At 44.2% G+C, this 72,089-nt stretch overlaps 2 protein-coding genes and 1 long non-coding RNA gene across 11 annotated transcripts; 1 reads left to right on the top strand and 2 right to left on the bottom strand.

The window, feature by feature from the left end:
* Positions 1 to 3,191: 3,191 nt before the first annotated feature.
* On the bottom strand, positions 3,192 to 4,325 carry LOC127319720 (F-box/kelch-repeat protein At4g19930-like). The gene has a single exon (XM_051349691.1). It carries the CDS (start codon positions 4,323 to 4,325, stop codon positions 3,192 to 3,194), a length of 1,134 nt encoding a protein of 377 aa, XP_051205651.1.
* A 30,430-nt stretch (positions 4,326 to 34,755) lies between these two features.
* On the bottom strand, positions 34,756 to 38,361 carry LOC127319724 (uncharacterized). Of its 3 annotated transcripts, none has more exons than XR_007862657.2 (5): positions 38,204 to 38,361; positions 37,251 to 38,081; positions 36,942 to 37,163; positions 36,780 to 36,813; positions 34,756 to 36,657 (listed from the first exon to the last, which is right to left on the bottom strand). It is a non-coding gene; the product is annotated as an uncharacterized lncRNA (long non-coding RNA). The 3 variants fall into 3 exon arrangements; XR_011744977.1 differs by having other exon boundaries at positions 37,251 to 37,557; XR_007862656.2 differs by having other exon boundaries at positions 37,251 to 38,361.
* Positions 38,362 to 61,221: 22,860 nt separating this feature from the next.
* Positions 61,222 to 64,302, top strand: LOC127319710 (uncharacterized). 7 transcript variants are annotated; one of them, XR_007862640.2, is made up of 10 exons: positions 61,237 to 61,434; positions 61,545 to 61,599; positions 61,841 to 61,879; positions 61,983 to 62,027; positions 62,384 to 62,467; positions 62,827 to 62,892; positions 62,978 to 63,016; positions 63,245 to 63,344; positions 63,536 to 63,953; positions 64,106 to 64,302. XR_007862640.2 is itself a non-coding variant. In XM_051349676.2 (9 exons), exons 1-9 carry the CDS (start codon positions 61,307 to 61,309, stop codon positions 64,282 to 64,284), a joined length of 735 nt encoding a protein of 244 aa, XP_051205636.1. In that variant the 5' UTR covers positions 61,222 to 61,306; the 3' UTR covers positions 64,285 to 64,302. The 7 variants fall into 7 exon arrangements, 6 of the variants coding, with proteins under 6 accessions (XP_051205636.1, XP_051205640.1, XP_051205637.1 ...); XM_051349676.2 differs by lacking the exon at positions 63,536 to 63,953 and having other exon boundaries at positions 61,222 to 61,434; XM_051349677.2 differs by lacking the exon at positions 63,536 to 63,953 and having other exon boundaries at positions 61,224 to 61,434; positions 61,841 to 61,876.
* The last annotated feature ends 7,787 nt before the right edge of the window (positions 64,303 to 72,089 follow it).

Here is a 72,089-nt window from a genome sequence, read left to right as displayed (position 1 = left end):
AAATAGGGCCTTCTGTCAAAATCCCGAGGTTTTTCCTGAAAGTTGGATTTCTGCACAAAAACGAGACACCAGAACAGTTCTGCTAAAAACAGCGTTAGTCCGTGTTAGTTGCATCCAAAATACACAAATTAGAGGCAAAACAACAGCAAAAGTGTTCGGGAAAGTAGATACGTTTTGGACGTATCAGCTTTCTTCCAGTTACTTGGGAGGACGCAACCCAGAGACCATTCCATTGACCTGGAAGTTCTGGACATACCGGCGGCCGACCTCCAGGATTTAGAGGAGATGTTTTCTGAGGAGGAGATTTGGGGAGTGGTCAAGGACTTGCATCCTGACAGGGCGCCGGGACCAGATGGGTTCAATGGAGCTTTTTACCAGAGAGCGTGGCCAGTAATCAAGGGAGACATTATAGCTGGGCTGCTTAAACTCAGCGTTGGAGATGGTCGTGGCTTTGCCCGCCTAAACAGAGCCCTGATCACGCTGATCCCTAAAAAGCCGGATGCCACGGAGGTTAAGGACTACCGCCCCATCAGTCTGGTGCATAGCTTTGCCAAACTGTTCTCCAAGTTAATGGCAAACAGGCTGCGGAGAAGATTGGGAGATGTGGTGAGCACCAATCAATCAGCGTTTATTCGAGGACGGTCCCTACATGATAATTTTATTCTTGTGAGGCAAGTGGCAAGGAAGATCAACCAACAGAGACAATCACGTGTGCCGCTGAAACTAGACCTCACGAGAGCTTTCGACTCGATCTCTTGGAGTTTTCTTTTTGAGGTGCTACGGCGCATGGGGTTTGGAGAGCGCTTCCTAAAGTGGGTCTCCGTACTGTTGAATACGGCAAACACCAGAGTCTTAGTGAATGGAGTGCCTGGACGCCGGTTTGTGCATGTCAGGGGCCTGAGACAAGGTGACCCCACATCACCTATGCTGTTTGTAGCGGCGATGGAAGTGCTAACTACGGCGGTCAAGAAAGCCACGGAGAGTCAGCTCTTCTCCAGGCTAGCGGGGATCACGGAGCTCCAGAGAATCTCGGTCTATGCGGACGATGTGATTATCTTCTATAAGCCACTGAGTTTTGAGTTGGAAGCGGTTAAGGCCATTCTCAGAGTGTTCGGCGAGGCCTCCGGGCTTCGAGTAAACTATAGGAAGACCTCGGCCACGCTGATTAGAGGACATGATGGAGATGCCGACAGAGTTGCGGAGACGCTGGGCTGTGAGGTTGTGGGTTTCCCCATCAAGTACCTGGGCATGCAGTTGGCCTTGAGACCGCTAACTAAAGCGGAGTGGCAACCGCTAATCGACCAAGTCATACACTGCGTCCCAGCTTGGCAGAGAGGGCTGATACAGAAATCTGGGAGGCTTATTCTCATTAAATCGGTGATAAGTGCTCGACCGATCCATTAGCTGATGGTCGCTGAGGCGCCAGCTTGGGTGCTTGAGGAGTTGGTCAGATGGATGAGAGCCTTCTTTTGGGCAGGGAAGAGGGAGGTCAATGGAGGACAATGCCTAGTAGCGTGGGACACAATTTGTAGACCGACTCGGTTTGGAGGCCTTGGAGTGAAAGACCTGAGGCTGCAAGGTCTGGCACTCAGGGTGAGATGGTGTTGGTTACGTCGCACAGATCCTTCTAAGCCATGGCAAGGGCTGCCGGCTCTCAACGATCCGGAAGCTAATGAGGTGTTTCAGAGTTTGGCGGTTTTCAATGTGGGGGATGGAGAGAGCACGCTCTTCTGGTCTGACAGGTGGATTAATGGGAGGAACGTAGGGGAGATCGCCCCAGAGGCTGCGGCTCTAGTTCCCACAAGGAGAAGAAACTCTAGGACGGTTAGTGAGGCTTTACATGATGACACCTGGCTCTCAGATGTTGTAGGGGAGCTGTCTATAGAGGGATGGATGCAGTGCGCCCTGCTCTGGGAGGAGATGGAGAGAGTACCCCGGGAGGGCGGCAGGCCGGACATGATTACCTGGAAGGGCTCGGCGTCGAGTAGGTACTCTACGAGCGCGACTTATGATATGCTTTGCCAAGGGAGAATCACGTGGGCGATGGCAAAACCGATCTGGAGGTATTTTGCACCGCTCAAGTGTAAAATCTTTGGTTGGCTGGCTTTGAGATATAGGCTCTGGACCTCGGATAGGAGGGCTCGTCACGGGCTGCAGGAACATTCGGATCCATGCGCTACTTGTCTTCAGGAGGAGGATAATGTCGACCACATCCTCTCGCACTGCCCTTATGCCAAGATGGTGTGGTTTGGATGTTTGAGAAGGCTGGGATCACATCTCCAGGAACCACAGGAGAACACCAATCTAGAGAGATGGTGGACGGAGGCTAGGAAGAGGTTTCGGAGGGAGGACAGGAGAGGCTTTGACACGCTAGTCTTGCTGATTGCCTGGACATTTTGGAAACAAAGGAACGCCAGGGTGTTTGGGAACCTAGAGAGGCAGCTACCCACGGAGCAGATTATAGACACAGTGCTGGAGGAGTTCAGCCTTTGGGAAGCTGCGAGAGGTGGAGAGCGGAGAATCATGCCGCGAGAGTAAGTTCCTAGGCTTAGGTGGTGTGAGTGGGTTGGCCGCGGACAGATGTTTACATCCGCCGCTGGTCTCTTGTAATTTGTTTTGCTACCTTCTATAAAGATTTGGCACGCCTTTCGCGTGCCCGCGAAAAAAAAAAATGGACATCGTCTTCCTCCAGCACTTGCTACATTGCTGGTGGTGGTCATGACCGAAGCTCTTGCTTCTAGACCTCCAAACCACACACGTCGAATGTTCATGCGGTAGCCGGGAAGTCGTCAATCGGTGAAACAGATCCCCGTCCTGGATAAGAAAAAGGGATGAATATGGCTAACCGACTACCCCAAATTTGGCCACACTCCAAAGAGACCTGACCAAACCTCGTTAGTCGAAGAAGCAGCACCAAGACAGGATGACCATCTATACAAAACCATCGAGAGGACTTCCTTTCCACGCGCGCGGGAGAGATCGACCAAGCAACAGAGCGGCAGCTGCGCCGCTTTTGTTCTATAGCTCGTTCGACTTCCATAAGAAAGATTGAAAATCAAGAGAGAAAGATGACGAGTAAATAGTAATAAGCGACGGGGCGAATATAAATTGCTTTCCAGCATTGGTTTGCAGCCAAATACATGAATCGTCAGAAGCGACGCTGACTAACTAAGTGCTCGATCAATTGTGTTCTACGGTAGTGCACTTACGGTACGCAGCAGGGAGCCTGTGTAAACGCCGGCTACAGCACGGCGACCTGCTGACGCTGCCCCTTCCGTGAAAGTTTCCGTTTCTGGATCGTACACCCGCGGTACCCCCCGGTATTTGGGGTTCTGTTTCCAAATCCAGACGAGGATCCTCCCGTCTTTCAGCACCTGCAATGGCATCCCGAAGGACTCGAAGACATCTGTAGTGGTTGGTAGGAGGGTGATGTTGTACCGCTTGGACCAAAGAGGCTCGTGAGGGTCCGTGAGAAACCACAGCTCTACAACGCAAATATCTGAGCTGCGCTTATGGACAGATGCCACCAGATGGCCATGCACCTCGGCCAAGTTGACACAGGATTGGTAGATCGGGTTGTCTTGCTTTTCCATCGGGCCGCGGATGGAAGCTGGCCGCCATGCCTCCAGCTCGAGGTCGAAAGCCACGATCCAATCGTCCCATCCGCATTTTATGCCGGATACCAAGAAGTAGGCAATCCCCCTGACGACGGCGACTTCTCCGCGCGGGCCGACCCAGGCTGGAGGGCTCCCTCTCTCCCTCCACCCATGGTTTTTATCGCCGAGGCTGAGTACCATGCAGACCTCCTCGTGCAGATCCATCTTGCGGATGATCAACACCTTGTACTCTCCCGCGGCGGTGGCCCAGCCGACTGTGTACATATACGCTTGACTAGGTCGATCGGGCAAGACGGAGGTGTCGCCGGTGGCTGGGTCGAGCACGTGGTGGCGTCCGTCCTTGCCTTTGAGGAACACCAGGCCGTGGTGCGTCCACATATCGTCTGTTAAGCACTGCTGCCCGCTTTTTAACCGCTTGACGACGTTCCCGGACATGTCGAGGATCTGGACGTCCGTGTCGGTGTTTTCCATGGCCACGGCGATGAGCAAGCTAGGGTGGCGGGCCGCGTGGGTGGCGATGAAGGTCGGATCGCAGAGAAGGGACCGCCACGAGGGGCAGACCGCGCGGAAGCGGCAGAGCGGCTTGGCCGGGACGCAAAGCAGGATGTCGTACACCAGGTCCACGGGCAGGACCGGCGCATCGTCGGCAATGTCAGCGGCGGCGGGGATCGCCATCTTCTTCTTTTTTGAGGGAACGGTGGTAGCCATCTTAGACTGATCCCAGGATTGGTTTTTAGGTCTATCTATCCGGATATATATACAAAAAAATATCAAAGCTAGGGACCAGGAGAGAGGGACTAGGTTGCGCTGGTTGGCAACATAACGCACGAATCATAAATATGGTATAGGATCTGTAAGTCCACGAGAATAAGATCATGCAGAATTGCAGGTGAAATCGCGGGTCGAGTGCTCAATTTTAGAGAGAACTCCATTACTTCTCAGTTTATAAATGTATTTCCTCCGTCCCAGTTCCTAGGGCTTGCACGTGTTCCTAGGTCGGAATTTTAACAATGATAAGCTCACATGTTCTACTTTCTAATGATATAATTTTTGTGTTGTACAATTATTATTATGTTGGCCAAATTAAAAACCTTGGGATACGCGTAAGCCCTATGGGAGGTAGTAAAAAATCTGACTCATAATTATTAATGAGGAGGCTGAAGAAGATTAGATTGGGCTTTCCATGTTTACGGGATTGGTTCCTTGTCCGGACACCTAGGATTGAGGAAACACCCGACATCATGGCAGAGCCAGTGAGGACGTCGTGGACATTTTATCGATGAGGAGGTCGTGGAAGATAGGTAGCAGAGAAACGGGGAGGTCGTTGACCAAGCACTCGACATCATGTACGAGCGGCGTAGAGAAGAAGAGCACTCGACACGAGCGATGCAGAGAACAGAGAAGAAGAGCATAGGCAGTAGAGCCACCACGATGAGAAGGTGGAGCCGGGTCAATTTGACGAATTGATCAACTCTCTGAAAGCTTACCCATGTGGAGACTGCCCTCGGTGGTGATAACCCCCCATCCCCTCCCTTAACGCCGGAGCCCCTCCGATCTCTCTCCTTCCTGCCATCGACGGCCACCGTGGTCGGCGGCAAGCGGGGGGGGGGGGGGGGGGGGGGAGGCCTGGGTCTTTCTGGTTTTCATTCTCTATAGTTTTAGGAACCTGCTTGATACGCGTTCAACACGCGTCCGTTGGGAACCCCAAGAGGAAGGTGTGATGCGTACAGCGGCAAGTTTCCCTCGGTATGAAACCAAGGTTATCGAACCAGTAGGAGCCAAGAAGCACGTTGAAGGTTGATGGCGGCGGGATGTAGTGCGGCGCAACACCAGGGATTCCGGCACCAACGTGGAACCTGCACAACACAACCAAAGTACTTTACCCCAACGAAACAGTGAGGTTGTCAATCTCACCGGCTTGCTGTAACAAAGGATTAACCGTATTGTGTGGAAGATGATTGTTTGCAGAAAACAGTAGAACAAGTATTGCAGTAGATTGTATTTCAGTAAAGAGAATTGGACCGGGGTCCACAGTTCACTAGAGGTGTCTCTCCCATAAGATAAACAGCATGTTGGGTGAACAAATTACAGTTGGGCAATTGACAAATAAAGAGGGCATGACCATGCACATACATATCATGATGAGTATAGTGAGATTTAATTGGGCATTACGACAAAGTACATAGACCGCCATCCAACTGCATCTATGCCTAAAAAGTCCACCTTCAGGTTATCATCCGAACCCCCTCCAGTATTAAGTTGCAAAGCAACAGACAATTGCATTAAGTATGGTGCGTAATGTAATCAACAACTACATCCTTAGACATAGCATCAATGTTTTATCCCTAGTGGCAACATCACAACACAACCTTAGAACTTTCTCACACTGTCCCTGTGTCAATGCAGGCATGAACCCACTATCGAGCATAAATACTCCCTCTTGGAGTTACAAGCATCTACTTGGCCAGAGCATCTACTAGTAACGGAGAGCATGCAAGATAATAAACAACACATAGATATAACTTTGATAATCAACATAACAAGTATTCTCTATTCATCGGATCCCAACAAACGCAACATATAGAATTACAGATAGATGATCTTGATCATGTTAGGCAGCTCACAAGATCCGACAATGATAGCACAATGGGGAGAAGACAACCATCTAGCTACTGCTATGGACCCATAGTCCAGGGGTAGACTACTCACACATCACTCCGGAGGCGACCATGGCGGCGTAGACTCCTCCAGGAGATGATTCCCCTCTCCGGCAGGGTGCCGGAGGCGATCTCCTGGATCCCCCGAGATGGGATCGGCGGCGGTGGCGTCTCTGGAAGGTTTTCCGTATCGTGGCTCTCGGTACTGGGGGTTTCGCGACGGAGGCTATTTGTAGGCGGAAGGGCAGGTCAAGAGGCGGCACGGGGGCCCCACACCACAGGGCCGCGCGGCCAAGGGGGGGCCGCGCCGCCCTAGGGTGTGGCCCCCTCGTGGCCCCTCTTCGTCTCCTCTTCGGACTTCTGGAAGCTTCGTGGCAAAATAGGACCCTGGGCGTTGATTTCGTCCAATTCTGAGAATATTTCGTTACTAGGATTTCTGAAACCAAAAACAGCAAAAACAAAGAATCGGCACTTTGGCATCTTGTTAATAGGTTAGTTCCAGAAAATGCACGAATATGACATAAAGTGTGCATAAAACATGTAGATAACATCAATAATGTGGCATGGAACATAAGAAATTATCGATACGTCGGAGACGTATCAGCATCCCCAAGCTTAGTTCTGCTCGTCCCGAGCAGGTAAAACGATAACACAGATAATTTCTGGAGTGACATGCCATCATAATCTTGATCATACTATTTGTAAAGCATATGTAGTGAATGCAGCGATCAAAACAATGTATATGACATGAGTAAACAAGTGAATCATATAGCAAAGACTTTTCATGAATAGCACTTCAAGACAAGCATCAATAAGTCTTGCATAAGAGTTAACTCATAAAGCAATAATTCAAAGTAAAAGCATTGAAGCAACACAAAAGAAGATTAAGTTTCAGCGGTTGCTTTCAACTCATAACATGTATATCTCATGGATATTGTCAACATAGAGTAATATAATAAGTGCAATAAGCAAATATGTAGGAATCAATGCACAGTTCACACAAGTGTTTGCTTCTTGAGGTGGAGAGAAATAGGTGAACTGACTCAACATTGAAAGTAAAAGAATGGTCCTCCATAGAGGAAAATCATCGATTGCTATATTTGTGCTAGAGCTTTGATTTTGAAAACATATAGAGAGCAATAAAAGTAAAATTTTGAGAGGTGTTTGTTGTTGTCAACGAATGGTAGTGGGCACTCTAACCCCCTTGCCAGACAAACCTTCAAAGAGCGGCTCCCATTTTATTTTATTTTTGTGTGGCACTCCTTCCAACCTTTCTTTCACAAACCATGGCTAACCGAATCCTTCGGGTGCCTGCCAACAATCTCATACCATGAAGGAGTGCCTTTTTATTTTAGTTTTATTATGATGACACTCCTCCCCACCTTTGCTTTCTCAAGCCATGGCTAACCGAATCCTTCGGGTGCCGTCCAATCAATCACATACCATGGAGGAGTGTCTATTTTTTTGTTAATTAATTTGGGACTGGGAATCCCATTGCCAGCTCTTTTTGCAAAATTATTGGATAAGCGGATGAAGCCACTAGTCCATTGGTGAAAGTTGCCCAACAAGATTGAAAGATAAACACCACATACTTCCTCATGAGCTATAAAACATTAACACAAATCAGAGGTAATAAATTTTGAATTGTTTAAAGGTAGCACTCAAGCAATTTACTTTGGAATGGCAGGAATTACCATGTAGTAGGTAGGTATGGTGGACACAAATGGCATAGTGGTTGGCTCAAGTATTTTGGATGCATGAGAAGTATTCCCTCTCGATACAAGGTTTAGGCTAGCAAGGCTTATTTGAAACAAACACAAGGATGAACCGGTGCAGCAAAACTCACATAAAAGACATATTGAAAACATTATAAGACTCTACACCGTCTTCCTTGTTGTTCAAACTCAATATTAGAAATTATCTAGACCTTAGAGAAACCAAATATGCAAACCAAATTTTAACATGCTCTATGTATTTCTTCATTAATGGGTGCAAAGTATATGATGCAAGAGCTTAATCATGAGCACAACAATTGCCAAGTATCACATTACCCAAGACATTAATAGCAATTACTACATGTATCATTTTCCAATTCCAACCATATAACAATTTAACGAAGGAGAAACTTCGCCATGAATACTATGAGTAGAAACCAAGGACATACTTGTCCATATGCTACAGCGGAGCGTGTCTCTCTCCCATAAAGTGAATGCTAGGATCCATTTTATTCAAACAAAACAAAAAACAAAAACAAACCGACGCTCCAAGCAAAGCACATAAGATGTGATGGAATAAAAATATAGTTTCAGGGGAGGAACCTGATAATGTTGTCGATGAAGAAGGGGATGCCTTGGGCATCCCCAAGCTTAGACGCTTGAGTCTTCTTAGAATATGCAGGGGTGAACCACCGGGGCATCCCCAAGCTTAGAGCTTTCACTCTCCTTGATCATGTTGCATCATACTCCTCTCTTGATCCTTGAAAACTTCCTCCACACCAAACTCGAAACAACTCATTAGAGGGTTAGTGCACAATAAAAATTAACATATTCAGAGGTGACACAATCATTCTTAACACTTCTGGACATTGCATAAAGCTACTGGACATTAATGGATCAAAGAAATTCATCCAACATAGCAAAAGAGGCAATGCGAAATAAAAGGCAGAATCTGTCAAAACAGAACAGTTCGTATTTACGAATTTTAAAATGGCACCAGACTTGCTCAAATGAAAATGCCCAAATTGAATGAAAGTTGCGTACATATCTGAGGATCATGCATGTAAATTGGCTTAATTTTCTGAGCTACCTACAGGGAGGTGGACCCAGATTCGTGACAGCAAAGAAATCTGGAACTGCGCAGTAATCCAAATCTAGTACTTACTTTTCTATCAACGGCTTTACTTGGCACAACAAAACACTAAACTAAAATAAGGAGAGGTTGCTACAGTAGTAAACAACTTCCAAGACACAAAATAAAAACAAAGTGATGTAAGTAAAAACATGGGTTGTCTCCCATAAGCGCTTTTCTTTAACGCCTTTCAGCTAGGCGCAGAAAGTGTGTATCAAGTATTATCAAGAGACGAAGTGTCAACCTTACCTTGGGCTTTACCCTTACCTTTCTTATTGTTTTTCTTTCCCTTTGGTTTAGGAAATATATGATTTCCCCCCGGTATAGAGGTGAATTTCAGAGTGCCTTCTCCCACATCAATGACTGCTCCCAATAGTTTCAGCAGGGATCTTCCGAGTGTGATTTTTCCTGTCCCTACACATTCAATAACAAGATAATCAATGGATATTGTTCTTCCAAGAATGGTTGTATGCACACCTGCAGCTATTCCCTTAGGAATTATAACAGAGTTATCAATGAGAGTTATTTCTTCTCCTCCTTCCTCGACTCCCCAAAGTTTCAAAGATTTATAAATGCTCTCAGGCATAAGGCAAAATTCGGACATAATATCACAGTAGGCATGAAGAGTTCGATCACCGATAACAATTTTAACAGTAGGATCCCACAATGAAAGTTTAGAGTTCACTAAAACTTGTTCAAGACGATTACGAACATGGCAATAGTTATCATCCAAGCGAGATGTACTTATCTCGAGATTGTTTAATCTACTATATATGCTAGTGAGGGCTGAATCAAAGTTATTAGCTGAATCATGTGATGCAACCAACTTCTTTATGGCATTAAAAGCTTGATCCCCATTGCAATGAAGGAAATCTCCTCCCACTAAAGTATCCAAAGCATATCTATAGCGAACCATAAGACCAAAATAAAAATTACTAAGGAGCAAACTTAGAGTCATTTGAGGTTCGGTTTTACGATAAGAAGTAAAAATTCTAGACCAAGCATCCTTAAAACTCTCCTCACCCCCTTGTTTGAAAGTGAAGACTAATTCTTCAGGCGAAGAAGTAACAGGTTCAGAGCTAGACATGGTAACAAAAGTAACTATTTTTTTTTTGTATTTTTAATATAGAGTGCAAGACAGTAAATAAAGCAAACTAGATAAAGTAAATGCAAGTAACTAATTTTTTTGTGTTTTTGATATAGCGAACAAGATAGCAAATAAAGTAAAACTAGCAACTAATTTTTTTTTTGTATTTTGATTTAATGCAGCAAACAAAGTAGTAAATAAAACTAAGCAAGACAAAAACAAAGTAAAGAGATTGAGAAGTGGAGACTCCCCTTGCAGCGTATCTTGATCTCCCCGGCAACGGCGCCAGAAAAAGCTGCTTGATACGCGTTCAACACGCGTCCGTTGGGAACCCCAAGAGGAAGGTGTGATGCGTACAGCGGCAAGTTTCCCTCAGTATGAAACCAAGGTTATCGAACCAGTAGGAGCCAAGAAGCACGTTGAAGGTTGATGGCGGCGGGATGTAGTGCGGCGCAACACCAGGGATTCCAGCGCCAACGTGGAACCTGCACAACACAACCAAAGTACTTTGCCCCAACGAAACAGTGAGGTTGTCAATCTCACCGGCTTGCTGTAACAAAGGATTAACCGTATTGTGTGGAAGATGATTGTTTGCAGAAAACAGTAGAACAAGTATTGCAGTAGATTGTATTTCAGTAAAGAGAATTGGACCGGGGTCCACAGTTCACTAGAGGTGTCTCTCCCATAAGATAAACAGCATGTTGGGTGAACAAATTACAGTTGGGCAATTGACAAATAAAGAGGGCATGACCATGCACATACATATCATGATGAGTATAGTGAGATTTAATTGGGCATTACGACAAAGTACATAGACCGCCATCCAACTGCATCTATGCCTAAAAAGTCCACCTTCAGGTTATCATCCGAACCCTCCAAAGTATTAAGTTGCAAAGCAACAGACAATTGCATTAAGTATGGTGCGTAATGTAATCAACAACTACATCCTTAGACATAGCATCAATGTTTTATCCCTAGTGGCAACAGCACAACACAACCTTAGAACTTTCTGTCCTTGTCCCTGTGTCAATGCAGGCATGAACCCACTATCGAGCATAAATACTCCCTCTTGGAGTTACAAGCATCTACTTGGCCAGAGCATCTACTAGTAACGGAGAGCATGCAAGATCATAAACAACACATAGATATAACCTTGATAATCAACATAACAAGTATTCTCTATTCATCGGATCCCAACAAACGCAACATATAGAATTACAGATAGATGATCTTGATCATGTTAGGCAGCTCACAAGATCCGACAATGATAGCACAATGGGGAGAAGACAACCATCTAGCTACTGCTATGGACCCATAGTCCAGGGGTAGACTACTCACACATCACTCCGGAGGCGACCATGGCGGCGTAGAGTCCTCCGGGAGATGATTCCCCTCTCCGGCAGGGTGCCGGAGGCGATCTCCTGGATCCCCCGAGATGGGATCGGCGGCGGTGGCGTCTCTGGAAGGTTTTCCGTATCGTGGCTCTCGGTACTCGGGGTTTCGCGACGGAGGCTATTTGTAGGCGGAAGGGCAGGTCAAGAGGCGGCACGGGGGCCCCACACCACAGGGCCACGCGACCAAGGGGGGGCCGCGCCGCCCTAGGGTGTGGCCCCCTCGTGGCCCCTCTTCGTCTCCTCTTCGGACTTCTGGAAGCTTCGTGGCAAAATAGGACCCTGGGCGTTGATTTCGTCCAATTCCGAGAATATTTCGTTACTAGGATTTCTGAAACCAAAAACAGCAGAAAACAGCAACTGGCACTTCGGCATCTTGTTAATAGGTTAGTTCCAGAAAATGCACGAATATGACATAAAGTGTGCATAAAACATGTAGATAACATCAATAATGTGGCATGGAACATAAGAAATTATCGATACGTCGGAGACGTATCAGAACCCAAATAAGAGCATCTCTAACAGATGCCCTACGATAGGGAGCAACCATTTTTTAGGGCACTAGAGGGCAAAAAACAGTCTCCAACAGGTGCCCTGGCCGGCGGCAAGGGGGAGGTCTGGGTCTTTCTGGTTTTCCTTCTCTATGAATTTAGACTTTTAGAAACCCAAATAAGAGCATCTATAGTTTTAGGAACCCAAATAAGAGCATCTATAGTTTTAGAACCCAAATAAAAGCATCTCTAACAGATACCCCATAATAGGGACCAGCCGTTTTTAGGGCACAGAGGGGAAAAACAATCTCCAACAGGTGCCCTAAAATAAGATTGCCCTAAATTTTGCTCCTCTCCGCCGAAAGGTCCACGCGCGGACCAATGCCCTATCCAAAAAACATCGTGCAGGAGGGTGAACCGCCGCTACCATCCCCGCGCCGTGCCACCTCCTCACTCGATTCGCCTCCCGCCGGCGACCTCCGCGCCATGGACGGCGACGAGGCCATTCCGCCGACCTTCTCCACCCCTTCGGCCACCGATCCCCGCCCATCCCCAGCTCTGCCCGCCGCCGCAGCCACCTCCGTCGTGTCCACAGTCGTAGTAAACCCTAAGGCGCCGCCAAGCTGGCGCCCCGGTTTCGCGCCTTCCCGTCGAAACAGTAGTGCCGATGCTTCGACCACAGCCGGAGAGCGCATGAAAAGAACTCGCAACAAGAAAGGGCCGGCAGCGGCCACCGCAGTGAAGAAGCCAAAGAAGTAGAAGAAAGGAAGGCCACGTGGTCCCCATCCGAAGCCGGTGGCAGATGGTGCCGCCTCCGCCGTTGCCGCTTCTCTGTGGCGCAGGAGGAGGAAGTTGTTCCTCCGCCAGCATCGACCCCAAAACCGGCCGCCTCCAACATGTTCGGCGAAATGACACAAGGGTAATTTTTTCATTATTTCTCTGCAAGGTTGTTTAGGTATTGTGATCCTATGCATTGTAGACTTGATGATGGGGACTTTTTGAACAATATGAATGTTTCATCCAATTCATATGTGGCCCCCCATGAGACTCCATCCCAAGAATATGAGCAACCCGAGTTTTGTGCTGAGGGGAAGAGCAACAAACTACAGCATGTTGGAGGACAAGTTAATTTGTGCGGCATGGAGGAAAGTTGGGATGGACGCGGTCGTGGGACAGAGCAACCGAAGTACAATTCCGAGGGCCATGGGAGGTGCCATGGGCCGCATGGGTGGGTACATGGCACCACATATGGGCAACATGGAACCTCCAATGGGCAACATGGGTGATGCCACGGTGAGGCATGTAAAATGCATATATAAACTTTGTACTTTATTGAGACATATTCACATATATTTGAAACATATAAGATGTTATATCCATGTTTTATATTGATTTATTGGGATTTACCAATGATCCCCTTTATTTGAATTATAACTCTGCAGAACAGGAAAACTCTGTTTTGTGTATTTTTCACTTTCATGGTTCCTATACGGATTCAAATTGAGCTAGGATTTCAGGGACATCAATATTTCACCACGAGAAGCATCTGAAGTGCTTGGACCTCATAAATAAGGCTTGGAGGCCCAAAAGAGCACAGGTGGCGCGCCTAGTAAGGGTGGGCGTGCCACCCTGCCTCTTTTGATCTAAAAACCCTTATATATAAATGACCCCCAGAGACTAAAGCAAGAAAGAGAAACGAGAGAGAATAGAGGAGAGAAAATAGCTGCTGCCTCCATTAGACAGAAATCAATTAGAGCGATAGCTTTCTAGTCATCTTCACCAGAGGATGACCCATCCTGGCGATCTAAAAGGTTTGTTTTTTCCGTTTGAATCGTCCCATAAACATAATTGGTTGGCTAGTCTAGTCTATCCGGAAAATCATCACAGTGGTACTACCCAATTTGTCCAGACACTCTTTTTTTCTTCTACTGACTCGTGGGACAAGACAGGAGGGGAGGAAAGTCTGGCTGTCCACGAGCTGTCCGGAATGACCCATCCGTGACCCAAATTTGGTGAAGGGATGAGTCATCCGGCCGAAAAATCCTTTAGTTTGATAAGGGGCGGATGTAGCCTCTTGTTCCTCAATCTTCAGAGAATGCGGCATTGGATTAAAGAAAGTTCTCTGTTCCGAACATTTCCTATGCGAGAGCGTATTCTCTTATCTAAGCTTCCTCCCTTCGCTCTCCCCATCGTAGATGGTTCAGCCACACCCAGTGCCACGAAATGATTGAGAACTAGGACGGGGTTGAAATGCATTTTATTCTTAGTATTAAAAAAGTTTTGCATGACCGAATAATTCAGGGAGGGGCGCACAGCGGGGAGGGTCCTTTTTAGTAGATGACTCGTCGGGCCATCAGACTGGGATTTTTATATTTGTTTCCACGACGTGCATATCGTGTTATTGCTCTTCGTCCTGCTTCTATCTGTCTCGCTGTGATGCAAGCAGGCTCAAGTGCGTCTGTCCGGATTGGTCGTCCCGCTGGATGCTATTTTTTGGCCTGCCTATCCACGCAGACCAAAACAGACTAGGATGGACTATTTGGGTACACCCGCTAGAGATGCCTGGCCCAAAACGACGACCCAAATGGTTCGATTTTGTCCATTTGGTCCGCGTCGCGGATAGAAATTGGGCCGTTGTCTGACTTGATAGGCCAGTGGCCACAGCGGCGTGATCCATTCGGTCTGTTTTGGCCATTTTGGGAGGGCTCGGGGTGGCTGATATAGGTTGAAGGGCTTGATTACTCCCCGGTAACGGCACCAGAAAATACTCTTGATGATGGCTACTAGCAACGCCAAAAAGATCTTGATACTTTGGGACTCCAAGTGCAGAGTGTTGTATCAAGGGAGTATCTTCCCCACAAGGGTGACTGATACGTCCCAAACGTATCTATAATTTCTTATGTTCCATGCTAGTTTTATGACAATACCTACATGTTTTGTTCACACTTTATGTCATTATTATGCATTTTCCGGAACTAACCTATTGACGAGATGCCGAAGTGCCAGTTCCTGTTTTCTGCTGTTTTTGGTTTCAGAAATCCTAGTAATGAAATATTCTCGGAATCGGACGAAATCAATGCCCAGCATCCTATTTTTCCACGAAGCTTCCAGAACACCCGAGAGCCACCAGAGGAGAGCCCTGGGGGGGCCCACACGCTAGGCCGGCGCGGCCCAGGCCCTGGCCGTGCCGCCCTATTGTGTGGTGGCTCCGTACCCCCTCTGACTCCGCCTCTTCGCCTATTTAAAGGTCCCTGACCTAAATCTTCGATACGGAAAAGCCACGGTACGAGAAACCTTCCAGAGCCGCCGCCATCGCGAAGCCAAGATCTGGGGGACAGGAGTCTCTGTTCCGGCACGCCGCCGGGACGGGGAAGTGCCCCCGGAAGGCTTCTCCATCGACACCACCGCCATCTTCATCACCGCTGCTGTCTCCCATGAGGAGGGAGTAGTTCTCCATCGAGGCCAAGGGCTGTACCGGTAGCTATGTGGTTAATCTCTCTCTCTCTGTACTCCAATACAATGATCTCATGAATTGCTTTGCATGATTGAGATCCATATGATGAGCTTTGTATCACTATTCATCTATGTGCTACTCTTGTGATGTTATTAAAGTAGTCTATTCCTCCTTCACGGTGTAATGGTGACAGTGTGTGCATCGTGTAGTACTTGGCGTAGGTTATGATCATAATCTCTTGTAGGTTATGGAGTTAATTATTACTATGATAGTATTGATGTGATTTATTCCCCCTTCATAGTGTAAAGGTGACAGTGTGTATGCTATGTTAGTACTCGGTTTAAGTTGCAAAGATCTATTATGCTCTAAAGGTTACTTAAATATGAATGCCGACTGTTGTGGAGCTTGTTAACTCCGGCATTGAGGTGCTCTTGTAGCCCTACACAACGAATGGTGTTCATTATCAAACAAGAGTATATGTAGCACAAAGGAATAGAACTTATTTATTTATGTGATCAATGTTGAGAGTGTCCACTAGTGAAAGTATGATCCCTAGGCCTTGTTTCCAAATACTGCAATCATCGCTTGTTTACTGTTTTACTGCATCTTTACTTCCTGCAATATTACTACCATCAACTGCACGCCAGCAAGCACTTTTCTGGCGCCGTTACTACTGCTCATATTCATTCATACTACTTGTATTTCACTATCTCTTCGCCGAACTAGTGCACCTATACATCTGACAAGTGTATTAGGTGTGTTGGGGACACAAGAGACTTCTTGTATCGTGATTGCAGGGTTGCTTGAGAGGGATATCTTTGACCTCTTCCTCCCTGAGTTCGATAAACCTTGGGTGATCCACTTAAGGGAAACTTGCTGCTGTTCTACAAACCTCTGCTCTTGGAGGCCCAACACTGTCTACAAGAATAGAAGCACACGTAGACATCAAGCACTTTTCTGGCGCCGTTGCCGGGGAGGAAAGGTAAAAGGCACTCATACTCCGGTCCCAGGTAACTAAGTACTTTTCTGTTGCCGTTGTGTGTGCGCTCGAAGCTATTTCCTTTAGATCCTGCAATTGCATCTTTTGGTTTCTTGTTTTACACTAGTAAGGCTTAATGGAAGACAACAACAAAATGAGAGATCTTTATGAACTTTATCTTGAATTAGGACATGATGTGTTTGAAGAGAAAATTAAAAAACCCATGGAACTTATGCATGCTAATGGGAATGTTATTAGTATGAATGCTTTGAACACCATTGTTGCTAATGCTATGGAAGAATTTAAGCTTGGGGAGGTCGGTTTTGATGAAAATGATCTCTTTAGCCCTCCGGGTATTGAGGAGAAAGTTTATGTTGATTATGATATGCCTCCCATATATGATGATTATAATGATATTGGTCTTTTGGTGCCGCCTACTATGGAGGATAAGTTTAATTATGATTACAATATGCCTCCTATATTTGATGATGAGAATAATAATGATAGCTACTTTGTTGAATTTGCTCCCACTACAACTAATAAAATTGATTATGCTTATGTGGAGAGTAATGATACTTTTATGCATGTGAATAAGAATGCTTTATGTGATACTTATATTGTTGAGTTTATTCATGATGCCTCTGAAAATTATTATTATAGAGGAAAATATGGTTGTAGAAATTTTCATGTTACTAAAACACCTCTCTATATGCTGAAATTTTTGAAGTTACTCTTGTTTTATCTTCCTATGATTGTTACTTTGCTCTTCATGAACTTGTTTATTTACAAGATTCCTATGCATAGGAAGCATGTTAGACTTAAATTTGTTTTGAATTTGCTTTTTGATGTTCTCTTTTGTTTCAACTCTTATTTCTTGCGAGTGCATCATTAAAATTGCTGAGCCCATCTTAATGGCTATAAAGAAAGCACTTCTTGGGAGATAACCCATGTGTTTATTTTACTACAGTACTTTTGTTTTATATTTGAGTTTTGGAAGTTGTTACTACTGTAGCAACCTCTCCTTATATTATTTTATTGCATTGTTGTGCCAAGTAAATTCTTTGATAGTAGGGTTGATACTAGATTTGGATTACTGCGCAGAAACAGATTTTTGTCTGTCACGAATCTGGGCAGAATTCTCTGTAGGTAACTCAGAAAAATCTTCCAATTTACGTGCGTGATCCTCAGATATGTACGCAACTTTCATTCAATTTGAGCATTTTCATCTGAGCAAGTTAAGTGCCCCTGTAAAATTCGTCTTTGCGAACTGTTCTGTTTTAACAGATTCTGCCTTTTATTTCGCATTGCCTCTTTTGCTGTGTTGGATGGATTTCTTTGTTCCATTGACTTCCAGTAGCTTTGGGCAATGTCCAGAAGTGTTAAGAATGATTGTGTCACCTCTGAACATGTGAATTTTTAATTATGCACTAACCCTCTAATGAGTTGTTTTGAGTTTGGTGTGGAGGAAGTTTTCAAGGGTCAAGAGAGGAGGATGATATACTACGATCAAGAAGAGTGAAAAGTCTAAGCTTGGGGATGCCCCGGTGATTCATCCCTGCATATTTCAAGAAGACTCAAGCATCTAAGCTTGGGGATGCCCAAGGCATCCCCTTCTTCATCGACAAAATTATCAGGTTCCTTCTCTTGAAACTATATTTTTATTCGGTCACATCTTATGTACTTTACTTGGAGCGTCTGTTTGTTTTTGTTTCTGTTTTTGTTTGAATAAATGCTTGTGTGGGAGAGAGACACGCTCCGCTGGTTCATATGAACACATGTGTTCTTAGCTTTTAATGTTCATGGCGAAGGTTGAAAACTGCTTCGTTAATTGTTATATGGTTGGAAACAGAAAATGCTGCATGTGGTAATTGGTATAATGTCTTGAATAACTTGATACTTGGCAATTGTTGTGCTCATGATTAAGCTCTTGCATCATATACTTTGCACCTATTAGTGAATAAATACATAGAGCTTGTTAAAATTTGGTTTGCATGAGTGGTCTCTCTAGAGTCTAGATATTTTCTGGTAAAGGTGTTTGAACAACAAGGAAGACAATGTATAGTCTTATAATGCTTGCAATATGTTCTTATGTGAGTTTTGCTGTACCAGTTCATGCTTGTGTTTGTTTCAAATAACCTTGCTAGCCTAAGCCTTGTATTGAGAGGGAATACTTCTCATGCATCCAAATCTTTGAGCCAAACACTATGCCATTTGTGTCCATCATACCTACCTACTACATGGTATTTCTCCGCCATTCCAAAGTAAATTGCTTGAGTGCTACCTTTAAATTTCCATTCTTTGCCTTTACAATATATAGCTCATGGGACAAATAGCCTTAAAAACTATTGTGGTGAAGAATATGTACTTATGTATCTTATTTCTTAATAAGTTGCTTGCTGAGCGGTAACCATGTTTCTGGGGACGCCATCAACTTTTACCTTTGTTGAATATCATGTGAGTTGCTAAGCATGTTCGTCTTGTCTGAAGTAAGGGCGATTTTCATGATCAAATGGTTTGAGTATGCATATTGTTAGAGAAGAACATTGGGCCGCTAACTAAAGCCATGAATCATGGTGGAAGTTTCAGTTTGGACACAAAACCTCAATCTCTTATGAGAATATTATCTGTTGTTGAATGCTTAAGCATTAAAAGAGGAGTCCATTATCTGTTGTCTATGTTGTCCCGGTATGGGTGTCTAAGTTGAGAATGATCAAAAGCGAGAAATCCAATGCGAACCTTCTCCTTAGACCCTTGTACAGGCGGCATAGGGTACCCCTTTGTAACACTTGGTTGAAACATATGTTATGCAATGATAATCCGTGTTAATCCAAGCTAATTAGGACAAGGTGCGAGCACTATTAGTATACTATGCATGAGGCTTGCAACTTATAGGATGTCTTATACATAACACATATGTTTTATTACTACCGTTGACAAAATTGTTTCTATGTTTTCAAAATGAAAAGCTCTAGCACAAAAATAGTAATCCATGCTTCCCTCTGCGAAGGGCCTTTCTTCTACTTTATTGTTGAGTCAGTTTACCTACTTCTTTCTATCTTAGAAGCAAACACTTGTGTCAACTGTGTGCATTAATTCTTACATGTTTACCTATTGCACTTGTTATATTGCTTTATGTTGACAATTATCCATGAGATATTCATGTTACAAGTTGAAAGCAATCGCTGAAACTTAATCATCCTTTGTGTTGCTTCAATGCCTTCTACTTTGAATCTATTGCTTTATGAGTAACTCTTATGCAAGTCCTATTGATGCTTGTCTTGAAAGTACTATTCATGAAAAGTCTTTGCTATATGGTTCAGTTGTTTACTCATTGTCTTTACCATTGCTTTGAATCGCTGCATTCATCTCATATGCTTTACAATAGTATTGATCAAGATCATGTTGGTAGCATGTCACTTAAGAAATTATCATTGTTATCGTTTACCTACTCGAGGGCGAGTAGGAACTAAGCTTGGGGATGCTTGATACGTCCCAAACGTATCTATAATTTCTTATGTTCCATGGTAGTTTTATGACAATACCTACATGTTTTGTTCACACTTTATGTCATTATTATGCATTTTCCGGAACTAACCTATTGACGAGATGCCGAAGTGTCAGTTCCTGTTTTCTGCTGTTTTTGGTTTCAGAAATCCTAGTAAGGAAATATTCTCCGAATCGGACGAAATCAATGCCCAGCATCCTATTTTTCCACGAAGCTTCCAGAACACCCGAGAGCCACCAAAGGAGAGCCCTGGGGGGGCCCACACGCTAGGCCGGCGCGGCCCTGGCCCTGGCCGCGCTGCCCTATTGTGTGGTGGCTCCGTACCCCCTCCGACTCCGCCTCTTCGCCTATTTAAAGGTCCCTGACCTAAATCTTTGATACGGAAAAGCCACGGTACGAGAAACCTTCCAGAGCCGCCGCCATCGCGAAGCCAAGATCTGGGGGACAGGAGTCTCTGTTCCGGCGCGCCGCCGGGACGGGGAAGTGCCCCCGGAAGGCTTCTCCATCGACACCACCGCCATCTTCATCACCGCTGCTGTCTCCCATGAGGAGGGAGTAGTTCTCCATCGAGGCTAAGGGCTGTACCGGTAGCTATGTGGTTAATCTCTCTCTCTGTACTCCAATACAATGATCTCATGAATTGCTTTGCATGATTGAGATCTATATGATGAGCTTTGTATCACTATTCATCTATGTGCTACTCTTGTGATGTTATTAAAGTAGTCTATTCCTCCTTCACGGTGTAATGGTGACAGTGTGTGCATCGTGTAGTACTTGGTGTAGGTTATGATCATAATCTCTTGTAGGTTATGGAGTTAATTATTACTATGATAGTATTGATGTGATTTATTCCCCCTTCATAGTGTAAAGGTGACAGTGTGTATGCTATGTTAGTACTCGGTTTAAGTTGCAAAGATCTATTATGCTCTAAAGGTTACTTAAATATGAATGCCGAATGTTGTGGAGCTTGTTAACTCCGGCATTGAGGTGCTCTTGTAGCCCTACACAACGAATGGTGTTCATTATCAAACAAGAGTATATGTAGCACAAAGGAATAGAACTTATTTATTTATGTGATCAATGTTGAGAGTGTCCACTAGTGAAAGTATGATCCCTAGGCCTTGTTTCCAAATACTGCAATCATCGCTTGTTTATTGTTTTACTGCATCTTTACTTCCTGCAATATTACTACCATCAACTGCACGCCAGCAAGCACTTTTCTGGCGCCGTTACTACTGCTCATATTCATTCATACTACTTGTATTTCACTATCTCTTCGCCGAACTAGTGCACCTATACATCTGACAAGTGTATTAGGTGTGTTGGGGACACAAGAGACTTCTTGTATCGTGATTGCAGGGTTGCTTGAGAGGGATATCTTTGACCTCTTCCTCCCTGAGTTCGATAAACCTTGGGTGATCCACTTAAGGGAAACTTGCTGCTGTTCTACAAACCTCTGCTCTTGGAGGCCCAACACTGTCTACAAGAATAGAAGCACACGTAGACATCAGTGACTCGGGAGTTTATATCGAACTCTCGGGGAACTAGATGGAAAAGTGTTCTCTGCTCTCTTCTTCAAGATATCCTGCAAGTAAAATAAATGCCTTGTGTCCCCAACTCCACCGTGTGGTTGTCAAGCACAAGGTTTCGTGTAAGTAAATAACTCAAGTAGTAATAAAACAAGTAGAAACTAAACTAGATAAAATAACTAAGTCAAAAACTATAAAGAGTTGATTGTTTTTGGTGTTTTGTATGTGATGGTGCCCCGGTGATGGCGTCAGACAATCTTGCTGAGCGTTGTTATGGAAGCGGTTCGGAAACCTCAAGAGGAAGGTGTGATGATCACAGCAGCAAGTTTTCCCTCAGTATGAAACCAAGGTTTAATCGACCGATAGGAGAAAGGAGTGACTTCTGAAGGTGTTGCTAGCTGACTAGTGGTACGGCGCACTACCAGCGTCAGCAACAACGTGAAACCTGCACACAATACAACCAAAGTACTTTGCCCCAACTTTTAGTGAGGTTGTCAATCTCACCGGTGTAACATCCAAAAAATTTCAAAAGAAAGAAAATGAATTTCCATATTTCCAAATTTTGGAACCAACAAAAACTTTTCTTGAATTAAGTTTGATACATAGTGATCTTGCTTAATTATTGTTTTATTGCCATGATTGCTTGTTATTAGTATTTGAAATGATCTAAAACCCTAAACCTCACCCCTCTTTTCACCACCAAAGTTAAAATAAAATAAAAGGAAATTAAATAAGAAAAAGGGGCATATGTGCCTATGGCTATTTTTGCAAATCTTTACCCTAGGCCTTTCTACTTTTATTAGAGGTTTGGAAAATCTTCACAAACCTTACCTAGTGCCTACCAAACCAAATCCAAGTTGAAACCAAAGATTATACAAAGAAACTAAAAATGCCATAGAGGCATATGTGAGTAAAAGGCAAAATTTGGGAATTTAAGGATCTTGACCCTAAGGCTTGTGGGGAATGGTTGGATCACTTCTATATACCATTTCAACACTCAACAACCTCAATGGGGTCAAGCAAAATCAAATTAACAATTAAATGCCACAGATGCATAGAGACATATGTGACACATAGCCATCATACCCAATTCTTGCCCTACGCCCTTAAACCTTGACCAAATGGTGTGAAACTCTTTCTAAACTTAATCTCACATTAATTGGACCCTAACCCATGCCCAAGTAATACAAGATAAATAAAAGAGGAAAATAATAAAAAATAGGAATATCATCTCTTATGGGTTATAGCCATTTTTGCAAATCTTTGAGCTAGACCTTTTGGAATGGTTTCAATAGTTTGAAAATGTTTCCAAACCAATAAGAATCACTTTGGAATAAAGAAAAGTCAAATCAAATATAGGGAAATCAAATGGTGAGAAAATCCTATTTATTCACTCACATATACATAGGCCAATTTTGCAAATCTTCAATCAAGGCCACCATTGCTGGTGCCATTGTTTGTAAAATACTTATATACCAATAACACACCCTTGTGAATCAAAGAAACCCCATTCAAAGCAAAGAAGAATCCAAATTCAACTTACATATGATAATGGTCATATGGCCCCTTTATAAAATCTTCCCCACTTTACCCCACTGGTTTTGACTTTTCTTAAACTAACCTTGACCAACTATTGCCATGTCATCCAAGATCCTGTCAGAGTGAACAACTTTGTTGTTGACCACCTATGCTGACTTTGACTAGGTTGACCAGAATGAAGGAGACAAGAAGGGACTTTGAAATAGGGAGAAGATCACCCCACGTTTTGAATTCTTGCAAACCACCATCAAAATGAATACCACCACCACCATTCTATCACATAAATTATATGTTTGAGATCCACCAAAAAGAATTCCAAAATTTGACCAAAATTCTCTTGCGGCCATTTCTTCAAACACCTGGCAGGCATGAATCTAAAATTTGGCATACACTCTTTTAACCTCTGGTCCATGACCAAAACCCACTTGATCATTGCTCATGAGTGCTCCTGTACCCCCCTTGCATCATCTCCTGTACTGAAACTTTGAAGAAAATGGAGGAAAAACACCATTGCATCCATGCCGTGCCCATGCCGGCCACTCTCACCCATTCCTCTCTCTGGCTCGACTCTCTCCCTCTAATCATGTCTAGTACCTTCTCCTGGCAACGATGATCATCACCCTGCACGGCTCGAGTTCGCCAAAGCCCGGCATTGGCCAGAACACAGCACGCCCAGACGCGCCCATGCCGGTCATGGCGCGCCAGAGCGCGCATGGATACCACCCTGGACGCGCCAGTACATCGCGTCGTCTAGTCGCTGTCGAGCTCCTCCCCATCTCTCCTTGCACATGCCTCCTCCACACCTCACCAGTACACCGCCGGACACCACCATTGGCCATCACCGGCGCCGTAGACGACGCCATCATCAAACCCCTGCCGCGCCGGTACCGCGAGGACGGCGATGACGCCGCACGCTCCTGTCCTCCCCTAGAAAAGCCATCAAGCGCTCTAGCACCTCCTAGCCGTCGCCTACACGATGCGCCCCATACCTTGCCCCTTCGCGTCCTGAATCGCCGGCGCCATTGACGACCAGCCGCTCCGCCACGTCCACCCCCTCGCACTATAAAAAGAGGCCCCCTCAGCCTTCTCCTTCCACACCAAACTTGCTCCACACCCTCTCCTTGATCTCCTCAACACCAGCCCCCCTTCGATTAAGCCACAGATAGCCCCAATCGCTCCGTCGATCGCCGGAGTCCGCCGCAGATCAACACGACGAATTCGACCACCATTGGAGCTGCAACTGGTACCAGGCGACTCCCCATCCTCGACAACCTCGTCTAGCACCTGCGCCGCCCCTCGCCGGAGCTCCAGCACGCCGCCGACCCCCTACCTCCGCCGCTGCAGCGAGGTCTTCTCCCCGTCGACGACGACGACTCACAGCCATCGGATCTGCCTCTAATCCAACGGTACAGGTTAGAGCATACCGATTCGGCGAGTTACTCTCGCTGACTAGTGGGACACCATGTCAGTTGGCCCGCGACGTGTGAAGCGTTACTGGGCTGGCCCTTTCTTCGTTTAAATCTTTCGGCCCATCTGTTTTCCCGCCTAAGCCCATTTAGCCTTATTTCAAATTAATTTGATTCAGCAAATTTCAATACTGGTCTGTGCTAAAAATTGAATAGTTTCAAATCTACAAGTCCGAATCTAGCAAATCAAAATGTTCCAGAAAGCTTATGAATTGATCTAGCTAACCCTACTGGATTAAACCCCATAACTTGTGTAGATTTTGAATAGCAAAAATAACAAAACAGAGACTTTTCAGTATTCAAATAAATCTTAAAAATCAACCAATTTGAATTTTGAAGTGAATCCAATTGCTATAATTCACATTTCAACAACTCTAATTTACTATGTAAAAATATGATATAGGTTCTGTACATGATCATGGGCTAGAAGCAAAATATTGGCTATGTAGTCAATACTAGTCCATTTAAACTATATTAAATTTTTAGGAATTTAAATCTATGAGGTGTAGCACCTCATTTAAATCATGTTCTCAAGTGATATGAAGTAATGTGATGACCTATACTGCTTAGGCTCATACTTGCTCACTTGTGGAATTTAAATCAATATAGTTTTTAAATTGCAATGGTTATTTAAATCACATGAGATGATGAATCTCATTTAAATCACTTTTCTCAAATAATAAGTGTGAAGTGTTGACCTTGGTCAACATGTGATCATCCCTGGTTATTTGAGAAGATTAAATCGTAAGAGGATTCAATGAGAGGAAATTATTTCTCCAAAGAACTAAATAGAAACCCTAATTCCAATTTCAATGAGAGGAAATTATTTTCCTAATATTAAATAAGGAAACCCTAGCATAATTTGTGAATAAATGTTAAGTAGTGATGTTAGATTATTTGTGTGAGCCAATAAGGCTAATTAAGACTACTTAAGTGTTGTTTGGTGATTGTATCCTCGTATTCGTCTATAGACGCTAGTACCGGAGACTATCAAGAGGAAGAGGTCTTCTACCAAGAGGAAGAGCAAGAAAACTTTGATCACCTCACCAATCTAGGCAAGCTATTACCAATGCAACTAGAATAATGCAAAGCTCTACAAGAGCAAGGCACCATTACTTTTACTTTATGCTTAATGCTCCTATCCCAAGTTTTTACTTTACAAGCTTTACTAATTTTTGCTTATCAAAGTTTACTTTTTGATTCATGATTCACTTGGTTTAGATATAGAGTAGAACAAGAGCATCAAAGTTAGCCTAGAGAAAGACAAGCTAGTTAGCACCCCTCATGACTAGTGGCTATTGCTAAATAAATAAAATTGACTACTCTAGATGGGAACATGTGAAATGAAATGACTTTGAAAACCTTGGAATGATGATTCATTCTATTGAAAGATTTTGAAGGTGAATATGACTTGTGAATGACTTGGTAAATTTTACGAAAAATGATGGTTGGGTTCGGATGCGATACCATTCCAATTTGAAAGTACCCCCACAATACCCAACATGGGTAAGGGCTTAACTAGAAATTTATGTGCTTTAGTATGGGTTCCCTCTGAACAAGCGTCATCGGGGTTATGCCGAAAGCTGCCTCTACAACAAACGAAATGATGCGATATGACGTGAAATGAGGTGAATGTCCGGCCCAAGCCCTGTGCAGTTCCCAGGCTGACAGTCAGTCTTCACTGGGAGGCCAAGCTCATGGGGAGAGGTGCCTATACTAGAGCATGTAAGTGAAAGGTTATGGTTGCTAGTCCGCATACGGAGTATGATAAATCAGGGTCAGTTAGCCCTGACGGATTATTGCAAATGTTGTGGCACAAGTGTACGACCTCTGCAGAGTGTAGAACTATTCGAATAGCCGTGTCCACGGTTATGGACGATTGGAAAGGCCATACTGTTCCGTCATCAGACCATTTTCAAAAATGTGACATATGACTTGTGACTTGATTTTGAAAGGTGAATGGTGAATTTTGAATTGAATCACAACAGAGTTGTGGGAATGACACTAATTTTCCCACCTGAGTTAGTTAGCAAATGAAGAGGCTTTTACTAAAGTTTTGTGAACTAAAATTGGCTTTATGCAAATAAACTTAGAGCTTAGTACCCCCTTACTAAAATTGATAAGTACTTACCTTAGTATTAGTTTGCGAGTACTTTAAAAGTACTCATGGCTTTGTCCCTGGCTATTCAAATGGCCAGACTATGAAGGTGAACAACAGTACGAGGAAGATGGACAGCAGGACGTCTACGACAATTAGGACTACTCCTGACGTCAAGCGTTGGCCTGTGGATTAGATAGCCACTACTACTTCGCTTCCGCTATTTGTGATGTTCGTTGATCAATAGATCAACTACTATTGTAATATTGGATCATGTGATCTACCTTTGTAAGACGATTATGTGTTGTAATAAATGATGACTCTATGATATTCAACTATTATGTCTCGCAACAACAATATTCCTGGGATTGCGATGTATGACATAATAGGCATCTGGACTTAAAAACCCGGGTGTTGACAAGTTGGTATCAGAGCCATTGTTTGACCTTAGGAGACCCTAGTTAGAATGGACGGCTGAAAAACTTAGTTTCAAAACCAATGAAGTGAAAATTTATGAAACTTATTCTCACTCTTACCCTTGAGATCTTTTTCCAAAATAAGAAACCCATGCTCCACCTTTCTTGGTAATTCTACATAAAATTTTGCACACTTGATCACTTCATTAACTTACTTATCCTAATTGCTCACAGATGGAGTACCAATGGGAGTTCTATCAACTTGGTCACGGAGGAGACCTGATGTTCGAGAAAGACTTGAAGCAACTAGTGGAATATCTAGGACACCCGTATCCCGAGTTCTTCGGAACACCCCTCAATAATCAGTTGGGAGGACCACCTCGGTGGGAAGTTTCTGCTGATCTAGGAAGAAAGCTTGGAGCCCCGATATGGGAAACCATATGGTTTTCTGTAACGGGAAACACCTGGAAGGAAGGACTAGTCAGAGCTATGCAAGAAGCAATTGCCCGTCTGTGTGGACAAAATGATAACAAGATCCGGAACACTCGCTTCATCTACTACCCAAGACATGACTCCATGGGAAGATCGATGACCATGCCACCGCCCTCGGAGATGAACCACTATGTAGCACCCCGGGACTTCAGGCTGTACAAAACCCGCAGGGATTTGGACAACGCCCTCGCCTCTCGCCAAGCACATTACCCGTGAAGAAGAAGAAACCACCATGACAGATGAAGAGTAGTACTACTAAGTCACTTGAGTAGGTGTGAGTTTGTATCAGGATCCCCGTGTATCGTAGAGCGATGAATGGTTCTTAAAACCAACGGTGTGTTAGCTTTGTAATATGTGATGTTTGGTATGAATGAAAAAGTGTTGTTGGTTTTTACCCCCTCAACACTACTCAAGTTTTCAAGTTTTGAACTATTGAACTTTAAAACTCAAACAAAACATAGAAATTTCCCTCTTATCTTATCATCTACCTCAATGTTCAGATGGCCCCACCAACCCGCAGCGCCACCCAGGATGCCATGATGCAGATGCTGCAGACGATGATGGCAGACCGAGAAGTCGATAGAGCTGAACGACAAGCCAACATAGCTGCACTGCAACAGATAGCTCAGAACAATCAAGGCCAGGGAAACCACGATCACCCTGGATCGAAGCTGAAGAATTTTCAGAACACCAACCCACCCATGTTTAGCAAGACCGAAGAGCCACTTGACGCTGATGACTGGCTCCAGACAATGGAGAACAACCTCGAAGTTGCGGGAGTTGAAGCCGCAGAGAAAGTATTGTTCGCCACCCACTACCTGTCAGGATCTGCCAGAGCCTGGTGGACAAGTGCCCGTGCAATGAATGCGGGACAGATGATGACATGGGAAGACTTCAAGCTGAAGTTCAGCAAGTACCATGTGCCCCAAGGACTGATCAAGAAGATGAGAGACGAGTTCCGTGAACTCAAGCAAGGAAGGATGTCCGTGGTGGAATACCGCGACAGGTTTCTTACTCTGTCAAGGTACGCCCCGGATGAAACCGACACCAATGAGAAGAGGAAGGAGAGATTTCTGAATGGACTGCATGACGAGATGCAAACTGTGTTAGTGAACATCCCGTTCGCTGACTTGGAAGCCCTCGTGGACTCAGCCATACAGATGGAAGGAAAGCTGCACCAAGCCAACGAGAACCGCAAGCGCCGGATGATGAATCAGAATGGGCCCAACAACGCCCAGAAGCACCGCAACAACTCCTCTGGAGGATTCACCCCAAGAAACAACAGGCCACCTGCTCAGACTTATCGCCCCAACTACGCCAACAACAACGGAGGACCCCCGAAGCCCGGAGGCAACAACAACAACAGCCACCACAACAACAACAACCACAACAGCAACAGCAACAATGGGAACAACAACAACACCAACACTGGCCCGAGGACTGGAAGCAATGCCATCCCCGTCACCCCGAAGGACAAGTCCACCATCAACTGCTATGAATGTGGAGTTGTGGGTCACTACTCCAATGAGTGCCCCAAGAAGCTTGCCAAGATTGCCGCCAACACCGCTGCACCTGCTCAGCAACAGCGCCGCTTCGCAGGTAGAAGGAACCAGAACAACAACAACGGCCGTCTCTACCACATGACTGCCACTGAAGCTCAGGAAGCACCACAGACCATGCCAAGTATGTTTTCCTGTTAATCAAAATGCTCAATCTCTCTTAGGAACCTAACTTTTCTTAAAATCTTGGGACGAGATTTGTTTAAGGGGGAAGGGTTTGTAACATCCGAAAAATTTCAAAAGAAAGAAAATGAATTTCCATATTTCCAAATTTTGGAACCAACAAAAACTTTTCTTGAATTAAGTTTGATACATAGTGATCTTGCTTAATTATTGTTTTATTGCCATGATTGCTTGTTATTAGTATTTGAAATGATCTAAAACCCTAAACCTCACCCCTCTTTTCACCACCAAAGTTAAAATAAAATAAAAGGAAATTAAATAAGAAAAAGGGGCATATGTGCCTATGGCTATTTTTGCAAATCTTTACCCTAGGCCTTTCTACTTTTATTAGAGGTTTGGAAAATCTTCACAAACCTTACCTAGTGCCTACCAAACCAAATCCAAGTTGAAACCAAAGATTATACAAAGAAACTAAAAATGCCATAGAGGCATATGTGAGTAAAAGGCAAAATTTGGGAATTTAAGGATCTTGACCCTAAGGCTTGTGGGGAATGGTTGGATCACTCCTATATACCATTTCAACACTCAACAACCTCAATGGGGTCAAGCAAAATCAAATTAACAATTAAATGCCACAGATGCATAGAGACATATGTGACACATAGCCATCATACCCAATTCTTGCCCTACGCCCTTAAACCTTGACCAAATGGTGTGAAACTCTTTCTAAACTTAATCTCACATTAATTGGACCCTAACCCATGCCCAAGTAATACAAGATAAATAAAAGAGGAAAATAATAAAAAATAGGAATATCATCTCTTATGGGTTATAGCCATTTTTGCAAATCTTTGAGCTAGACCTTTTGGAATGGTTTCAATAGTTTGAAAATGTTTCCAAACCAATAAGAATCACTTTGGAATAAAGAAAAGTCAAATCAAATATAGGGAAATCAAATGGTGAGAAAATCCTATTTATTCACTCACATATACATAGGCCAATTTTGCAAATCTTCAATCAAGGCCACCATTGCTGGTGCCATTGTTTGTAAAATACTTATATACCAATAACACACCCTTGTGAATCAAAGAAACCCCATTCAAAGCAAAGAAGAATCCAAATTCAACTTACATATGATAATGGTCATATGGCCCCTTTATAAAATCTTCCCCACTTTACCCCACTGGTTTTGACTTTTCTTAAACTAACCTTGACCAACTATTGCCATGTCATCCAAGATCCTGTCAGAGTGAACAACTTTGCTGTTGACCACCTATGCTGACTTTGACTAGGTTGACCAGAATGAAGGAGACAAGAAGGGACTTTGAAATAGGGAGAAGATCACCCCACGTTTTGAATTCTTGCAAACCACCATCAAAATGAATACCACCACCACCATTCTATCACATAAATTATATGTTTGAGATCCACCAAAAAGAATTCCAAAATTTGACCAAAATTCTCTTGCGGCCATTTCTTCAAACACCTGGCAGGCATGAATCTAAAATTTGGCATACACTCTTTTAACCTCTGGTCCATGACCAAAACCCACTTGATCATTGCTCATGAGTGCTCCTGTACCCCCCTTGCATCATCTCCTGTACTGAAACTTTGAAGAAAATGGAGGAAAAACACCATTGCATCCATGCCGTGCCCATGCCGGCCACTCTCACCCATTCCTCTCTCTGGCTCGACTCTCTCCCTCTAATCATGTCTAGTACCTTCTCCTGGCAACGATGATCATCACCCTGCACGGCTCGAGTTCGCCAAAGCCCGGCATTGGCCAGAACACAGCACGCCCAGACGCGCCCATGCCGGTCATGGCGCGCCAGAGCGCGCATGGATACCACCCTGGACGCGCCAGTACATCGCGTCGTCTAGTCGCTGTCGAGCTCCTCCCCATCTCTCCTTGCACATGCCTCCTCCACACCTCACCAGTACACCGCCGGACACCACCATTGGCCATCACCGGCGCCGTAGACGACGCCATCATCAAACCCCTGCCGCGCCGGTACCGCGAGGACGGCGATGACGCCGCACGCTCCTGTCCTCCCCTAGCAAAGCCATCAAGCGCTCTAGCACCTCCTAGCCGTCGCCTACACGATGCGCCCCATACCTTGCCCCTTCGCGTCCTGAATCGCCGGCGCCATTGACGACCAGCCGCTCCGCCACGGCCACCCCCTCGCACTATAAAAAGAGGCCCCCTCAGCCTTCTCCTTCCACACCAAACTTGCTCCACTCCCTCTCCTTGATCTCCTCAACACCAGCCCCCCTTCGATTAAGCCACAGACAGCCCCAATCGCTCCGTCGATCGCCGGAGTCCGCCGCAGATCAACACGACGAATTCGACCACCATTGGAGCTGCAACTGGTACCAGGCGACTCCCCATCCTCGACAACCTCGTCTAGCACCTGCGCCGCCCCTCGCCGGAGCTCCAGCATGCCACCGATCCCCTACCTCCGCCGCTGCAGCGAGGTCTTCTCCCCGTCGACGACGACGACTCACAGCCATCGGATCTGCCTCTAATCCAACGGTACAGGTTAGAGCATACCGATTCGGCGAGTTACTCTCGCTGACTAGTGGGACCCCATGTCAGTTGGCCCGCGACGTGTGAAGCGTTACTGGGCTGGCCCTTTCTGCATTTAAATCTTTCGGCCCATCTGTTTTCCCGCCTAAGCCCATTTAGCCTTATTTCAAATTAATTTGATTCAGCAAATTTTAATACTGGTCTGTGCTAAAAATTGAATAGTTTCAAATCTACAAGTCTGAATCTAGAAAATCAAAATGTTCCAGAAAGCCTATGAATTGATCTAGCTAACCCCACTGGATTAAACCCCATAACTTGTGTAGATTTTGAATAGCAAAAATAACAAAACAGAGACTTTTCAGTATTCAAATAAATCTTAAAAATCAACCAATTTGAATTTTGAAGTGAATCTAATTGCTATAATTCACATTTCACCAACTCTAATTTACTATGTAAAAATATGATATAGGTTCTGTACATGATCATGGGCTAGAAGAAAAATATTGGCTATGTAGTCAGTACTAGTCCATTTAAACTATATTAAATTTTTAGGAATTTAAATCTATGAGGTGTAGCACCTCATTTAAATCATGTTCTCAAGTGATATGAAGTAATGTGATGACCTCTACTGCTTAGGCTCATACTTGCTCACTTGTGGAATTTAAATCAATATAGTTTTTAAATTGCAATGGTTATTTAAATCACATGAGATGATGAATCTCATTTAAATCACTTTTCTCAAATAATAAGTGTGAAGTGTTGACCTTGGTAAACATGTGATCATCCCTGGTTATTTGAGAAGATTAAATCGTAAGAAGATTCAATGAGAGGAAATTATTTCTCCAAAGAACTAAATAGAAACCCTAATTCCAATTTCAATGAGAGGAAATTATTTTCCTAATATTAAATAAGGAAACCCTGGCATAATTTGTGAATAAATGTTAAGTAGTGATGTTAGATTATTTTTGTGAGCCAATAAGGCTAATTAAGACTACTTAAGTGTTGTTTGGTGATTGTATCCTCGTATTCGTCTATAGACGCTAGTACCGGAGACTATCAAGAGGAAGAGGTCTTCTACCAAGAGGAAGAGCAAGAAAACTTTGATCACCTCACCAATCAAGGCAAGCTATTACCAATGCAACTAGAATAATGCAAAGCTCTACAAGAGCAAGGCACCATTACTTTTACTTTATGCTTAATGCTCCTATCCCAAGTTTTTACTTTACAAGCTTTACTAAATTTTGCTTATCAAAGTTTACTTTTTGATTCATGATTCACTTGGTTTAGATATAGAGTAGAACAAGAGCATCAAAGTTAGCCTAGAGAAAGACAAGCTAGTTAGCACCCCTCATGACTAGTGGCTATTGCTAAATAAATAAAATTGACTACTCTAGATGGGAACATGTGAAATGAAATGACTTTGAAAACCTTGGAATGATGATTCATTCTATTGAAAGATTTTGAAGGTGAATATGACTTGTGAATGACTTGGTAAATTTTACGAAAACTGATGGTTGGGTTCGGATGCGATACCATTCCAATTTGAAAGTACCCCCACAATACCCAACATGGGTAAGGGCTTAACTAGAAATTTATGTGCTTTAGTATGGGTTCCCTCTGAATAAGCGTCATCGGGGTTATGCCGAAAGCTGCCTCTACAACAAACGAAATGATGCGATATGACGTGAAATGAGGTGAATGTCCGGCCCAAGCCCTGTGCAGTTCCCAGGCTGACAGTCAGTCTTCACTGGGAGGCCAAGCTCATGGGGAGAGGTGCCTATACTAGAGCATGTAAGTGAAAGGTTATGGTTGGTAGTCCGCACACGGAGTATGATAAATCAGGGTCAGTTAGCCCTGACGGATTATTGCAAATGTTGTGGCACAAGTGTACGACCTCTGCAGAGTGTAGAACTATTCGAATAGCCGTGTCCACGGTTATGGACGGTTGGAAAGGCCATACTGTTCCGTCATCAGACCATTTTCAAAAATGTGACATATGACTTGTGACTTGATTTTGAAAGGTGAATGGTGAATTTTGAATTGAATCACAACAGAGTTGTGGAAATGACACTAATGTTCCCACCTGAGTTAGTTAGCAAATGAAGAGGCTTTTACTAAAGTTTTGTGAACTAAAATTGGCTTTATGCAAATAAACTTAGAGCTTAGTACCCCCTTACTAAAATTGATAAGTACTTACCTTAGTATTAGTTTGCGAGTACTTTAAAAGTACTCATGGCTTTGTCCTGGCTATTAAAATGGCCAGACTATGAAGGTGAACAACAGTACGAGGAAGATGGACAGCAGGACGTCTACGACAACTAGGACTACTCCTGACGTCAAGCGTTGGCCTGTGGATTAGATAGCCACTACTACTTCGCTTCCGCTATTTGTGATGTTCGTTGATCAATAGATCAACTACTATTGTAATATTGGATCATGTGATCTACCTTTGTAAGACGATTATGTGTTGTAATAAATGATGACTCTATGATATTCAACTATTATGTCTCACAACAACAATATTCCTGGGATTGCGATGTATGACATAATAGGCATCTGGACTTAAAAACCCGGGTGTTGACAACCGGTTTGATGAACACAAAGGATTAGACGTATCGAGTGGAAAGGATTAGACAATTAAAGAGAACAGAAATTGCGGTAAGTAAACAGAACATGATGATTGTTTCAGTGTAAAGGAAACGGACCGGGGTCCATAGCTCACTAGAGGTGTCTATCCATAAAGATAAATAGCATGTTGGGTGAACAAATTACTGCTGGGCAATTGATAGAATATCGACCATAGATGACAAGATGATTACTATGAGATTTAATTGGGCATTACAATATAACTAGACCATAAAAAGCGCGCGTTGCCGCGCCCGTCCATTGTGAGGAATGGTTAATAGAGATGTGTAGGAAATTTAGACAATACAAAATTTTCTTTAAAAAAAAGAATATTTATAGTTACAATGCCTTGATGTAGGTGATAGTACATACTTCAAGAAAAAATAATACACTCACATAACCGGGTTCTCTTTTCCTTATTCTAAGATCACATTCATGAGAAAGTTGATAAAAATGGATATAGCTATGAGTTACACCGTTCTATCCTTTAAAAGCTAGCGTTTTCTACTCTTCTATATAATTCAACTCTAATAAGAACGTCACATTTTCAAGAAATTCAACTCTTGCATTACAAGAATTGACTATCTAGTATCTACAGACCAAAGTACTTAATCAACGGATTTTAAAACCAACTCATCTAAGTACCCTATCCTGCTGAAGCATATGATATTCCGTACTGAAGGAAAGAGTTATCTCCTCAATTTCTGGAGGCATCAATAAACTTGCATAGGCCATTTAAGTCCTCTGGGCTTATCCCATGTCCCTGAGTAGTTTTAATGCAACAGTCAGGAACAATATACGTAAATTTAGGGAAAAAAATAGAATATAATTGTGAAGATATGTTGATGGCATCATGATTCATGATAGGAACAATGCACAAAGTAGTAATAGTTGTACCATGAGATATATGAACAAGTTGATCAGATCTAACTAAATATTTGAAGAGCACTAAAATGGGAATTATTTTAATTGCTAAAACTGAATGTCAAAATGAAGTAGTAACACTGGAACTATTGAGTCTAGAGCCAAGCACATATCTGAGAGATAAGTAAGAATCGTAACAATCATCGGAAAAATTTGAGCACATACATGTAAGCAATAAGTAAATTACACTATACTTGTTTTTTTCCAAATTTAATCCAGCATTGATATACAGCAGACCTCATTGCTACTTGGCATTGATACCAAGTAGCAATGATCATAGAAACAGATTTTTAATCTTTGATTTGCATGGAAAATTAGAGAAAGAGTGACATAAAAGGGGTTGCATTATGCAGAACACTGATGCGCGGCGCTACACATAATTGTATCACAAGCTCCAGAATACCCTTTATTCCCGGTCAGCTCCTGGCCACCTTTCATGGATTTCATATGAACGACACATGAAATTGACTTCATTTGACATACATGAGGAGACCCAGATAACATATCAAAGCAATATATATTCAGATATGCAGGAAAACCCTGGCAATAAATGCCACGTGCCTCTGATAGAGATTCATCGCTCCACATTTGTACTCCCTACATCTCATGAAACTTGTCTGAACTTTGCTAAAATTTGAACGTATCAGATGCTAAATAGTGTCTAAATACATCCAGATTTTGATAAGTTCAGACAAGTTTCATAGAACGGAGGAGTACATATGTTAAGAAACCTTGTGGAGTTTAGAGCCTTGCATCTTGTAGAAGGCAGGCCCAATTTTCCAAGATCAACGGCATGCTGTTAATCTCAACTTACTTGATTCCAAGAAAATTTTCCTACAGCTTCTCTTTGGTTATTCCATGTTACAGCACAAAGAGAAAAACTGCAACCACCCATCAATGTTTTCACTGGTCATGATGGGTGGCGGGTGGAGAAGAGCCCTGGGGATGGCAAGATATCATGAGCATTTAATAGATAGATCGGACGTTCTAGTGTCTCCTAGGCAGTTAAATTTTACTGTTTTTTAATTAAGAGAAAAGGTTCCCAAAGCAGTTAGAGACAAGGTTGCTTGAACTATTTAATCTCACTAAATCAAAGCTGGCTTAGCATCTGCATATATAATTTACACCAACATCAGCAGAAAAAATAAGAATTGAGCTCCAGCATAACAAAAGTGCAATAAGCACGAACCTGGATGTAGAAAAGAGTAGGCAATGGACTGGAATAAATACCTTTTGACTGTCAACAACCTGGAAAGCGCATACACGCCAGAAAAGGAAACTCGCACAATACCACACACTTCTGAAAAATTATTTGATTCATTCCCATGAACCTAGTATGAAAGAAACGCAACGACAATCATAAATCATATTTGGGGCAATAATTATTTTATCTACCTAGTATTCTTACAAAATAAAAGACTTAAAAAGGCTAAGTATCCATAATAACACAAACCTGTCGTTTGTTGACTCTGGTCCAGTATTGAAACCTGCAAATTTAAATCAGCTTCTATGCATCATGTTACCAAATTAACCAGGTAAAGTGCATCAAATATATGTGTTAAGTACAATTTTTTTACATTAATCGACAAACTTTATTAAGCTGCAATCAGCATACATTCTGATTGAACAACTCCTCTCAGAAAACCAGGAATAGCATCAAGGCTAGAAGAGACGTCTAAGCTAAGTGCCTCTCTTGCACAAATATGTGTGGCATATTTAGTTTGCTTCTCTACAGTTGGAGACTCGCTTGAACTCCCAGAACATGATATTCATTTTCTTCAGCTCCTTCAGTACATAAGATCCTTCAGCTCGAACCGCTTAGTCATCAGTCCATAACCTGTTGAAAAATAAACTTGATTTTGCAAGAGCATGAAATGTCACATATAAATTTTATTCAAAATAGGAGGAAGAATGTGAGTACTACCTTCTTTCATGACTTAGAGGTAATGGCTTGTCGAAGCCTTGAAGCTAATTGTGCTTGAGGAAATCATGAACAAGTATGAATGGTATGCTCCATGTATTTCTTCCAGGAACGACTTGCTACTTAAGGGTTCAGTCCTTGCAAACAATACCAAGATCAAACCTTCTTTACCATTTACTTCCGAGAATCTGTTATCATTTCCCTTGCACAGTAGCAGGGAGAAGTAAATCACGGTAAATACTAAAGGAGAAATGAAGCACCACAAACTTACCCAACTTCAGAGTTCAAGCTGTCAACATTTGATAGAGATCTGCGTAAATTGATGGAGTCAATGAGAAAATAACTATGGGAGCAATTTGGTGGCTAGAAAATCATGATTAAGGCTATCACTCTCTTGACTAATCTAATTCGCAGCTCACACCAGAGAAACAACGTTCTAGTTGCAACAGAGCTTTGCTAATCGACAACCACCAAAATCTTCCTGAAACCTCAAGGTATGGTGACTGATAGGCGTGTCAGTGAGGCATTGCCTAGGAAATTGGTCAAAACAAAGCTAGTTGTTTGAAGTGCACCATGGCTCCCAGAGACTTTGAGATGCCAATGGTTGCAGCATATCAAAAACAACATTCATGGTTCTACAGTACTACGAGATGAGCCAAGAGCATTGAGAAACGGTCGGTAATTGCTTGAGGCCGGGAAAGAGAGAAGAGGAAGAGAGGGATTGGGACCGATTGGACTTGCACTTGAAGGTGGATCTTGTGGAGCTCCTCGATCCCAAGAGACCGCTCTCCGTGGCTCCGATCCTCCTTCTCGATATTTTCTGGCTGCTCGAATCTTGGAGATCGACGAGAAGGCCGTACAATACCATGAAAAATGACGGATGCGCATCATATATGAGGAATCAAGGAGAGGAGGTGGGCAGGCATGAAACGGACTTGCAGGAGTTCGTACCCTACCATCGCCGCGTCTTCGGGAGTGGGAGTCGCATCGTAGTTTTTTTTGGTTCGTCCGTGCCTTACTCGTCGGCGGCTCAGGCGGATGACGAACGGCGGCGCAAACGGACGAGAAGCACGGAGGAGCCTCGGCGGCGCACGACCTGGAAGGAGTACGAAGATGGAAAGTGATCGGTAATTGCTCAAAGCCCAAAAGAAGTTGGCCTGTTAACTAATTTCGGGGCCCAATCAACGTGCTAAGGCCCAAGCCAATTTTGGGAGCAGCAGCCCTAGAAGTAAAATGGGCCTTTAGAAAGGTAAAGCCTCTATTACGGGAACTGAACACGTAACGATTCGGTAACGCCAAACTTCTATGGACCCTTAGATTGTCCGATCCGACGGTCCAGAATGTCCGAACGCTGTGAAGAGCTCCTGGTGGTTCCATTATACTGTTAACTAATACATAGACCGTAATCCAACTGCGTCTATGACTAATAATCCACATTCCGGTTATCGTCCGAACCCCTTTTAGTATTAAGTTGCAAGCAACATATTATCGTATTAAGCAATGTGTGTAAAGTAAACAGTAGAATTACCCTTGGACAAAACATTGTTGTTTTCTCCCTAGTAGCAACAACACATCTACAATCGTAGAAGTTATTGTCACTCTCCAATAAAACTAGAGGCATGAACCTACTATCGAGCATAAATACCCCCTCTTGGAGTCACAAGCATCTACTTGGCCAGAATATCCACTAGCAACGGAGAGCATGAAAGATCACATATAACATATATCATGAATATATAATCGACCTCAACATAGTATACAATATTCATCGGATCCCCGCAAACACAATATGTAGGATTACATAAGGATGATCTTGATCATGTAGGGCAGCTCACAAGATCTATACATGAAGCACAAATTGGAGAAGACAACCATCTAGCTACTGATATGGACCCATAGTCCGGGGATGAACTACTCACGCATCACTTCGGGGGCTGGCATGGCGATGTAGATGCCTCCGGCGATGATTTCTCCTTCCGGCAGGGTGCCGGGAAGAGCTTCAGAACCCCCCGAGATGGGTTCTGCGATGGCGGTCGCGATAGAACTTTTCATGGATGAAGGCTCGGGTATCGAGGGTTTTCCCGAGAAGATGTATAAATAGGCAGAGGATTTAGGTTGGTGGGGTGACTGGGGGTGACATGGGTATACCCTTCGGGTACCCATTATTAGTATACCTAGCTCGGCTCGGCCCAATATGGAGAAGGCCCAACAAGGCAACCCGAAGAAGTAGTCGACTAGGACTCTTGTAAAACCCTAGGCTGGTTGCATATATAAAGCCAGCCAGGGCACCCGATAGAGAGGACAAGAGATAGACAACACAGCTCCGCTTATGGCGGCACCCTGTAAACATATATATGATCATATAGTGGATTGCTAGCAGCACGTAGGGATCCTCCACCGAGGGGACCCGAAGCTGGGTACGTCGTGTGCCTAATCTCGCTCCCGGAATCTCCATCGTCGCTCTCTCCTGAAACCCAAGTCTACAATACGTAGGCATTGGCGAGGTGATCCCTCGTGAATTGGCGCCGTCTGTGGGAATCGCGACGACTGGATTTTGTCATCCGGGCGGGATCCGTCGAGTTCATCGTCAACATCATCAACGAGAATCGAAGATCAGGAGATCCAAGGTCCAATCTTGCGAGTCGGATCACATCTACGAATGCAAGCAGTGCAACAATCGGCGGATAAACTTCAAGCCAGAACCGCGGACAGTCGTATTCGCGGATGTCCAGGAAGCCTCTGTTCAAGAAAAGGCACGCACGATGGCAGGCGCACTATTCGCAGGCGATCATCAAGCTTGCATGCATGTATCAGGAGGACCAACCGGCAATTAAGGATCAAATTCCGTTGGTAGAGGCATTGGTGTTCCGCGCCAGGAAATCAATCACGTGAATCGTACTAAGAAAGGAAAGCAAAGCAAAGCGAATTAGCCGAGAGTTGCTGGTTCCGTGCATGTTGGGTAAAAAAAAAGCAATTTCTGAGGAAAAGAGACAGGCTTCAAGTACTATGTCAATGGATTCTTGTTCGCTCCACGTGACCATGTCTCCCATCAGAGGTTTAAGATATTACGTGGAGGGAACACTTCAGATCAACTAACATCATGGAGCATACGCGAAGGACTTAAAAAAAGGGAGAGGCCATCATTGTTACCTCACGTCAAGATCAAGTTACAAATAAAAGGAGAGGAAGCATGTCCAAACCGTGAGGAGAATCGGCTTGGCCATAAAATTCGCCGACCAAAGAGGATTCGGAAAAGTATTGGAAAGCAAAACTTTCACGGATTAAAAAAAAAAACAGATTCAATGGCCGCGCATCCACTACGTTGAAGGACCCGCGTATCTGCGTCGCTCATCCGATATATGGACCAGGTGCTATATTTCCAATCACGTAAAATTTATTTCGGCAAATATTTTTTAGCTCGTATTATTTGTGCACAGTTTTTTCCGCCGTAATATAACTGCAGATCGGAATAAGCTTCGACTACTTCGCCGTGCACAGTCGCCACACTCGGGGTCTCGCTTGTCGCATCGCGGACTCGATATATTCGGGAGTTCACCCGTCACCAACCCATGACTTCATCGACTACTACTACATGGATCCGACCATCCAATACAAAAATATCAGGTGCTATATTTCTAATTAACTACTACTTGCAAAATATATTTGGCCAAATATTTTTCGGCTTGAGCCGCTATTTGCGTGTAGTTTTTGCGCCGTAATATAACTGCAGATTGGAACAAACTTTGACTGCTTCGCCAAGCATATTCGCTACACTCGGGGGCTCGCCCGCCGTGAACTCGACGATTCTCTCCTCCATGCCGACTACTTCCACCGTGTCGAATGTTTTCGGATAAACGCCGCACGGCTCCACTGCATCGGTTGTGTCCACTTCGTTGATTCCGTCTGCCGGACGACCTACTTCCATGACGACTCCACCACATCCAATAAAAAGCTAAGTGTTTCCTCTTCCAAGAGTCAATTATTATTTACTTTCGCCACACCGGAATACTCGGGGGCTGCGCCATTGCATTATTACAACAAATTCATCCAAACACTGGGGGCTGCGCCATTACTTCGTTACCACAAATATACTTGGTTACTTGGTGAATTTCTTTTCTTCGGCTCTGGATATTTCTTCTCCGGCTCAGTGAAATTATTTTCTTCGGCTCAGTGGAATTATTTTCTTCGAGTTAGTGGATTTATTCTCTCTGGATTACTGGATTGATTTTCTTTGGGTTATTATTGGTTCACTTATACAATATTACCCGATGTGTTTCCGGGTCAATGGATTCATCTTCTATGGCAGCTCAATGGATTCATCCTCTATGATATCGGCGGATTCATCTTCAATATATGATGGTGTAATCTTTAATATGGACTCATCTCAAGTACTTCATCTCGAACTTCATCTTCAGTATTTCATCCTTAATGGCCTTCTTTCGGCGACACGGATAATACTCGGGGGCTCGACAACGACTTCGCCCCGAGTAACAACGGTGACACGGCGTCTAAGCAACAATCATGACATCACCCCAGCAGTGCTCGGGGGCTCGGCTATCTCTTCATCAATAATTTAGTGGCATCCACTTTCGCTATTTGGTGGTTTCTACTTCGGCTCGACTTCTTCTCCGCACTCGAAGACTTCATCGCGCATCGACTCTGTCGTATCTAATAAGCTAAGTGTTTCCTTTTAATTTAGATAAAGTTGATTATCATTTACTTTTGCCGCACACGACACTCGGGGGCTGTGCGGCATAAATTTACTTTACATATCATCGAATCCGAGCATCTGACACCGCATGCGAAAAAGAGAGTCAAGCAAAAGATAGAAAAAGTTTGTTTATTTGTGCAGGAGAAAGCAAATTTCAAAATATATAAGAGAGAACCCGACGAAATTGTCTACAGGGAGAACTCGACGAAATTGTCTTCAAGAAAGAACAGGACCCGACGAAATTTTCCTGAAGGAGGAACCCGAAAAATTATCCTCAAGGAGGACCCGAAAAATTATCCTCAGGAAGGACCCGAAGAATTATCCTCAAGGAGGACGCGAAGAATTGTCCTCAGGGATGACCCGAAGAATTATCCTCAAGGAGGACCCGAAGAATTGTCCTCAAGGAGGACCCAAAGAAATTTTCTTCAAGGAGGAACTCGACGAAATTTTCATCATGGAGGAACCCAAAAAAAAAGGTGGACAAATCTTAGGGTCCATTGACTCGTCATATTGTTCCGAGCAAGAGCATCGGTGATATACCCGACAATATAGAATAACCAATATATTCGGCTGTCTCATCAAGCCCGAGAGAAAAATAGAAGAACCCGCAAAATGGGTCATTGCATCAGCCGAACAAGGCACTTGACAAAATATTCTCAGAGCGCCAAAGTTGCGAATAATCTCTGAATGCCGCAAAACTCTGCGAAGGTAAGACCCCGGGTCCGTCCTGAGCGGCGTGGCACCGTCTCTGATGTCAGTTTGCTACTTTTTTCCGTATCAACAAATACGAAGAAAAATCCTAACAGACGCGTTAGGTACCCGATAAAACATGACTGGGACTCGACAGATGGTAAGACCTTAAGCGGCACATGTCGAGTTAACACCAGTATCCCGAGATCATGTCCAGGGACGTGATCTTGAAGTAGTTTCTTGCGGGATTGCCACAAGAGCAGTTAACTGGTACCTGATCCGTCAGATGAACCAGCCCCATTTACCATTATCCCTGAACAACATAGATACCAACGGCCTGGAGTCAATAAAACGAGGGGCTGCGTCCAGAAATATAGTCAAGTTCTTTATCGAATAGTACAACTTGAGTCTATGTCCAGGTGCAAGCACCTGCCCATAGGCTCGGGGGCTACTCTTATCGAGAGTATTGTTCACCCTCCCGATAAGATACAAGAAAGAGAAAAAATTGTGGTGTCGATTAAAAGCAAGTTGAGCCTACACCCAAGTGCAAATACTTGGTTGTAGCCTCGGGGCTACTCCCATCGGGAGCGCTGGCCGCGCACCCGATAAAAAAATAACTTCGACAGCATCTATGACAATCAAGGTTTGTAGACTCAACTTGATTCTACGACTCGAGCGGAGCCTACTCCCATCGGGAGCACATGGATTTCATCAAGTCCTCCAGAAATATAGTTAAGTTCTTCATCGAGTAGCACAACTTGAGTCTATGCCTAAGTGGAAGCACTTACCCATAGACTTGGGGGCTACTTCCATCGGGAGCGCTGCCACGCACCCGATAGAAAAATAATTTCAAGAATCGTCGACATCATCTATGCTACACATGATCTACGACAGGGAGCTCGCCTTTGGAGATGATTATGCTTGGAGTCTCTACGCAAGTCTTCGACTTCCCTAGACACTCGGGGGCTACTGACATGGGTATACCCTTCGAGTACCCATTATTAGTATACCTGGCTCGGCTCGGCCCAATATGGAGAAGGCCCAACAAGGCAACCCGAAGAAGTAGTCGACTAGGACTCTTGTAAAACCCTAAGCTGGTTGCATATATAAAGCCAGCCAGGGCACCCGATAGAGAGGACAAGAGATAGACAACACAGCTCCGCTTATGGCGGCACCCTGTAAACATATATATGATCATATAGTGGATTGCTAGCAGCACGTAGGGATCCTCCACCGAGGGGACCCGAAGCTGGGTACGTCGTGTGCCTAATCTCGCTCCCGGAATCTCCATCGTCGCTCTCTCCCGAAACCCAAGTCTACAATACGTAGGCATTGGCGAGGTGATCCCTCGTCAGGGGGCACACCATGCCTTGGCGCGGACCCAGGCCTGGCTGCGCCAAGGGAAGGTGTGGCCGCCCTGTGGCGCCTCTTTGACCCCCCTCTGGACTTTGTCTTCGTTTCGGTAAAATATTGACACTCCGGCTTTTGTTTCGTCCAATTCCGAGAATATTTCCTGTACAACTTTTCTGAAATACAAAAACAGGAGAAAACAAGGAACTGGCATTGTGGCATCTTGTTAATAGGTTAGTGCCAGAAATCATGTAAAAGTGCAACGATGTGTAAGCAAAACATATATGAATTAATGTAAAACAAGCATGAAGCATCAAAAATTATAGATACGTTTGAGACATATCAGTATGCAAAAAATAAGAGTAATTTTTTTTTGTATTTTAGGATTAAAATAGTGCAGCAAACAGAAAACAATGTAAAATCAATATAAAGGTGTTTCTTATGAGTTATGATAAAAAAGTGCACCGGGGTTCATGGGTTCACTTGACTATTCTCTCGTAAAGTTGTGGTGGACAAAAGGCAATTCATCAATAAGATATGAATGTACAAATAATATTATATGTAAGATCAGAATTAATATGGGCATCACGTTCTAACATAGTGATGATGCAACACACCTCTTTTATACTTCACAAGAAAGAAAATTCATCAATCTTGTATTAAGAATTAACAGAGCATTGCAATAAGTACTTTGACATGAAGTTTGAATATCAAATATGCTACCTTGAACAAACAAGATCAACATTGTTGTCACATGATGAACATAGCACATGCATTCACTTTATCCCTAGTGAGGTAGCAAAAGAAAGGCAAAGCCATAATAGATCATGAACATATCGTCAATATCCAATCACTAAATCCATGCTACTCCATCTAACACACACATCACCCCACACACGCTCTTGCATAGATGTTGGATCAGAACATAAACTTAAGAACATGATACATAATATGCATCTATCAATGCATCTCACAATATAATAAGATCAGATCTCATAAAACAATATCACATAGAACAAGGATCCACCAAATAGGTACAAATATGTCCATAATCATGATAGGCAGCTCATATGGCACTAAGTACTATGAAGAACATGAGAGAAATAGATCAAGCTACTACCACAAACCCGTAGTCCATAGGTGGACTACTCCCTCTTGGTCATGGTGATGATGATGAAGATGTTGGGGAAGGTGGAGATCCCTCCGGCGGTGATACCGGCAGAGTTTCCCCCTCCAATCTTCTCTGCAGCAGCCTCCATTTTGGTGTTTTTGTCTTTCTGCGGCGCTCTTCTCCCGAGAACTCTTTGGGGCCATATATATAGTGGTTTTAGAGCAAAATATGTCGGTCCACGAAAGAATTAGGGCAAACGGGCGATCGACGGCTGAACGAGTATGGGTGGTGTGGCCAGACTTCTTGGCAGCGCCACTTGTGCTCTTTTAGCCCTCGAGCCACTCCAGGTGTGCTTCCAGGGCCCATGCTGTTCCTCCCGTTGAAAAAATGATGCTCCAAAAATCCAAGGTCAATTTGACTCCATATAGGTCTCTGAAAGTGAAAATACGGGAAACTGGGTTTTCCTGTTCTGCGGGGTTATAAACCAAATAAAGGAGATCGTTGGCAAATCCTCATAAATAAATGTAAAACATGGTATTACCATCATATATGTTACAAATATATGGAAATTCAATATGATAAAGGGCAAAGTTCATGTATGCATTTTACATGCATCAGTGGCCAAGCGGTGAACGCGCTAGCCACTGGTGGGAGTGTCCGGGAGGATGCAGGAGAACGTATGCGTTGTCCGGCCCAACACATCAATGACCCAAATTTGGTGAACAGATGGGTTGGTCCTCTCAAGTCGGTCCGTTTGGATCACGCCGCTGGAGCGTGCGCAACCATTCCACTAGTCCGCGGGGACCATTTTGAACTGCCCAGGACAGGATGTGTCTCCCCGCTGGAGATGCCCTTAGACATCTCTACTCGTCCCCCATACGGTGGCCGGTGCAGCCAAGTTTTAGGATGTATAGAGGCCACCAGATAAAGTGGCTAAATGAGGGCCAGTTAACTTCCGCCGCGTCCCCATAAAGAAAATTCAAAATTCAAAATTGATGAAAAATAAATGACTTTATTGAAAGTTCAGTCGATTTCATACAAACGGCAGTAAAAAGAAACTAAAAATGGCCACGGACAAGGACGAGACGCCCATACATCATGGCCGCGTAGTCCTGCTCGTTGTCGTCATTGTGCTCCTGCTTCGGCGGCGCGTAGTAGCTGCCTCCCTGGCTGCCATCCCCGCGTCCTCCACGCCACATGTTCGACGGATCGGCGTTGTCGGTGTCGTCCAGGTCGATGAAGAGGCCGAGGTGGCACGTGCGCTCGGCCTCCTCGCGATGGTGCTCAATAACCGAGCATTGCTCGATGTACTCGTCGGTCACCTGGAACGAGGCTCGCTCGGCGATCCATTGGCCGGGGTACTCCTCTGGGTCCTCTACCACCTTCAGCTGGAGCGCCGACAACTTTTACTCCGGCGGCGACGTCCACTGGTGAGTCTCGCACCTCGATTGCTGCTGGAGGCGGCGAGGAGAAGACTCGTGGTTGCCGCGGATGACGATGCCGCCACCCGCACACCTGCGGGGACGCTCGTCCGGCTCCTGCTTAATCGACACGACGATGCGGGGACAAGGGGAGGAGTACCGGGCGGAGGGAGGAGGACAACGCGGTCCCACCTTCATCCCTGATGGCGCGGGGACGGGCACGGTGGCGGAGGTGGCATCGTCTACGCTGGGTTGTTCCCGTTCGCGATGTGGTAGAGGACCGATGCGAGGGTCCTCCCAGGCGCGCTCCACCACCTTCAGTGCCCCACCAAGTTATTGTTCTCTGGCAGCGGGCCATCACCGTCGTAGGCGGAAATCCGATCGTTGCGCTGGGCGTGGAAGAAGGTTGTCCACGTGAGTTTGTTGTTGGATCCCATTGCGGCTCGTTGTGCTCCTCCGGTGTGAGCGCCAACCATTAGTGGTCGTAAATGGCCTACCGTCGGGCGTTCCTGACCGGAATGGGCAGCATCGGCAGCCCACTGACGCTTAGCACCCACCCCAACGGACAGCGGATGTTTGGTGGGACAGTGTATTGTGCCTCCCAGAGCACGCGCTACTCCTCCACGAGTAGCTAACGGCGCCCGAAGCAGTTGGCACGCCGGCGTCAAAATCAAATTGGGGGGAGGGACAGCGAGCTAGGAGCATCTTTTTGCCGGCTCCCCCCGTAGCCCTTTAGGGGGCCTTTAGAGCATCTCCAGTCGAGTCCGTGGACAAAAAAAAGCTCCCCAGTCGCGTCCTCCAAAGCTAAACAGCGTTCCATTTTGTGTCGGCGACCCCGGTAGAGACTCTGTGTATAGAATCTCTACCAGGGACGCCAGACACCAAAAAAAGCGCCGGATGCATGCATGTAACCCCTTAGTCACCACATGCCATTCTCTTTTCCCACACTTTCTCTCACCTACTTTTCCCACATGGGGTGGTCCCCTCTATTAAAATGCATGCATCCGGACGCTGTTTGAGGGACACAGCTGGGAATGGTTTCTTTTTTGTACATATTTTGGTTTCTTTTTGTCCGGTGATGTCTCCAAAACAGTCCCTGTCACGCCCCAAAACCGGGCGTAGTCATGACAACACCACATGTTTATAACCTTCCGATTATAAACATGTAAGGCTCAAAATAAAACATATTTACAAAGCTAAAACAACACCTTTATTCATTTTCTTTTCTGTTACACAAGTCACGATACAATATTTATTTTCCCTTTCCGTAGTACTATTCATACGCTTCGCCATCATCTTCAAACAAGACCTAATTCTGCAAAATAAATGGAAGTGGCAAGGGTGAGTATGAGGACATACTCAGCAAGTAGATACCACGGAAGGATAGATAACAAATGAATTAGGAGGAATCAAATGAAGAATAACAAAATGTCAGTCGAAATCGGATATCATGGATACAACAAAGGAATAGAACTTAACAGAAATAGACAAGGAAAATATTGGCATCACACATGACAGCAAGCTTCCCAACCTGGGAGTCACAGGGGTGAATATTCACACTTTTACGCTCTGCAGAGGGGTACTCCGACATCGACAGTCTTGACTAGCTCCACCGATGCTAGCCAAGCAGTGCCCTTTTACCCGCTAAGACCCGGACACTCTGACCTACTTATGTCGGTGGCTCCTACGGATCCATCACCGACACGTTCCCGAACAGAGGCCGTCCCTAGCGGGAGAACACAGACAGTCCCATACCTGAACTGTGACCGGTACAATACGTTTACCGTCGTGATACCAATAAACAAGATTAGGATATTCGCACGTAAGTGATACAAATCACTATCTTGAGATCAATAACCTCTAGGCTCCACATGAGCTCCTGCAAATAATGCAACTCGAAAAGCTGGAGATGACTACCCGTCTCTCCCCAACTACATTATGATCAAACAGGACCAACGATCGATGTTCAACAATATTAGGATCAAGCAAGATTAGCAGAATATGGTGTAAGAAGCAGTACTAGCACCTCAACGGAGTATCAACAAGATATAATCTAGAAGTAGCAAAGGGACTACTTCCATAACATGCAAAGATCAGAAGGAACATCTACTTGCCTCAAACCGAGATCATACTCATGGTCAGCAGCATATCAATCGATCAACTACGCCCGCTTAAATGTTCTAATACTGAACTCTCCTCTAAAATACTAAGAGCATCTCCAGTCGCGTCCCCCAAAGCATCCCCCAAAGGGATTTGGGGCGCGCCGGACAGAAAAAGCGTTCCAGCCGCGTCCCCCAAAGTCCATTTTTGTCCGGCGCGGCCCGATACGGTGTTTGCGGCGCCCCGAGCCCGTCCCCGTCCCACAGGGGACGCACCGGGGACGCCGGACACAACGAAAAGCGAGGCGGGCTCCCACATGTCGGCGACTATTTGCATAAACAGTTGGTTCGCGCCTCTTTTCTCGTCGCTCCTTCCTTCCCGCGCCTCCCACCCCACCGCCGCCGCTGGATTTCCCGGCCGTTTGGGCGTCTGATCTCTGCTGAGAGTCGGCACCGTTGTCGCGGCTGGGGCTCCCGCCGGTCGTGGCGTCGCCGCGTCGCCAGCGCGTCCCAGAACGCGCCGTCAAATCCGCCCCACCTTGATGGCGTGTAACTCACACGTTCGTTGGGAACCCCAAGAGGAAGGTATGATGCGCACAGCAGCAAGTTTTCCCTCAGAAAGAAACCAAGGTTTATCGAACCAGGAGGAGCCAAGAAGCACGTTGAAGGTTGATGGCGGCGGGATGTAGTGCGGCGCAACACCAGGGATTCCGGCGCCAACGTGGAACCTGCACAACACAACCAAAGTACTTTGCCCCAACGAAACAGTGAGGTTGTCAATCTCACCGGCTTGCTGTAACAAAGGATTAACCGTATTGTGTGGAAGATGATTGTTTGCAGAAAATAGTAGAACAAGTATTGCAGTAGAATGTATTTCAGTATAGAGAATTGGACCGGGGTCCACAGTTCACTAGAGGTGTCTCTCCCATAAGATAAACAGCATGTTGGGTGAACAAATTACAGTTGGGCAATTGACAAATAAAGAGGGCATGACCATGCACATACATATCATGATGAGTATAGTGAGATTTAATTGGGCATTACGACAAAGTACATAGACCGCCATCCAACTGCATCTATGCCTAAAAAGTCCACCTTCAGGTTATCATCCGAACCCCCTCCAGTATTAAGTTGCAAAGCAACAGACAATTGCATTAAGTATGGTGCGTAATGTAATCAACAACTACATCCTTAGACATAGCATCAATGTTTTATCCCTAGTGGCAACAGCACAACACAACCTTAGAACTTTCTGTCACTGTCCCAGGTGTCAATGCAGGCATGAACCCACTATCGAGCATAAATAGTCCCTCTTGGAGTTACAAGCATCTACTTGGCCAGAGCATCTACTAGTAACGGAGAGCATGCAAGATCATAAACAACACATAGATATAACTTTTGATAATCAACATAACAAGTATTCTCTATTCATCGGATCCCAACAAACGCAACATATAGAATTACAGATAGATGATCTTGATCATGTTAGGCAGCTCACAAGATCCGACAATGATAGCACAATGGGGAGAAGACAACCATCTAGCTACTGCTATGGACCCATAGTCCAGGGGTAGACTACTCACACATCACTCCGGAGGCGACCATGGCGGCGTAGAGTCCTCCAGGAGATGATTCCCCTCTCCGGCAGGGTGCCGGAGGCGATCTCCTGGATCCCCCGAGATGGGATCGGCGGCGGCGGCGTCTCTGGAAGGTTTTCCGTATCGTGGCTCTCGGTACTGGGGGTTTCGCGACGGAGGCTTTAAGTAGGCGGAAGGGCAGGTCAGGAGGCGGCACGAGGGCCCCACACCATAGGGCCGCGCGGCCAAGGGGGGGGGGGCCACGCCGCCCTAGGGTGTGGCCACCTTGTGGCCCCACTTCGTCTCCTCTTCGGACTTCTGGAAGCTTCGTGGCAAAATAGGACCCTGGGCGTTGATTTCGTCCAATTCCGAGAATATTTCGTTACTAGGATTTCTGAAACCAAAAACAGCAGAAAACAAAGAATCGGCACTTCGGCATCTTGTTAATAGGTTAGTTCCAGAAAATGCACGAATATGACATAAAGTGTGCATAAAACATGTAGATAACATCAATAATGTGGCATGGAACATAAGAAATTATCGATACGTCGGAGACGTATCAGCATCCCCAAGCTTAGTTCTGCTCGTCCCGAGCAGGTAAAACGATAACACAGATAATTTCTGGAGTGACATGCCATCATAACCTTGATCATACTATTTGTAAAGCATATGTAGTGAATGCAGCGATCAAAACAATGTATATGACATGAGTAAACAAGTGAATCATATAGCAAAGACTTTTCATGAATAGCACTTCAAGATAAGCATCAATAAGTCTTGCATAAGAGTTAACTCATAAAGCAATAATTCATAGTAAAAGCATTGAAGCAACACAAAGGAAGATTAAGTTTCAGCGGTTGCTTTCAACTTGTAACATGTATATCTCATGGATAATTGTCAACATAGAGTAATATAATAAGTGCAATAAGCAAATATGTAGGAATCAATGCACAGTTCACACAAGTGTTTGCTTCTTGAGGTGGAGAGAAATAGGTGAACTGACTCAACATTGAAAGTAAAAGAATGGTCCTCCATAGAGGAAAAGCATCGATTGCTATATTTGTGCTAGAGCTTTGATTTTGAAAACATGAAACAATTTTGTCAACGGTAGTAATAAAGCATATGTATCATGTAAATTATATCTTATAAGTTGCAAGCCTCATGCATAGTGTACTAATAGTGCCCGCACCTTGTCCTAATTAGCTTGGACTACCGGATCATCACAATGCACATGTTTTAACCAAGTGTCACAAAGGGGTACCTCTATGCCGCCCGTACAAAGGTCTAAGGAGAAAGCTCGCATTGGATTTCTCGCTATTGATTATTCTCAACTTAGACATCCATACCGGGACAACATAGACAACAGATAATGGACTCCTCTTTTATGCATAAGCATGTAACAACAATTAATAATTTTCTCATATGAGATTGAGGATATTTGTCCAAAACTGAAACTTCCACCATGGATCATGGCTTTAGTTAGCGGCCCAATGTTCTTCTCTAACAATATGCATGCTTAACCATAAGGTGGTAGATCTCTCTTACTTCAGACAAGACGAACATGCATAGCAACTCACGTGAAATTCAACAAAGAATAGTTGATGGCGTCCCCAGTGAACATGGTTATCGCACAACAAGCAACTTAATAAGAGATAAAGTGCATAATTACATATTCAATACCACAATAGTTTTTAAGCTATTTGTCCCATGAGCTATATATTGCAAAGGTGAATGATGGAATTTTAAAGGTAGCACTCAAGCAATTTACTTTGGAATGGCGGAAAATACCATGTAGTAGGTAGGTATGGTGGACACAAATGGCATAGTGGTTGGCTCAAGTATTTGGATGCATGAGAAGTATTCCCTCTCGATACAAGGTTTAGGCTAGCAAGGCTTATTTGAAACAAACACAAGGATGAATCGGTGCAGCAAAACTCACATAAAAGACATATTGAAAACATTATAAGACTCTACACCGTCTTCCTTGTTGTTCAAACTCAATACTAGAAATTATCTAGACCTTAGAGAAACCAAATATGCAAACCAAATTTTAGCATGCTCTATGTATTTCTTCATTGATAGGTGCAAAGTATATGATGCAAGAGCTTAAACATGGGCACAACAATTGCCAAGTATCACATTACCCAAGACATTCATAGCAATTACTACATGTATCATTTTCCAATTCCAACCATATAACAATTTAACGAAGAAGAAACTTCGCCATGAATACTATGAGTAGAAACTAAGGACATACTTGTCCATATGCTACAGCGGATCGTGTCTCTCTCCCATAAAGTGAATGCTAGGATCCATTTTATTCAAACAAAACAAAAAACAAAAATAAACCGACGCTCCAAGAAAAGCACATAAGATGTGATGGAATAAAAATATAGTTTCAGGGGAGGAACCTGATAATGTTGTCGATGAAGAAGGGGATGCCTTGGGCATCCCCAAGCTTAGACGCTTGAGTCTTCTTGATATATGCAGGGGTGAACCACCGGGGCATCCCCAAGCTTAGAGCTTTCACTCTCCTTGATCATGTTGCATCATACTCCTCTCTTGATCCTTGAAAACTTCCTCCACACCAAACTTAGAACAACTCATTAAAGGGTTAGTGACAATAAAAATTAACATATTCAGAGGTGACACAATTATTCTTAACACTTCTGGACATTGCATAAAGCTACTGGACATTAATGGATCAAAGAAATTCATCCAACATAGCAAAAGAGGCAATGCGAAATAAAAGGCAGAATCTGTCAAAACAGAACAGTTCGCATTGACGAATTTTATTAGGCCACCAGACTTGCTCAAATGAAAATTCTCAAATTGAATGAAAGTTGCGTACATATCTGAGGATCATGCACGTAAATTGGCTTAATTTTCTGAGCTACCTACAGGGAGGTAGACCCAGATTCGTGATAGCAAAGAAATCTGGAACTGCGCAGTAATCCAAATCTAGTACTTACTTTTCTATCAACAGCTTTACTTGGCACAACAAAACACTAAACTAAGATAAGGAGAGGTTGCTACAGTAGTAAACAACTTCCAAGACACAAAATAAAAACAAAGTACTGTAGGTAAAAACATGGGTTGTCTCCCATAAGCGCTTTTCTTTAACGCCTTTCAGCTAGGCGCAGAAAGTATGTATCAAGTATTATCGAGAGACGAAGTGTCAACATCATAATTTGTTCTAATAATAGAATCAAAAGGTAACTTCATTCTCTTTCTAGGGAAGTGTTCCATACCTTTCTTGAGAGGAAATTGATATTTTATATTACCTTCCTTCATATCAATGATAGCACCAACAGTTCGAAGAAAAGGTCTTCCCAATATAATGGGACAAGATGCATTGCATTCAATATCCAAGACAACAAAATCAACGGGGACAAGGTTATTGTTAACGGTAATGCGAACATTATCAACTTTCCCCAAAGGTTTCTTTGTAGAATGATCAGCAAGATTAACATCCAAATAACAATTTTTCAGCGGTGGCAAGTCAAGCATATTATAAATTTTCTTAGGCATAACGGAAATACTTGCACCAAGATCACATAAAGCATTACAATCAAAATCTTTAACCTTCATCTTAATGATGGGCTCCCAACCATCCTCTAGCTTTCTAGGAATAGAGGCTTTGCGCTCTAGTTTCTCTTCTCTAGCTTTTATGAGAGCATTTGTAATATGTTGCGTGAAAGCCAAATTTATAGCACTAGCATTAGGACTTTTAGCAAGTTTTTGCAAGAACTTTATAACTTCAGAGATGTGGCAATCATCAAAATTCAAACCATTATAATCTAAAGCAATGGGATCATCATCCCCAATGTTGGAAAAAATTTCAGCAGTTTTATCACAGGCAGTTTCAGCAGTTTTAGCAGTTTCAGGCAGTTTCTCGCGCTTTGCATTAGAAGTAGAAACATTGCTAACACCAATTCTTTTATTATTATTAGTAGGAGGTGCAGCAACATGTGTAGCATTAGCATTACTAGTGGTGGTAATAGTCCAAACTTTAGCTACATTCTTCTCGTTAGCTAGTTTTTCATTTTCTTCTCTATCCCACCTAGCACGCAGTTCAGCCATTAATCTTATATTCTCATTAATTCTAACTTGGATGGCATTTGCTGTAGTAGTAATTTTGTCATGATGATTTCCATTAGGCAAAACTTTCGATTTCAAAAGATCAACATCAGCGGCAAGACTATCAACTTTAGAAGCAAGTATATCAATTTTCCCAAGCTTTTCTTCAACAGATTTGTTAAAAGCAGTTTGTGTACTAATAAATTCTTTAAGCATGGCTTCAAGTCCAGGGGGTGTGTTCCTATTATTGTTGTAAGAATTCCCATAAGAATTACCATAGCCATTGCCATTATTATAAGGATATGGCCTATAGTTGTTACTAGAATTGTTCCGATAAGCATTGTTGTTGAAATTATTATTTTTAATGAAGTTTACATCAACATGTTCTTCTTGTGCAACCAATGAAGCTAACGGAACATTATTAGGATCAATATTAGTCCTATCATTCACAAGCATAGACATAATAGCATCAATCTTATCACTCAAGGAAGAGGTTTCTTCGACAGAATTTACCTTCTTACCTTGTGGAGCTCTTTCCGTGTGCCATTCAGAGTAGTTGATCATCATATTATCAAGAAGCTTTGTTGCTTCACCAAGAGTGATGGACATAAAGGTACCTCCAGCAGCTGAATCCAATAAATTCCGCGAAGAAAAATTCAGTCCTGCATAAAAGGTTTGGATGATCATCCAAGTAGTCAGTCCATGGGTTGGGCAATTTTTAACCAGAGATTTCATTCTTTCCCAAGCTTGAGCAACATGTTCAGTATCTAATTGTTTAAAATTCATTATGCTACTCCCCAAAGATATAATTTTAGCAGGGGGATAATATCTACCAATAAAGGCATCCTTGCATTTAGTCCATGAATCAATACTATTCTTAGGCAGAGATAGCAACCAATCTTTAGCTCTTCCTCTTAATGAGAAAGGGAACAATTTTAATTTTATAATGTCACCATCTACATCTTTATACTTTTGCATTTCACATAGTTCAACAAAATTATTAAGATGGGCAGCAGCATCATCAGAACTAACACCAGAAAATTGCTTTCGCATAACAAGATTCAGTAAAGCAGGTTTAATTTCAAAGAATTCTGCTGTAGTAGCAGGTGGAGCAATAGGTGTGCATAAGAAATCATTATTATTTGTGGTTGTGAAGTCACACAACTTAGTATTTTCAGGGTTGGCCATTTTAGCAACAGTAAATAAAGCAAACTAGATAAAGTAAATGCAAGTAACTAATTTTTTTGTGTTTTTGATATAGCAAACAAGATAGCAAATAAAGTAAAACTAGCAACTAATTTTTTTGTATTTTGATTTAGTGCAGCAAACAAAGTAGTAAATAAAACTAAGCAAGATGAAAACAAAGTAAAGAGATTGAGAAGTGAAGACTCCCCTTGCAGCGTGTCTTGATCTCCCCGGCAACGGCGCCAGAAAAAGAGCTTGATGGCATGTAACTCACACGTTCGTTGGAAACCCCAAGAGGAAGGTATGATGCGCACAGCAGCAAGTTTTCCCTCAGAAAGAAACCAAGGTTTATCGAACCAGGAGGAGCCAAGAAGCACGTTGAAGGTTGATGGCGGCGTAGAGTCCTCCAGGAGATGATTCCCCTCTCCGGCAGGGTGCCGGAGGCGATCTCCTGGATCCCCCGAGATGGGATCGGCGGCGGCGGCGTCTCTGGAAGGTTTTCCGTATCGTGGCTCTCGGTACTGGGGGTTTCGCGACGGAGGCTTTAAGTAGGCGGAAGGGCAGGTCAGGAGGCGGCACGAGGGCCCCACACCATAGGGCCGCGCGGCCAAGGGGGGGCCGCGCCGCCCTAGGGTGTGGCCACCTCGTGGCCCCACTTCGTCTCCTCTTCGGACTTCTGGAAGCTTCGTGGCAAAATAGGACCCTGGGCGTTGATTTCGTCCAATTCCGAGAATATTTCGTTACTAGGATTTCTAAAACCAAAAACAGCAGAAACAAAGAATCGGCACTTCGGCATCTTGTTAATAGGTTAGTTCCAGAAAATGCACGAATATGACATAAAGTGTGCATAAAACATGTAGATAACATCAATAATGTGGCATGGAACATAAGAAATTATCGATACGTCGGAGACGTATCACACCTCCACGCACAGAAGGTGCTCGACGACTTGCCAGGTAGGCGCGATTGGCCGTTGTTTGTTGCGTCGTCTGCCTCGGCGCAATTTTAACCATTGATTTTGCTTTAGCCATGGACAGCGACGATGAGATGGTTGCCCTGCTGCTGGAGGACGAGCAAGCCTTCGACGACGACCTGCGGGAGCATTTGCTGATCATCGCGTCCCTCCAGGACATGCTTGACGCTGAGGCGGAGAAGAGGAAGAGGCCGCGCCGCGGAGGATCAAGGCCGGGAAGAAGGAAGTCGAAGCCCCGGCAGAGGATGGAGGGGCATGCCATGCTGCACAACGACTACTTCGCCGATGAGGCAACACATGCCGACAATTTTCGGCGCCGGTACAGGATGAGCAAGGGGCTGTTCATGAATATCCTCCACGGCGTTCGAGAGTTCGACCCCTACTTCAAGCTCAAGCTCGACGCTGTAGGCGTTCTCGGGTTCTCGTCCATTCAGAAGTGCACCGCCGCCATGAGGATGCTTGCATACGGAGCACCTGCCGATACACAGGACGACTACCTTCGCATGAGTGAGTCCTGCCATTGAGTGCATGTACAAGTTTTGCCGAGCTGTGGTGGGAAAGTTTGGCAAATACTACTTGAGAGGGCCAACTGAGGAAGAGACTGCAAGGATCATGGCACAAAATGCTGCCAGAGGATTTCCTGGAATGCTTGGAAGCATCGATTGCATGCACTGGGCATGGAAGAACTGCCCGTTTGCTTGGCAAGGTATATACAAAGAGCGTCATGGATATTGCAGTGTGGTGCTTGAAGCTGTGGCAGATTATGACCTGTGGATTTGGCATTCTTTCTTTGGCATGGCGGGATCACACAATGACATAAACGTGTTGCAGCGGTCTCCGGTGTTCAGCAGACTAGTGGAAGGGCATGCTCCACCATGCAACTATGAGATCAATGGCCACCAATATACCAAAGGCTATTATCTAGCCGATGGTATATATCCAAAATAGGCCACTTTTGTCAAAACAATCTCGAATCCATCAGGTCTGAAGAATTCTCACTTTGCTACACGACAGGAGGCTTGCAGGAAGGATGTCGAGCGGGCATTTGGTGTGCTTCAAGCACAATTTGCCATTGTCCGGTACCCTGCTCTAAGCTGGTCTCACGACCAAATGTGGGAGGTGATGCAGGCTTGTGTGATCATGCACAACATGATCATCGAGGATGACCGCAAAAATCATGTTAGGTCACATGTTGGTCCCTATGAGTGTCAAGGCCCTCTTGCGGAGGTTAATCATGAGTTGCCTGCAGATTTTGCTGATTTTCTCGCTATGCACGCAGAGATCCGTGACAGCAATGTTCATGATCAACTTCAAGCTGATCTCGTTGAGCATTTGTGGAGGATCAAAGGAAATACTGTGGCACCTTGATGTAGCATCTAGCCCTATTTATTATATTTGATTACTTGTTTTATTGTTTGTTGTAATTTAATTTGAAAACAATCCTCGCAAACATTTTTATTCATATGCTACATTTGATAAATGGTTTATGTGTTAAAAAAAGTATTTTTAATGTTTGGGGGCGGCGTTTGGGGGACGCGGCTGGGGAGCGACGTCCCCCAAACGCGGCACGAACAAAACACGTTCCCCAAACGCTCAATCCGGCGTGGTTTGGGGGACGCGACTGGAGATGCTCTAAGGTTAGTTCTTCTCGGTATCTAGCAGCCAGCATCTTTCTCCATATTTCCTTCTCGGCGTCCATGCGCATCTGTCTTCCTCACCCACTCCCGTAGTGCTTTGTGCCGGTCTATCAATGTTTAGTACGGAGTATCTCCCAAACAGCAGTGCTAAGGTATTTATAGGAGCTGATCCTCTGTGAGACTGCCGAATAAATATCCTGGCCGCTGTCGCTAGACTCCTCGAGCTGCCGACTGAAAACTGTCTAGCAGTTGCCCCTCCTGCTGAGTCAATGATCACTCCACCCACGTGTCACTCACCCACAGGTTGATAGCCATGCACAAAGTCCAGGCAGGAGCCTTGCCGACTAAATTTGACCACCACATCTCAAGCTTCTCTAATACTCAGCCACGTTACCACTTTTTGATCAAATAGCACACGGTACTGGTTAGTCAGGTCATGCTTGCATGGCTCAATGCACAAATACGTATCATGTGGCTCCATCGACATGCATTAGTATTTCTAGCTATCACTAATAAACAATTCCGGTTTATGATTTACACCTCTAACTTCTATTGCATGCAAAGATTAGCATCTTATTTGAACACTTTAATTTAGCTAAACAAGATAATCTATAGCAAATTATCATTTAACACAAATTAATTAATAACCAAAAAACCGGGTTATCACAAGCGGCCCCAAAGGTTTTTGGGGCGCGCCAGACATTTTATCTGCCCCAGTCGCGCGCCCCAAAGGCCCTTTTTGCCCGGCGTGGCCCAATACGTTGTCAAGCGCCCCGAGCCCGTCCCTGCTCCATAGGGGATGCTTGGGGCGCGCCGGATTGAGCGAAAAACAAGGTGGGTACCCACCTGTCGGTGACCAAATATAGAACGATTGGTTCCCGCCTTTTATTTCTCGTCGCGCCTCCCCTTCCGTGCCTCTCACAACTCCGCTGCCGCTCGATTTGCCGGCCATCTCGACGTTCAATCTCTCCTGAGTCGGGCCCCATCGTGACGGCTAGCTCCGTCGCAGTCCTTTTCACCGTCGCCGCTTTGCCAACGCGTCCCAAAACACGCCGGAAAATCCGCCCCTCCTCCGCACAGAGAAGGTGTTCGGTGGCTTGTCTGGTAGGCGCGACATGTCACTATTCATTGCCTCCTCTTCCGCGGATGAATTTTAACCATTTGTTTTGCTTCAGACAGGGATAGCGAGGACGATATGATCGTCCAAATGATGGAGTACGAGCAAGCCTTCGACGACGACCTTTAGGAGCATTTGTCGATCATCGTGTCCCTCCAAAACATGCTTGACGCCAACACGGAGAAGAGGAAGAGGCCGCACCGCGGTGTTTAAAAGGCGGGAAGAAAGAAGTCGAAGCCCCGACAGAGGATGGAGGGGCATACCATGCTGCACAACGACTACTTTGTAGATGGCGCAACACATGCCGAAAATTTTCGGCGCCAGTATAGGATGAGCAAAGGTTTGTTCATGAATATCCTCCACGATGTTCGAGAGTTCGACCCCTACTTCAAGCTGAAGCACAACGTTGTTGGCACAGTCGGGTTCTCGTCGATTCAAAAGTGCACCGCCGCCATGAGGATGCTTTCATACAGAGCACCTGCCGATACATAGGACGACTACCTTCGTATGAGTGAGTCTACTACCATTGAGTGCATGTATAAGTTTGTCGAGCTGTGGTGGGAAAGTTTGGCAAATACTACTTGAGAGAGCCAACTGAAGAAGAGACTGCAAGGATCATGACCCAAAATGTAGCGAAAGGATTCCCTGGGACGCTTGGAAGCATCGATTGTATACACTGGTCATGAAAGGACTGCCTGTTTGCTTGGCAAGGTATATACAAAGAGCGTCAACGATATTGCAATGTGGTGCTTGACGTTGTGGCAGATTATAACCTATGGATTTGGAATTTTTTTCTTTAGCATGGAAGGATCACACAATGACATCAATGTGTTGCAGTGGTTTTCAGTGTTCAGCAAACTAGTGGAAAGTCATGCTCCACATGCAACTATGAGATCAATGGCAACCAATATACCAAAGGCTATTATCTAGTCGATGGTATATATTCAAAATGGGTGACTTTTGTCAAAATAATCCCGGTGACATGAGGTCAGAAGAATTGACACTTTGCTTCGCGACAGGAGCCTTGCAGGAAGGATGTCGAGCGGGCATTTGGTGTGCTTTAAGCTCAATTTGCTATTGTTCGGTACCCTGCTCTAAGTTGGTATCACGATCGAATGTGGGAGGTGATGAAGGCTTGTGTGATCGTGCACAACATGATCTTCGAGGATGACCGCAAGAATCGTGTCAGGATACATGTTGGTCCCTATGAGTGTGAGTGCACTTTTGCGGAGGTTGATCGTAACTGCAGATTTTGCTGATTTCCTCGACATGCACGCAGAGATCCGTGACGTCAATGTTCACGAGCAACTTCAACATGATCTCGTTGAGCATCTATGTAGAGTCAAAGAATTATCAAAAAATGCGACGACGCCTTGATCTAGCCCAACTTATTATGTTTATTTAGTTTCTTATTGTTTGTTATATTTTAATTTAAAAATAATTTTAGCAAACATATTTATTTGTATGCTATGTTTAATAAAATGATTGTGTTTTCGAATACTCTAACAAAAAAATAGAGCATCGTTGGGGAGCGCGACTGGGCAGCGGCGCCCTCAAATACGGCACCAAGCAACAACATCACACAAATGCTTGATCCGACGTGATTTGTGGTCCTTTTGAGAGACGCGACTGAAAATACTTTTAGGGCCCGGACTGGAGATGCTCCTAGCTCTTGAACATGGGATACCACAACATACTAGCCCCATAAATCATGCCCTCAGCTGCGTCTGCCCCCTCTGCCGGTGCGCGCTGCGCACTGCATGACGTCTACCGGCGATCAGCCCGCGATGAATCATCTCTTGATAGGCCACCAAGAACAGAGTATGTTTTGTTTTCACAGCGTACTGAAAGTCCAGACCGTTCATACATGCATGATTAAGGAAGCGCCGGTGCGCGTCCAATTTTGTTTACCGTTTGCGAAACGAATTTAGAGAGGTGATTCAACAATCTATTCGTACGCCCAATGCTCAATGTTTTTTTTTCCATGAACAACCAAACGGGCTAAAAAAAAGGGAAAATTTTGGGTCGGGCAAGCTTATCTGACGAAAAGTCTACTAAGTCTACAACTATACACTGGTCGGCTGGTGCCACTCGCTCCAGGAAGCAGGATGCTTGTCGCCGCAGCCCAGCTGCCTCTTCCCGCCTCTCAGCCTCGCCGGCGAGATCCGCCGCACCCACAAAAGGCGCTCGCCGCCATACTGCGCTCGCGCTTCATCGCCTGCCTCCGCGCGAAAGAGTAAGCAAAATGCCCAGCCTCACCCAATTTCTGCCGGCCTCACCAGAGCAAAGACGAAGGATTGCCTGACCCTTCCGTTCTCCGCTCTTACTTGTGTGGCTCCCTTGCAGCGCAGAGACGGCGAGGCAGGCGGCCCACGCGGCCGTTCGCGGTGGCGTTTCCGTGGTGAGTCAATTGCTCAAATGCCTTCTTTGGTTTGCTGGGTGCCTAGATTTGTAGGATGCTCTGGATATGCTGTTTGCTCGTAAAGGAGGATTACTGCCTGTTGGCTGATGAGCTTGTCTCTCTATGTTATATTTGGAGGAACCATCCATGCTAATCTTTTTCTTTACATGCTACTACTATTGTAATATTGTTGTTTCATTACCCGTCCCTAGTGCTAACAGACACGTGCAATGTTGTTCAGCTAGAAATTGTGATGTCCACTCCAGGGGTGCTAGAGGTTGTTGTTATCTTACCATTCTTCTGCAATTTTTCTCTTTTCCCATGATCAGTGGTGCTGGCTAGCCTTTAGCTGATCGATTGATTGATAAATTTTCTTCTTGCAGACTGTTGAGGATCTTCGGAGGAGTTACCCTTCTTTGACATTTGGGGTGAGTCTCTGGAATTACTCTTCATACGTTTTGGCATCGTTGTTGTTTGAACGTATGACTTGTCATCTGTAATCCGTTAACAGTCATCCAGAAGTACTATTTTATTTGTATTGGAATAATTATCATTTTTTATATAACCTTACATATATGATACCAAGTAACAGGTCCGTAGTTGTTACAGTCTTCATGTCTCAACTTTCAAACCTGACTTGTGAGTGTGGCAATGCCCCCAACGTGTTTCTTCAAAGTGATACTCTCAACCTACTACTCCACCAAAACTGGCGTGCACAATCCCAGTTATGCCAACCATCAACAACAAATGTTAAGTTTCTCATCTTTATGCACCTTGTACTTAGGTTGGCACGGTCCTAAATGCTGATGATGCAAAGAAAGCCATTACAGCTGGTGCTCAGTTTCTCATGAGTCCTGGCACAGTCATGGTAAGTCAGTACTATTTCATTTCTAATACTGTAGAAATGCGCATGTTTTTTCCCGTAGTATTTTACTTATATACATCACCATGGACATTCTCTGTACAGTTCGTCAATGTAAAGTGGATGTTCCGGCACAAGTCTCCGCAGTAGCTGTTTTACATATTTTGCTATCAGAGATCATCGTAGGCTTGTAGTTTAGGGTGCCTGTAATTTGATTCTGAAAATTTGATCCCTTAATTTGAGTTAAAAGACTATACTGTTTGTATATTCAGTGACAATACTGTTTGTATCCTATATACTTATACAGTATGTCAATGTAAACATATACATGTGCTTATTGATTCTTTCACATTGTATTGTTTAAGGAAATACTCCGTGATCTCGAAGAAAGTGAAGTTCTATATATTCCAGGAGTGCTGACACCAACTGAAGTATGTACCACATGCCACATACCAGGTTTCATCGAAATTAATTGGTGCAGTTCTGATTAGGTTCATTGTATTTGCTTTTCTGCAGGTTATATCTGCTCGCGATGCTGGTGCCGAAGTTGTTAAGGTTTCATGACTTATACCTCTCTTCTTGTAGTTATGATATAAACAGGTCAGACCATTAATAATATATTCAGATGATAACTTTTTAAACAGTGCACTTTTCTACAATCATTATGACTGTACTAATCAGCAAAATGTGGTACTTAGATTTGTGTTGAATAAATGAGTTAGTTCATGATTATGTTTATAGGCTATCTGACACTACTTGGTTTGTGTGGGCTACTTTGATTAGGTGTATCCAGTTTCAGTGATGGGTGGAGAGATGTATATGTCTGCTCTGAAGAAACCATTCCCTCTTCTACCCATGGTTGCTTCTCAGGGAATTACCATAGGTAAGTGGCCTTGACAAATATCTAACCCTATGCCCATTGCCGCCTTAGTACAGAATCACAGTGTTTGCTATAGAAATAACAAGACTCGTTAAATTAGCCACAAAGAAATTTATAACCCAACTTACTCAAAGTGCAACGTCTGGTTTGCTGCATGACATTATTCACTCTGATGCTATGGCCCCTCTCGATAGGTTCGATCAAATCATACATGGAGGCAGGGGCATCTGCAGTGGTGCTATCAGATGCTATTTTCGACAAACAATTGATCGGAGAAAGGAATTTTATTGGAATTTCAGCGCTCGCAAATCAGGCCACTTTACAGGCATCGAAGTCAGGAAGATGAGGCAAAACCAAAAACCTTTTGCAAGCAATGCAGTCCGGAAAATGGCGACACGGAGTACTTGTTGGATACAGCATAGCATCTGAACTACGTTTGGTCAAAAGCTAGAACAGAAATGGTTAATCTCTTTTTTCATAGGAAGAAGTGGTTTTATTTCCCTGGTAGAAGTACTTATGCAGCACGTTCCAAGAGTTCACCAAAATCATGTGCTAACAAGAAGGACCTTAGCAGGAAGAATAGAATGGAGGATTGCAAGGTTCTGTTATTTGGTCAGTCGTCTAGTCTGGTAGATACATTGCAGAAGTGTGCCTAGGATAGATTTTATTTTCCAGTTTCAAATAGAAGATTTTATTTTCCCTTATCAAACAAGGAAGAACATTTTTGGCCGGTGTCAAATAAGGAATTTTCTCTACATTTGCAGAAGTGTGCCTAGGACAGATGGAGAGGTTTGTACCGCCAAGGCGACGAGAGACCACAGTAGGGGAGCCCATGAACTGTGGCAGCATTTTGACAGCAGCGCGTTTGACAAATTATCTTGCTTGTATTGAGGCCCTCGCCGTCATGAGTTCTCCAAGGACTTGCTTCCGAATCCCGCAATAAAATCACCACGATCACCAAGCCCATCACCATATTACTTGCCGAAACGTTCGACGAAAACACCAATCCCAACCAAACTTGTTCCAAGTGCATAAACATGGTAAAGGATCTGCCCGATGCAACAATTAGACCCAAGACCAAGAGAATATTGTGCATATTGAGAATTCGAGAGTATGTTTCTTGGGACAATTGCGGGCCAACTAGGAGGATTAGAACTTTTTTCGCCATTTGCGCTTTGATAATTAGTATGAAATCGAACCCATGTCCACTGCCGCTCCATCTTAAATTAACTATATATAGATGTAGTCAAACTCAAGTTTTGTAAAGTACAACCGACTATACAGAAAATATAAGAACACCTATACTATCAAAATATTGAATGTCGAACCATGAGGCAAGACCTAAACTTGTTCCTTGTTCGGCAGGCGGTCAGGTCCTTCTTAATTTCCCCGAGGCATGAATCCTTGGAGGCGATGTACAATTGTGGATGACCAACGGATTATTGATCATTGGTCATGTTGCGGGAGTCATCGAACAGGGACAAATCGATGGCTCGCAATGGAAAGCCCCAAAGGCGGCAGGTTTGGGCAAGTGAGTCGGCAGGGAAGAGCCTCCGAAGATTTGCATGAAAGACACCACAAAGCATGTCGAAGTCGATATCGTACAAGTAGAAACTTGAGTGCCATTGACGCAAACAAGTGCAAGCACTTAACTGGCTGCACTTTTTTTTTTGAAACTCATCATATATTAAGCTAGCAAGCCGCCTCATTAAAAATCTTCCAGTCCCCTTAGGTACCCTGGTAAGGAAAAGAGTGCTTCTGAAACTTACCGCCACAAAATCAAAGTTTGGTTACATCATTTAACAGCTTGTCTAAGAGGAAACTAGGGGGATCATCGTCCCAAGTACAAGAGCTTTTACTATCAAAACTATGACGAGCTAGCTCATGAGACACTTGATTTGCTTCTCTTGGGCAGAACTTGAAAGAAACTTCACCGATGGAAACCACTTTGTCAACACAATCAGCGAATATAGCTGAACATTCATTCCACCAGCGTTGTTCTCCTGAACAGGCTTGGATTGTTTCCAGGGAATCCGATTCTGTAATTAGCCGAGAGCATCCTAAAGATTCTGCAAGACATAAGCCCTCACGCATAGCCACCGCCTCCCCCATTGCACCTGACGCCACATGTGATAACAACATAGTTTTTGCTGCTACAAATCTTCCTTCATAGTCACGAATCACCGCCCCTATCGCTCCCGCTCCTTCTTCCACCTGAAATGATGCATCAACATTAAGCTTCATCGTACGAGCTTGCGGTCTTGACCAAGTGGCTTCACCGCCGTGGCCTAGACTTGACTACCGAATACCTGCATGGGCAGTAATGGAAAGTATTGACAATTTACAATTATACATCGGTGGAACCGCTTCGTTGTGCGTCCTTCTCCTTCTAATCCACCACAAGTACCAGGCTCTGACCATGATGGTCTCTTTGAGTTTAACCGTAGTTACTCCTGGAACATTATTATCAGATGCACGAATTAGATGCTCTAGTACACAGAACCCGACCTGTCCATGGAAATGGCCTCATCAATTATGCGTTCTAGTCAAGACTTTGCCAAATCTCCCTAGCAGCTTGACATGTGAAGACCAGATGTAGGACATCGTCTGGCCCCGAATGGCATACTGGGCATTCACCAATGGTACCAACATGTCTGTTTGCCAAAATGCTCTTAAGAGGAAGGATACCATGTAAAGCTCTCCAAATAAAAAATTTAACCTTTCCGGGAATCTGTAGTTTCCACAAAATACGCCAGACAGGGTTCATGGCTGATGTTCCGGAGACAAACCAGAAGTAACTCCATGGAATTGGAATTTCCATTGTGCATGATATGCCGATCTGACAGTGTAAACGCCTTGTTTCGTTAGTGCCCAGCCAATGAAATCCGAGAACCCTTGTGGACTGAGAGGAATTTGCAATATGCAACCAACATCCACTGCATTAAAAATCGAGTATAAGAGATTCTCATCCCACTGTCTAGAAAGCAGGTTAATCAACTCAGAGACTTTAGTCAGTAAGGTAGCTCCCCTTCTTGAGGTCACCATTCTGTTTGGGCTAGATTGTATCCAGGGGTCCGTCCAAATGTTGATATTCTCACCGTCTCCCGCTCGCCAAATATATCCTCTTTTAAAGGTTGCTAGGCTAGCCACAATGCTTTGCCAAGTGAACGAGGATCCCGCTTTCGGTCCCGCCTTAAGAATATCTCCTTGGGGATAATATTTTGCCCGAAGGACTTGAGCACATAGAGAATTGGGTTCATTAATTAGCCTCCACACCTGCTTAGCTAACATAGCCAGGTTGAAAGACTAGAAATCTCTGAATCCCATTCCACCTTCATTTTTTGGGAAACATAATTTCCACCAAGCAAACCAGTGCATTTTGTTGCTATTTTCATCATCCCCCCACCAGAACTTAGCAATTGCATCCATCATACTCTTGCAAATACCCTTGGGAATAAGGAATACATACATTGCATAAACTGGGATTGCTTGAACTATGGCCTTTAACAAAATTTCCTTTCCTTTGATTGACAACTGTTTTTCCTTCCATCCATTAATTCGCTGAATAATTCTTTCAATAAAATGTTTGAAACAGTCGCTTCTATCAGCTCCCACCAAAGCAGGGAGTCCCAGATACTTGTCAGATAAAGCTTCTGTATCTATGTGTAACAACTCACAAATCTCTGATCTTAAGATGGCACAGGTATTAGGAGAAAAGAAAATACTAGATTTTGCCAAACTCACCAATTGTCCCGAGTTAGCACAGTAGGTATCTAGAACTTGTTGTAGAGAAGTTGCACATAATTATGTCAGTCGAGGAGAAGATGAATGAAGTGATTAGAACTTGTCTCACGCACGTTTGACTTTGCACGTATAGATACCGTCACAAACATGGTGTCCTTGTTGTTGGGTACTGTCTTACCAAAGTACGGAGTATCATACGAAACAAGAGATAATAAATGACTTCATGTGCAGAATTATACTGATATGATCGCTATCTCCGCAAGAGATTGAACTCAAGAATCAATTCAATGCGCAGATAGAGTCTTCTTCACGAAGAGGAACTTGAATGGTATCAACGTTCCAAAGCCCAATTCATATTGGAAGGAGACTCAAATACGCGTATTTTCATGGCTTGGCCAATGGAAGACATCGGAAAAAACGTATTCACTCTCTGCTACAAGATGAAGGGCTGATTGAAGGCCATGAGCAACTCAAATCCTACATTACAAATTATTATAAAGGTCTTTTTGGTCCTCCGGAGGAAAGTGCATTTTCTTTAAACAAGAACTTAACGGATGACATACCCCAAGTATCTATGGAAGAAAATGGCCTTCTGGCTGCACCTTATTCAGAGGAAGAGGTTCAGAAGGCAATTTTCCAAATGGAATGTAACAAATTAAAGCACCGAGTCTAGATGGTTTTTCAGCTGAGTTTTATCAAACCTTTTGGGATACTATTAAATCGGACCTTCTAGATTTGTTCAGTGCTCTGCACATGGGATAACTAGAATTATTTCGTCTAAATTTTGGTGAAATAATTTTGTTACCGAAAGTTAATGAGGCAGAGAGGATTCAACAATATAGACCTATTTGCCTTTTAGAAGTAAGTTTCAAGATTTTCACGAAAGTGGTCACCATTAGACTTAATACGGTTCCAGATCATGTTGTTCGTCCATCACAGACCGCTTTCATGCAAGGAAGGAATATCCTGGATGGAGTGGCGGTTTTGTATGAGATGTGTCAACACCTGGATTTTTAATTCCAGATGCCTATTATGCCATACATCACAATCCCAGGAATATTGTTTTTGCGAGACATAATAGATTGATATCACAGAACATCATTCATTACAAACCATAATTGTCTTACATCAAAGGATCACATGATTCAGTCTTAATACAACAATTGATCTAAGGATCAAATACATAACACATAGCGGAAGAAACGTAGTAGCGGTCCATCTGTTCCATAGGTAACGCTTGACGCCAGGAACTAGTCCTAGTTATCATAGACGCCGTGCTGTCCATCCTCCTGGTACTGGTTCTCCTCTTCACAGTCTGGCCATTTGAATAGCCAGGGACAAAGCCATGAGTACTTTTAAAGTACTCGCAAACTATCACTAATAGAAGTACTAATAGCTCTAATCATGGTTTCTAAGCTTCTAGGTTTATTTGCACAAAGCCAGTTTTATTTCATAAACACTTTATTAGTCAAAGACTCTTTATGTGTCAAAAACTACTCAAGTGGGAACATTAGTGTCATCCCCACAACTTGGTGGTAGTCAAGTCAAAGTCACCATTCAAGTCACATTTCACCAGTCACATGTCACCTTTTTGAAAAGTTCTGATGACGGAACAGTATGGCCTTTCCAACTGTCCATGACCGCGGACGCGGCTATTCGAATAGTTTTACACTCTGCAGAGGTCGTACACTTGTGCCACAATAATTGCAATAATCCGTCAGGGGTAACTGGTCCTGATTTATCACACTCAGTGTGCGGACTACCAATCATAACCTTTCATTTACATACCCTAGTACATGCACCTCTCCCTATGAGTTTGGCCTCCCAGCCATGGCAGACCTCCATCCTGGGAACTGCAAAGGGCTTGGGTCGGACATTCACCTCATTTCACGTTATTTCACTTTCAACGGAGGCAGCCTTGGCATAACCCCTATGTTGTGGGTATACTTTATGGGTATATCAACGACATGGCCTAGATCCGGCGAGCCCGGGTGGCCCACAGATGGTGATGTGGCATGTGGCCCATCGGGCGGCCCAGTTGCTGTAGATCCTGAAGGATGAAGTCCAGCCCATCAACAGGAAGCCGGATCCCAACCGACCTACGAAGGAGGCCGGATGCGTGAAAGCCCATGAAGTATCCGGATCCAGCACGTTCTTAGAGGAAGGCGGATCCTTGACGTACACGGCAAGATATTGTACCGTAGTTAGGCAACTTGTATTCCGGCTAGGACTCTCCATGTAAACCCTAGATCCGTGCGCCTTTATAAGCCGGATCCCGGGAGCCCTAGAGGCACAACCACAACTCATTGTAACAACGCGAAAGCGCCCAGATAATTCCAGACAAGCAGCAGTAGGCCTTGCCATCGTGCAGGTGTTCCGAAGCTAGGTAAATCGCGTACCACCATCCCGTGTGCACTCCGCCCTATGGCCCCTACTTCTTCTCCCCCTCGTGAGGATCCCTCCTCCGAGGTACCGTCGAATAGGCAACGACAGTTGGCGCCCGCGCCAGCGTCGTTGCCTATTCGACGGTACTCCCTGAGGAGGGATCCTCACGAGGGGGAGAAGAAGTAGGCCTTGCCATCGTGCAGGTGTTCCGAAGCTGGGTAAATCGCGTACCACCGTCCCGTGTGCACTCCGCCCTATGGCCCCTACTTCTTCCCCCCCTCGTGAGGATCCCTCCTCCGAGGTACCGTCGAATAGGCAACGACACCCTATGACGCTATTTTAGAGGGAACCCGTACTAACATACATAAGTTTCCAGTTAAGCCCTATCCAGATTCAGGTATTGTGGGGGTACTTAAAAATTGGAATGGTATCGCATCCAAACTCAACCATCAGTTTTTGTCAAAGAGTCACCTTGTTCACCAACAGTCATATTCACCTTCAAAACTTTCAATAGAATGACTCATCATTCCAAGGTTTTCAAAACTCATTTGACTCAAGTGTTCCCATCTAGAGTGATCAAGATTTTATCCTTAGCACTAGCAACTAGTCATGAGGGGTGCTAACTAATTTTCAGCTAGGCTAAGTGTGATGCTCTTGTAGTATTCCATCTCTAGACCAAATCAACTATAAGACAAAAGCCTTGGTAAACAAAGTAGATGATTGCAAGATAAAAACTTGGGCTTGGATAAATCTTTAAACAAAAGAATATTGCAAGAGTATCTTGCAAAGGTATAGCTTGTAGTATGGGAGCTTGTATTGGTAATAGCTTGCCTTTAGTGGTACAGTGATCAAAGTATCTTCTTCTTCGTCGTAGAAGACCTCCTCCTCTTCGTAGCCTTCGGTACTAGCGCCTATAAACGGATATGAGGTAACAATCACCAATCAATACTGAAGGAGGCTATTTAGTCTTAATGGCCCACTCAAGATGATCTAACATCATCACAATCATCACTCAACATAAAACTAGGGTTTTCTTCTTTAGTGTTAGGAAAATAATTTCCTCTCATTAAAAATTACTAAGATTAATTTCCTCAAATAATAAGTATGAGATCATGTTGACCAAAGTCAACACTTCATATTTACCATTTGGGAAAATGATTTAAATGAGATACTACATCTCATACAATTTAAATACTACTTTGGAAAAGATTTAATTTTCTCAAGTAATAACATATGGGGTCATGAAGACTAATGTCATCACCTCACCTTGAATTACTTGAGAAAGTGATTTAAATGAGATGTTACACCTCATAGATTTGAAATTCTAAATTTGAAATAATTTAAATGGGCTAGAAATGACTACATAGCCATTATTTGAATCTAGCCCATGATCATATGAAACAACCATGTCATATTTTTGCATAAACAATTTGAAATTTGATTTTTGAGAGTTGGAATCAACTCAAAATTCATTATGGTTGATTTTTAATAATTGTTTGAAATCTGAAAACCTACTGACTTGTTATTTTTAGTGCAAGTGATCTACAATGAAACAAGGGTTAAGACCAGTAGGGTTTGATAGAGAATTTCATAAGCTTTCCAGAAATATAAAATTCATCAATTTTGGCTCAGTAGATATTTCTATTTTTAATTTTGAACTTGGCATCAGTATTGAATTTGAATTAAATCGAATTAAACTAAATTCAAACGGTGGGCTTCGGCGGGAAACGTTAACGGGCCAAAGAGAAAAAGAGGAGCAGGCCGGCCTAGCTATGCGTCTCGCACGCACGGGCCGCCTGATAGTGGGCTCCACATGTCAGCGCCTATTAAAACACCGAAACGGTACACGAAGCGTGGACCGTTGGATTAGAACAGGATCAAACGGTGCACGGGCATCGTCGTCTCCGATGAGATCATACCCTGGCCGCGGCGAGCCTAGGGGTCGGAGACTCACCGGAGCTCCAGCGAGGGTTGGCGTTGGCGGCGTTCGACGTGGAAGACGATGGCGAGGCTCCTGGTACCGGCGGCTTCTCCTAGGATGGCTCCAATCGACGGCGAGCTTGCAGGGTGCTGGCGGGGCTCCGGCGAGAAATTGGGGCGGCTCCGGCGATAATGTGGAGGGGGAAGTGGTCGAGGAGAACGAGAGGAAGGAGGGGAGTGGAGTGGTGTGAGGATTGGCAGCCGGGGCGTGCTCCTTTTATAGGGTCGCGAGGTGCTGCGGCACACGGGCATGGCGGTGGCGTCGACGATGCTATAGAGGGGGAGGAGCATGGGCGAGTGAAGGGAGCTGCTCACGGCGTCATGGCGAGCAGGACAAGCGTCATGGCATAGAAAATGGTGGACGGTGGCGGTTGTCATCGTCGTGCGGCCGTGTTGTACCGTGGCGGAGATCGTTGATGGTGACGGCGGCTACAGGGCTAGCGCGGGCAGGTGAGCATGTCTGGGAGCTTCCTGGTGGCGAGGCTACGGGCGAGAGGAGGGGGCAAGGGGAGGACGACAGCGACGAGGCGAGGCGACGCTCTGGCGTGTCCATGCCGATCCTGGCGCGCCTGGACGTCACTGGGCACATGCGGGCCAGGGCTTTGTTGTGCTCTTCTTGGTCAACGGCTGGCACGAACG

The sequence above is a fragment of the Lolium perenne genome, chromosome 5 (assembly GCF_019359855.2).
Source record: "Lolium perenne isolate Kyuss_39 chromosome 5, Kyuss_2.0, whole genome shotgun sequence".
Taxonomy (NCBI): domain Eukaryota; kingdom Viridiplantae; phylum Streptophyta; class Magnoliopsida; order Poales; family Poaceae; genus Lolium; species Lolium perenne.
Note: the sequence above shows the minus strand (reverse complement) of the source record. Positions and strands in the feature narration are given on the sequence as shown.

Coding starts and splice junctions, on each gene's coding strand:
- LOC127319720 (XM_051349691.1), bottom strand. CDS start 4,325: ATGGCTACCACCGTTCCCTCAAAAAAGAAGAAGATGGCGATCCCCGCC.
- LOC127319710 (XM_051349676.2), top strand. CDS start 61,307: ATGCTTGTCGCCGCAGCCCAGCTGCCTCTTCCCGCCTCTCAGCCTCGC. Junction 61,880..61,982: donor CTCCAGGGGTGCTAGAGGTT/GTTGTTATCTTA, acceptor TTCTTCTTGCAG/ACTGTTGAGGATCTTCGGAG. Junction 62,893..62,977: donor GAGTGCTGACACCAACTGAA/GTATGTACCACA, acceptor GCTTTTCTGCAG/GTTATATCTGCTCGCGATGC.